Source organism: Myxocyprinus asiaticus, chromosome 14 (assembly GCF_019703515.2).
Source record: "Myxocyprinus asiaticus isolate MX2 ecotype Aquarium Trade chromosome 14, UBuf_Myxa_2, whole genome shotgun sequence".
Classification (NCBI taxonomy): Eukaryota; Metazoa; Chordata; class Actinopteri; order Cypriniformes; family Catostomidae; genus Myxocyprinus; species Myxocyprinus asiaticus.
Genome location: NC_059357.1, coordinates 34443385 through 34504332, shown reverse-complemented (window position 1 = coordinate 34504332; position 60948 = coordinate 34443385). Strand labels below are relative to the sequence as shown.

Sequence of the window (60948 nt, the reverse complement as noted above, 5' to 3'; positions counted from 1 at the left end):
TGGGGGGCAGGAAGAAAGGGAGGCAAAAGGAAGACTGGGGAGATGGTGGGGGGATGGAGGGGCTCTCTGTGATCTCTTCTGAAGGGGATAATGGAAGAGGAGAGCATTGCAATGGCTGCCATGTAGTACCCTCCCTGCACAATTAGCCAATCAGCAGCAAGCTCTGCCAGCTTGGAGGACACATAAAAGAAGAACATTGCAGCAGAGGCACAGAAGGAGCCTGCGAGGAGCTGGGAAATACACACACAACAGCAGAACCACAACACCCTCCCCTGGACACACCCTACTGGGGATCACTGCTTCTCTTTTTTTTTTTTTTTCTCGAAACCATCGCCCACGCCACACAGAGAGAAATCTCTCTCTCATCACCATCCTGAAGAAAACCCCCTTCTCCTCATTTTCACACTGCTGAGGAAACCTACGAGCGCACGGGCTGAGATTTCCTGACGAAGATTGTCTTTTTTCCTTTTTCTTTTTTTTTCTTTTCATTTGGAAACTGACGTTTTCATTTCTCCATCCACACCACGCTGTAAGAACTGCAAGCCGGCCTGAAGACCTGCGAATTGAAGGACCTAGATCACTATCATCTTTGTACATCAAGAATGGTTACTGTACGTATGCCTTTTTTGTCTCTTATATCCAAAGCATAACAATAATGCAATAATATGGAAATAATAACAGCACAAAATCAATTTTAACATCCTCACAACATTAACCACAATGTGTGGAAGACATCTAAATAGAATGAGCAAATATATCTGTTGGATGTCAACATAATGTGACAGCATATTTAGATGCAAGCAGCCAAATAATGTTAAAATTGCATGTGGTCAAAATATACACATACTGGCACACCTAATGGTGGATTCTGTAAACAAGATTAACGATTAGCCCTGGGTATAAGTAATGTGATACAGGCATGCGCAAGCATCACTACAGCCGTGCTCGCTTCTTCGACGTTTTTTTTTTTTTATGTGTGTGCAGAAAAACAATTGTCATATTAACAATTCGTAATAAGCACTGCGTAAAACTCGCCAGCCTTCGCAATATCTATTTTTACATCCGTTAATTAAATATATTCAAGCAATAATTAGGCATTAATAACAAAGAGAGCGGAGGAATTTCTCAGGAATAGCTGAGGTGCTGTCTAAAGGCAGAAGGGCGTAAGAGGGCACATGCTGTGAAGCTGCGATGGGGGCGTTCAGCCTCTCTCTCTTCACCTCAATGGATGCTCAAGACTGAATCTCGGAGACAAAACGCGATGCCTCGGAGGCTGAGAGCCCATAGAGAGCAAAGGCAAAGAAAAGGGTCGAGTCACTCTGAAGGGGGGGAGGGGAGATATTATGCATCCATCGCTTTGGAATAAATCAGGCGGTATTAAATTCCTTGCGATGCGCGAGACGGGAAACGGCTAAATGTGACATATAGCCTGCATATATACAGTATAGATATATAGATGGGTTTGTCATAAATCTGACTGATGAGTTGAAATAAGAAATAGGAGGGGGTTATGAAGGCCCGATGGCAGGCGTTTTGGGCGTGTCTTCTCGAAAACAAGACAGCGATGGCACGCGCTCAAAATCTTCACGCTGGGCGATACGGTTTCCATTGTCAAAACAATAACAAAGCAACTAGGCTAACTGATATATCAACATTTATGTCGCATTTGAACCTTATCCATGGATAAGTAGCTAGTTAACACGTTAAGTTGAATTTCTGACGTTTAATTCCTCAGACCTGCTCTACGTGAAGCGGCTTTGTTCCACGTCAAGAATAAAACACCGCAAATATCACGCAGATGTGAAAATACTGTATATGTAATACTCTGTATTCGTAACCAGCGTTGTAACTAGTCCTGTAATACTTACTTTAAGGCAATACTTATCACACGTGGCATGGAAATCCTTGTCAGCTCCACGACATTTGGCATTTGAGGTTAGAGGCTCTAGGCCTTGACAAATTGGCTTACTTAACGGTAATATCGCCTATTCATCACTGGCACCGCGAAAGGATGCTATAAGGACAGGCTGCCTTGTTTTACAGTGACCTCCAACAAAAGGCGAAGAAATTATGCGCTTCCCTCTCATATTCATTCTCAATAGATTGTGTGACTGGTCTATGGCTTGTGATGAATGAAGACCTCGCGGCATGCTGTTCCGCAGTCCTCCGTGAGCACGAGCATCTACCGCAGTGCCAAACACATAAAAGCGTTGAGTCAGATAACCTTCTCCAGGCGCTTACACAACTCAAGGACAAGGACATCACAACCGATACACAACACAATCGTCTAAATATACGAGCTCCTCGTTAATCGTCAATGTGCAAACGGAGGCTTTTGAGCAAAGAAAAAAAACGGCGTTTATATATCAACGTGAACGAGAGTGTGCGCCACTTTTAAGGCGGTTTCGTACGTTATAAGATCAGCAGGCCTCGTTTAGTTGGAATGCTAGAAAAGAATACGACTATTATTTTTTGAATAGTTGAGTCACTCATTTCACAGGCAACATAATGAAACTAACAGCAGAGGTGAAGGATTACAACGGTTAAAATGACCAATTTTGGACAAGTAAACAAAGCCCATGCTATATAGAAAATTGTTTTTAAACAAAAGAGAGACATTATGTGAGCTGTAGGAAGCTATTTCAGGCAGAAATGGATGTGGATGGCACATTATTTACATTCTGGAAATATATTTTAAATGTTATTATTATAAGTAGCCTATTATTAATATATATATATATATATATATATATATATATATATATATATATATATATATATATATATATATATATATATATATATATATATATATCGGGCTGTAGAATCGAGAGAAAGTGAAGGCACTTGCAATGCCCATTGTTCCGGAGAGTCCCGCAGCCTCTGGCCTCGACACAAAGCGCTTCTGTTTACATTAATATTCATAGTGCTGCCATGGTCTCTGTAGAGGAGGAACGGGTGGCTCTTTTGTTCGCTTGTGTCAATACGTTTATTCAGCAAAAAGGAGCCAGGATTTATGAATGCCCACAGAGCACACGCGTACTCGTCCAATCAAAGGACGAAACTATTACGATTTTCAACTATTCGTAAACGGTTGGACCGAGAAGACCGTGTTTATATTTTCGAAATCAAGAGCTAAATGTCCACTTGACGAAATGAACCTAGTAGCACGAAGGCTACTCCGAGGGTACTGTAGTTGTCCATATTTTTGAGATTTCAAACGGGATCCCCTTTGAGCCACTCCCGACTTCAGCACTCTGGATAGCGACCAAACAGTTACACTGAAATGGCCTACTGCGTTCTCTTCTTGTTAAATGAGCTGTATTGCCAAAATTATAATAAGACATTTAAAAATAAATATATACAAAATTAGAATGGAAATAAACACAGTTTGAAGGGAGATATGAGGAAATGTCTATTTGCGTGATCTTTTGCGCTGCAATTTTCACACGCGAAATTAACCCGACTGTTTTTTTCACCACAGAAAAAAAAATAAATAAATAAAATAAAAATAGTAATAATAATAATGACAAAGAGAAGGGTTTATCCGCTTTCTGTCTGCTTGCGAATATTGGGCTTTGACTTGTGTCCTGTTGTTTTACAGCTGCCACTGTGATCCCTTAAGCTGCAGTGAAAGTGTGCTTAATGCCTTTTGTTTAGGATAATCCTGTAATCTGTTACTGAAACGGCCTATTGGCAATCCAACATTCACATTTCAGCCAGAAGGCCGTCCAGACACATACATGAATTAAAAATTAAGGTCTGCTGTCACATGAGAAACGTCACTAGCACAGATTAATTTGTTGCATTTATATATAGAATTCTTGGTAGCATAATGTTAATTTGCAATAATGGGAATCGCTGTCCTGCCCGTTTGAAAATGAATGTTGACATGTTACACACACAGCTAGAGATTAGACCTGCCACATGCTTTATTTGTTTACCTCACCAGATCCAGTGTGGGACTGGGTTTATTTTAAGAAAATGGCTACCTGGCAGCACAGGGACATTAAGGAAGTGACATGAGGAGATAGTGTTGACAGTCAAATTGCTCTTTATCTCACACTGCAATCAGGCCTGTTTTTTTTTAATTTTTATTTTTTATTTTTTTATTATTATTATTTTTATCAGCATTGGCATGATTTCTTCTGGGGTGTATATCATGGAAATATATTTTAAACATCAGTAAGATTTATTGTAATTCTCTAAAATTGGCAGCAGTTTTAAATGTGTGAGGTGCCTTTTCTTACTTTTGTATATTGTGGCCAAAAATCCATGGTACTATTATTTACTACAACATGTAGAAAGTAAATCAACAGGATGTTTTTCTACAAAGTCGACTTTGCTGCCTTAAATTTCCCTACTTCAATCTTTTTGACAGCTCTTGACGGTCATTTCAGCAGACTCTAATTTCAAACTCACAAAGAGGAATCTTTACAGTCATTTATCCTTATCAGTGCGGTGGTGGGAAGTTAATAGGTTTTGCGTATGAGATGCAGGGCTCTTGTTTGCGTGCAAGTCTGAGTTCTTGTGTAGGCGATGCTGATGCAGTGCATTAAATATTGAGGAAGAACTCTCCTAGAAATAGAAAAGTACAGGCTGGGACAAGAGCGTCACCCACCCTCCGTGGCCATGCTTTCACTTTTGTTTTGTAAGCCTTATTTTTAATAGTACAAATTCAGGGACAGTTGATTAGATGTATAAGGAGCGCAGTGGAAAGAACTCCAGCAGTAAGCAGTCTCTCAGCTGTCTTTGTGAGTCATATATTTTTGGGATAAAGTGCTCCTCTACCTCTGTCATGGCAGGGCTAGTATCTGGGCAGTAAGATAGTGTTTGTGTCAGTCTCTGTGGCCAAAGAGCCTGTGCGTTGTGTAACTCGCTACATTCATCGCTGAGGATGGGTGGCTTGCCATGGAGAGGTTTACTTCAGTTCACATATCACATTTGCCCTGATCCTGTCACTTTGTGTAAAGACTCGCTCTGTTTGTGTCAACGCATAGACTGTGCCTGTTTGAGTAGGCTTTAGATTTACAACCCAAGATATTTCTTAGACTACAGGCTAAGGGCGATTGCCAAAGCACAAAGCAAATTTGTGTTTTAAGACAACTGTTTTAACACCCTTCATTTGGAAATTCTGATTCAGATGAATCTGAAAAATTGGTTGTCATGGCCAACAGTTTTGCCTTGATCCAAGTTTGCAGGCTTCCATAACTCGCTCATCTCTGCCTCTCTGGGCGTTCTCCTTGTCAGTGTCAGTTTGCTTGAGATTTACATTCTGCCTGCCAGAAAGCTTATTTTATTATTGCAAAACAAAAAGCGATATTAAGCCAGCTAGTTCTCAGTTTTATTTAGTTCTCGCACATACGTGCAAGGTTTGCTAAAAGTCAAGAAGCCAGCCAATAGCATCAGTCGTCAAGCTGCTGTTACCTGGGCAACCTGGTTAGAGGTGAGGCTCAAGACAAGAAAAAATCATTCTGGTGAAGAGACAGAGCGTAACAGAGAGAGATGAGAGGAAGGGGCAATACTAAACGGAGGACAAAAGAACAGACTACTCACACTACCATAAATTCACCTGTTTGCGCAACTATTGATTGTTCATTTGGAAATATGATGTTTAATTAAATAACAATTTCATAAGAAAAGTTACATTTATTTCCAATTACGCTCCCAACTTGTGGCATACGATTCTGCCTGTTGATTGTGGGGATTTGACGAAAAGATCATGGATGCATTGTTAATTAAGTTGGTGAGACACCCTGTTTCACCCCAGGGGCCAATTCTGAGGAAAGAGTCCTTTCAGTCAACTGTGGATGACTAATACATGAACATACATTACGCACGCCAGTCTGTGAGTTGTGGAGCATACCAGCCTTGGGAAAAATATAAAAAAATCAACAAAATAAATTCACATAAAAGCTAACAAAGACGGATAGCTCATGGTACAAGGCAGGGCGCTGGTTTTGAGCAGTCATACGCTGACAGAGGAAGCAAAAGAAAGGTAGCATTTAAGAGGGAAGGAGCATCTACAACATGCATACATCAGTTCTTTGAAAATCCCCTATAGGCCAAATTAAGCATCATGCTGTGCTCCACAGCAACACAGATGAACAGTCTTGCTTTTCAGATAAACAAGCTGTCAGTGAGAACTTCTAATCTTCACTGGAAGTCATTTTTGAAAAGATGGTGCCTTGTTTACAGGTTGAAATGAGAATGTTGTAAAATGTCTTTTTTTTTTATGGATCTGTCATCTCCGACCATCATCCTCCTCTTCAGAGGTTGTACTAGTATGTAATGTAATGCTGTCTGACTGTGGATAGAGAGAATGGGGGGAGGGAAAGAGTGAAAAGATGGTGACATCTGCAGAGCCAGGGGCAGATAGAGAGTTGAGGTGAGGGAGGAGGTCAGAGAAAGCGGTCAGGGGAGGAGGGGAGGTGGGATATTGTTCTCCTCCAGTACTCAACCCTTTCCGACACATGATTTCTAACCCCTCTAAGAGGACGTGGTAGTGCTTGAGGAGCAAGCTCTTGGGGAGCCAAGCATTCCGCCCCACAAATTATGGCTTTCACGCGGTTTTAGAGTCTGATTTGTCATTTTCAACCTGCAGATAATTAGCACCATGGAAACTCAGGTGTCCAATGGTCCGAGCGGAACCAGCCTACCCAATGGCCCCGTCATTAGCACTAACGGTGCCACAGACGACAGCAAAACCAATTTGATCGTCAACTACCTGCCTCAGAACATGACCCAGGAAGAGTTCAAGAGTTTGTTTGGCAGCATTGGAGAGATCGAGTCCTGCAAATTAGTCAGAGACAAGATCACAGGTAACTAAAGAACACCTCTCTCTTTAGGCCAAATATACCCACGCAAGTGAAAATTGGCATTAAACAGTGCCAGACATTAACTTTTTGATTAAAGTGATAGTTCTCTCAAAAATTACAATTCTCTCATCATTTACTCACTCTCATACCATCCCAGATGTGAATGACTTTCTTTCTTCTGCAGAACACAAACAAAGATATTTAGAAGAATATTTCAGCTCTGTAGGTCCATACAATGCAAGTGAATGGTGGCCAGAACTTTGAAGCTCCAAAAAGCATATAAAGTCAGCATAAAAGTAATACATTATTGGATTCCAGTGGTTAAATCCATGTCTTCTGGAGTGATATGATAAGTTTGGGTGAGAAACAGATTAATATTTATGTCCTTTTTTTTTTTTTTTACAATAAATCTCCACTTTCACTTTCAAATTCTTCTTCTTTTGTTTTTGGTGATTTGCATTCTTTGGGCATATCGCCACCTACTGGGAAGGGAGGAGAATTTATAGTAAAAAAGGACTTAAATATTGATCAGTTTCTCATCCATACCTATCATATCACTTCTGAAGACATGTATTTATCCACTGGAGTCTTATGGATTACTTTTTATGCTGCCTTTATGTGCTTTTTGGACCTTCAAAGTTCTCGCCACCTTTCACTTGCTTTATGTGTCATTTATGGACCTACAGAGCTGAAATATTCTTCTAAAAATCTTTGTTTGTGTTCATTAGAAGAAAGAAAGTCATACATATCTGGGATGGCATGGGGGTGAGTAAATGATGAAAGAATTTTCATTTTTGGGTGAACTATCCCTTTAATGGGCAATAATTGCCTACTGGAGTTATTTTCAAGGGGCATTTTTTCAGCTTTTTAAGGATGTATATTTTAGCTAACCATATAAAAATACACTGTGTGTCATATTTTATGTCATGTGCTTCCATTTAATTTAAATAAATTGTACATCTGAATAATTAACTAGGCCTAGAATACAATTACAGAAGATAGAATTAGAATTATATAACAAAATAAAATTGCAAGTGCATTTAGCTGCAAGAAACCTTTTAGTGACGATACCCTTCCAATTATAACAAAGGGTTTTATTAACTTAAGGGGTTTCTTGCAACCTGCTGCTGGTTAATTTCTTGCTCTGCCTTCAAACAGTAAAAGTAACTTGCAATTGTTACCACAATAATCTATTTCTACTTGATTACTTTGCTTGGTGTAACCTATTTTGTCAGGTTGATTTAGTCATAATAAATACAGTTAATGAAAGCACATTTTTTAGGTTACCTGGAATTGTTTTTTTTACAGTGCATCACCAGAAACACATCAAATGCATTCTTATTCATTTTATTCCAGGTCAGAGTTTGGGCTACGGCTTTGTAAACTATGTGGATCCCAATGATGCTGACAAGGCCATCAACACACTCAACGGTCTTAAACTGCAGACCAAAACAATCAAGGTAAGAGAAGCTCAGCCCTACACGCCTCAATCTCTCAATGGGGAGGAAGTGGGGAATAAAACAGAAAAAGCAAATGAGACACGACCCAAGACAGACGTGACAGCAGGAGAGGAGGAGAAAGGGCGGGGCAGAGAGAGGGATTGGTGGCAAGAACAAAAGGAGCAAAAGAAAAGAGAAAGTGGAGGTCAGAAAGCAAGGGGTTGTGTGCAGAGGTGATTGTGATGGAAATGTAAGTAGGGGGACGCAATGTAAGGCTTGGAGGTCAGCACAGAGAGGCCCATCTGCCTCCAATTTTGGCTAATTAGGGCCTTCTTTGTCCCAAAATTCAGCTGGGTTTTGGGGATGGGGAAGGTCTGACTGCGCTTCTGAAAGTGAGAGATTAATAAGTCCGATCTGCTCCTCCACCTGATCTCCACACATCAAAGATTGTGCCAAATCCGAGGCAAGTATCAGCTTATAAAAAGCTTCTTAAAGGGAGAGTTCCCTCAAAAATGAAAAGTCTGTCATAATTTATTCAACCTCATGTCGTTACAAACTAGTATGACTTTCTTTCTTCCATGGAACACAAAAGGGAGATGTTAGGCAGAATGTTAGTCTCAGTCACCATTCACTTTCATGGCATCTTTTTCTTTATACAATGAAAGTGAATGGTACCTAAGGCTACAGGTTTGTGGCGACAGAATATTCATTTTTAAGTGAAATACCATTTAAGGATATGTATGCATATCATATCATAGATCATGTAATTTTTAGCATTCAGACCAGTTTTATTCCTAACACCTTTATTAATAGTCCACAACATACAGGCTAATTCGAAATCTAAAGCACTGTTATTCACTGTTATTCACCAAGTTCTAAAGCACTGTTATTCGATGAATAATGACTACAGGCAATGGGCAATTTGCACAATGACATCATTGGCATAGTTATTTAAGCAACACTGAGTCCTGCTGCTATTGTCCTAATCATCTTGTTTGTTCAATGCATTCAGCCAGCTTCGCCACTGTTCACTGACATTCAACGTTCGTGTGCCTGTTGCCCTCGAATCCTTGAGTTGAGCAAATGTCATATTTTCCATGTCAATAAGGCATTGTTAGAAAGGCAGAGAGCCGGGAAAGAGGGCGGGAGGGAGGGAGAAAGGGAGACAGGGGGCCAGAGCAAAGGCTAGGAGGAGGCAGCTTAGGAAGCCGAATGCCAATGATGGGATTAGAGGCCTTATGGGCTGCAGGCACCATCTGTACTGTGGGAGAGACAGGGAGAGGGTTAATTATGGGGCAGCATCCCATCCCACAAATACATTTACCCCCCTTCCTCCAGTCTCTGCTGTAAACTCACCCACTCACTGCACAATTACACCCCTACCTCAACAATACTGCTGCTGCTTAGTCATACTTGCCTCCAAAAATCAAACACACATATGGTGGAACAACACATTGAATTCTGCCAAGGTCTGATGGAAAAACATGTATTAACCTGATTAAAATGTTAAGAACACATTTAAAACTTGCTCTTATTTATGATAAAATCAAGGTTAGTTGCTTTACCTATGTGTTTTGCTGTGTCAATATACATTGTTCAACAGATTGAAATTATGTCAAAGTTTAAGAGTCAAATGTGCAACAGTACTTGTTTACAATGATATGAGTCCATTGTTTAGATTAAAATAAATTATTTGAAAATGATTTAAAGTAATTAAATTAATTAATTAAAAATTATTTAGAACAATTAAAATACTACACAGAAAAATGTTAACCAAAAAATGTGGTAATATATACATTTACTGGTTTGATTAAGGGAATATTCCATGTTCAATACAAGGTAAGCTCAACATTGACAGCATTTGTGGAATAATGTTGATTACCAAAAAAATAAAAAAAATAAAGCAAAAATTAAAGTTACAGTGAGGCACTTATACAATGGAAGTGAATGGGGCCAATTTTTAGAGGGTTTAAAGGAGGAAATGTAAACCGTATAATTTTATAAAAGCATTTACATCCATTCTTCTGTTAAAACGCATGTATTATTTGAGCTTTAAAGTTGTTTAAATCGTCATTTTTACAGTCGTTTTAGGGTTTTAGGTTTTGTTGGCTACATCGTCATGGCATGAAACTGTAAAATTGGATTTAACATTACACAGGAAAGGTTAGTAAGCGATTTATCAGACTAAAATCATGTTAACATGCATATTGTTTATGTTTTGTGGCTTACTTTTAAAACAGTGAGTATTTTAACATTTACGGATTGGCCCCATTCACTTCCATTGTAAGTGCCTCACTGGAACCCAGATTTCTGCTTTTTTTCAAGAAAAGGAGGGGCGAGTCCAGATTAATTTTTGTGGTAGTCAACATTATGCCACATAATGCCACATTATGACACAATGCTGTTGACTGAGCTTAACTTGTATTGAACCCAAAATATTCCTTTAAGGTCAAAAATATTATTTTACAAATCTGAATCATCCTGACTAGATAAGGTTACACCAACAAAATATTTTTAAGGGTTAGATCTGGTAGAAATAGCTCCTTAAGGTAACAATTGCAGGTTGCCACTTTTTACAGTGTATAAGGCAATATAAAGTTGTACTATATGTGCAAATATTAGGTGTCTGCAAAGCTTTGATAGAAAATGATTTATATAAAAAGTAACAATAATAAAGCATTCCGCCCCACATTATTTTAATACTATAAATAATGTGTCTATTTGTAAATGAGAAGCATAAAATGTGAGTAATACTGTGGGATAGAAACAATGATACAGTGCAAGAATGTTTTGCAAAGTGAGAACACTACAGTTCGAATAGAGTATGAATTGGTATTGTGCTTTTTTGTTTGCACTGCTTTAGTTCTTTTTTGCTGGGCATTTTGTGAGGACGTGTGTTGGGGATTTGTCAGGGATGCTGGACATCTTGTAATCTGTTTACTTGGTTGCCGGTTGCCAGAGGAGCAGTTTCCCCTTGAGAGTGAAGACAAAGGAGAGACGGAGGAAAAGCAGGGGTTGCAATCTCCAAAAACCACTTGCGCACACACTGACACTATCAATCAAAGTCAATCTTTTTCAAGCAGAAACTCATAAATATACATATTTTATGAGAAAAATCTGTTCGCATCTCAAATACGACAGAGTCGGCACGGTGGGGGATTTTTAGGAAATATAGACTAGATATAAAAATTAGATGAATATTTTAACATCAAAACAAATGCCTAATTGGACTTGATAAAACATGACACGTCCCAATGCGTAACAGGTCCTAAATGCTGCTGTCTACTGGAAAATCTCTGCGCAGAATAACAGCTCATGATATCAAATTTTCCTCACGGCTCCCTGAGGGAGCTGGTCTCGAATCAGTGTAGAGGGTGTGGATGTGTCTGTAGGCTGAGTGTGAGTGTGAGAGTGGGCTTGTGTGCTGTCAGGAGCACTGTGAAGCTGAAGTAGTGTTTAATAAGGCATCCGGGTTTGGTTCGAATAAAGTACGTGTATGTGGATTTCAAGGAAGGAGGGATGAGAGAGAGTGGGCGGATGTCTCGCCTTTGAGCGTGGCAGTGCTATGACATATCTGCTTTGACTACACTTGAAAGTGCACTGCTGGGAGTTTTAGGTCTGTCATAGTTGTCTTGATGCATGCTTCTTAATATTTCTATTAAAAGCAATATTTTATGTGTGTGCGTTATAGGTGTCTTATGCCAGACCCAGCTCAGCTTCCATTCGTGATGCCAACCTGTACGTGAGTGGGCTGCCCAAAACTATGAGTCAGAAAGACATGGAGCAGTTGTTTTCTCAGTATGGACGGATCATCACCTCACGCATCCTGGTCGACCAGGTCACAGGTAAACGTTAACTCACTTACACAAACAGCATATGCTCCCTAAGGGTAGACTTAAACCCTAATTAAAGCTGTGGATGTAACGGTAAAAGTAGGCCATGTGCTTTAAAAAATTTTGGTGTCTGCTTTATAAGGTCTTTGAAAGGCTGTGTAAGGATCATAAAGTGATACCCAACCAAAGCATTCACTTTTCTGCAAGGTTGGGCAAAATTCTGAATTTATAAAATGTCTTTTTTCTTTTTATTCAAAAGTTTGAATTTGAATTGGCCACACCCACCAGGATGTTGAATTTGAATTGGAATGACAGGAAGAGGAATACAAGACAAAGTAATACAAAACAAATTTCGGTAACACTTAATTTTAACTTAATGCATTAGGTTTCATAAACAAAATATTTTTATTTAATTTATTCATCTTTGTTAATGTTAGTTTATAAAAATATTAAATTTTTTTTATTGTTAGTTCATGTTAGTTCATAGTGCATTTAATAATGGTAACATATACAACTTTTGATTTTAAAAATGTATTACTATATGTTGAAATGAACATTAACCAAGATTAATAAATGTTGTAAAAGTATTGTTCATTGTTAGATCATGTTAACTTATGTTAACAAATGGAACCTTATTGCAAAGCGTTACCTACATTTCTTATAATTTTTAATTTACTTAATAATTCATAGTGAAAAATTAATTACATGCATTTGTATCATACATATCTGGGATGGCATGAAAGTGAGTAAATGATGATCGAATTGTCATTTTTTGGGTGAACTATCCCTTTAAGGCTGTAGTACTCTCAACAACAGTTTAACAGTTTTACCATGTCTAAATCCATTCTGCAGAATTCTGCTGATTTTCCAAAAAAAAAAAATTGGTGCAGAAAATGCCAAAAAGGTCTGCAGATTCTGTCTGGGTCTCCTTATCACCCATCAAATTAATTCATGATAGCCTGACGTAAGTACTAACATTGCTTTGCCTTCTGCTTGGAGCAGGTATATCCCGAGGAGTTGGCTTTATCCGGTTCGACAAGAGAAATGAGGCTGAGGAAGCCATTAAAGGCCTTAACGGTCAAAAGCCCCTAGGCGCTGCCGAGCCCATCACCGTCAAGTTTGCCAACAACCCCAGTCAGAAGACGGGACAAGCCCTGCTTACCCAGCTCTACCAGACAGCCGCTCGCCGCTACACCGGCCCTCTGCACCACCAGACCCAGCGCTTCAGGTACTGCCCCCATCCGCAGCCCTTACCCCTACTGCACCTTCTCTTCCTCTGCCGGTCTTTCCTTTAAAGGGATAGCTCACCCAAAAAAATACAATTCTGTCATCATTTACTCACCCTCATGTTGTTCCAAACCTATATAACTTTCTTCCGTGGAAGGTTCCAAGAAACTAATGAAGACTTGGAACAATATGAGGGTGAGTATATTATGACAAAATTGTCATTTTTGTGTGAACTATCCCTTTAAACTGCAGCACATTTATGCCATCAGGGGGGATTTTAAGTATGTGTGTAAAATCTTCTTTAATCCATTCATAAAGAGTGCTTCAAAACAACTGCCCTGCTAAAGAATACCTTTAGAGACAAAACACAGCATTTGTGAATCAGTCATGGCGCTGAAGTATTCAGAAGCATTCATCGCTGCACAAACATGTGTACAGTACTAGTAATCCATTGCCTGAGGGCTCTGTAAGCACTGTGTCAGTGTGATGGGCGAGCTGAGCTTACTGATTGGTGGATGCTGTGCCCAGTAAAGAGCTCCCCCTGGTGGCTGAATGGACTGTATTAAAACACCTTTCTCTGGTTGTTGGATCTTGCAACTAATATCTTCACCTCCATCACTCTCCCTCTTGCGTTGCAGACTCGACAATTTACTAAACGCCAGCTACGGAGTCAAGAGGTAATTTCCCCCCCAAAAAAGGTGTCCTTTCAAAAGCATCCATACCTAAACAAGCTCAAACAAAGTGCCCGGAATACCACCTGCTGACTTTAAAGTAGAAATACCATTTCAGTAGACTAGATTTGCATAGCCAATTCACATCTAGTAAAACGATGAGCTAGAGTCGCTCACAGCAGGACATTCTGGCATGGCTTTGTTGAACCTTTTCATTCTTTTGGTTGATTCCTCGACTGAACTGATTTGAATGTATTTCTGTATTAAACTAACATTATTTTTCTTCAGTTTTGGTTGCTTTAATGTCCTTTTTTTCCACCAGCATGGACATACAAGATTGTCTCCTCTGTTCGTTCCAATTTTCTGTTGATTTGTTTCTGATTTGCCTTCATCCCTCTCTAGGTTTCTATGTTTTGCTAAATATTGTGATTTTGTTGGACATTGTGAATTCCGTGTCCTATTTCCGCAGAAACTTTGGTCAACAACAGGGAATATGACTTAAATTTGTCAGAGAATGTGTTAGCAAGCCTAGTCTTTTTATGTTTTAGGTTAAAAGCAGATAGTTTGGTTGTTACTTGCTCATTCTTTTATCGACTTAAGGCTGTGGAGATCAAGTTCGAGTGTCCAGACTTACCAAATTGGCAGGAACATGTGCAAATGAGAAGCATCCTGTGTCGAACTTCAGAATGACACCCATGGTAGCTCTCCTTCTTTCTTCCCCAGATTCTCCCCAATAACCATTGACAGCATGACCAGTCTAGCTGGAGTCAACCTAACCGGGCCCACCGGAGCCGGCTGGTGCATCTTCGTCTACAACCTGTCCCCAGAAGCTGATGAAAGCGTCCTGTGGCAGCTCTTTGGGCCGTTCGGTGCCGTCACAAACGTCAAGGTCATCCGTGACTTCACCACCAACAAATGTAAGGGCTTTGGCTTCGTCACCATGACCAACTATGATGAGGCAGCCATGGCTATCGCCAGCCTGAACGGCTACCGCCTAGGCGACCGCGTGCTGCAGGTCTCCTTCAAGACCAGCAAGCAGCACAAGGCTTGAAAGAAGGCCTAGTCACTATTGTTCTTTAACATACAGGGGAGCCGCTGAGCTCCCTGTACATTCACTCTACATGGGCCTGGACTGAGTCTCTCTCTAACACACACACACACACACACACACACACACACACACACACATTTAGTTTCAAACAAAAACACATAAGCAGAGTTTCTTTTCTTTTATCTTTACACAACATGCAAGTCCTTCCCAACGTTTGCCTGTATTGAATTAGCAGAAGTGTGAGGCGGGGCTGGGGATGACATGGAGAACAGTCTAATGAATGTGACAGAGAATGTCTGCTGAGAGCTTTGATTTAATTCAGGCAAAGTAAGAGAACTGGTCAACGAAATACTGAAGAAGAAAAAAGAATCAAATATGTGCAATTTACCCAAAATCTTGCCCCAGTAACTCTCCTGTCTGGCTTCAGAGGATGTAGTCACTTTTTTTTACACTTGGGCATTTTGAATCAGTGATTTTTTTTAGAGAAAAATTATCAAATAACAGTGTTCTCTTATATATATATATATATATATATATATATATATATATATATATATATATATATAATGATATAAGTATATATTCAACATTTAAGGTGATTATGATAGCCAAATATGTAAGCATTTTCTAGAACTTTGAAAAACGGTTTCCTGGCTCTACATTAGGTTGCAACCTCGCCTTATGGCACCACTCACCATACATGAGCTCCATCCAGACAGCCACTGAACAAACTGTGTGGATGGTAGTCACAAATCGAGAGGTCACCGGGGGTCATAGCAATCACCTCAGCACACCAAAAGACAAAATTCATCATAGAGACACTCACATATGCACACAAGTACCTCCACAAGAGGGCATAGCAAAGCATATCACAAACATGGTGACCAAGAATCTCCTTGTATTTTTCCACTAGTTAGAATCTAGAATTGATTCCACCACATGCAGTCGTCTGTGTAAATAGGAGAATTTCAACAGTGTTCCCATGGTGATAGCATTTGTAATTCTTTTGAAAATCTTGCCAACCGACAATGAAGGCCAACAGCGGCATCCAGAACCATGTTAGAACATTTAAACAAGTTCATATGTAAGAACGGTAAAAGGGCTTTATATCAGCTCTCCTTGTTAACCTCTCAAGTGGACTTTGAGTTGTCCATAAGAAGGTAATGTTGAATGGGAAAAGCTGTTATGGAGGTCAGGGGTCAACTTTGCCCTTCATAACCTTTTAGCTCCATTCACTAAAGCAGGATTATATCTATAATAACCTCTAAAATTACTTTTAGCCCCTGCAAATCCAAAAGTAATGCCCTTATCTGCAAATCACACCCACGTGACCTTCAAAAATCGAATGTTACCTAAAAATACTCATCTCACAAATGATAAATTCCCTTATAACTTAATGACAATGCCCAAGTTGGGACTAGCTGTCCACAACTAGCTGCGAGATAAACATAAACTGTTACATAGGGAGAGACATCGCTGTGAAAACGCAAAACTTCACGTTATATGACAAAAAAGAACTGAAAGATGTAAATGTGTGTTCAAATCAAGTGACATTTTGCTTTTCTAAATAACGCTGTGTTAGCCAAAGAGGACAATGATCTCTTTGAAAGGATTACATTAGAGATTAATATATTTTTATATCTACAAATAAAAGAAAAACAAGACCTTGTGCAACATTTTTAGATTCTTAAGCATGGAAATCTTTGAACACACCACATGGATTTTATTTTCTGAGTTTTCGACTTTGGGAAGAGAGGGTCAGTCTGCGGTGTCGGGACTAAGATTTACACACAGTGGAACCATTTCATTTAAAAAAATAAAAAAATAAAAAATTAAACATATGAAACAGATTTACAAAAAGAAGAATCAGCAGGCAGGTAAATGTATGCATTAAGCTTAAAACCTTTACAGTGAAAACAAGAGTTGCTTCAGTGAAGATGCAGTGAAGCTCTATGGCGTCAAGCTGAACACCATAAACTAGGAGGAGCACTAAACCCAGAGCATCTCATCTCCTATCGGCAACAAAGATGAAATAAAGAATACACTTTAATGCTTCAGCATGTTCAGTGCACCAAAATAGTCGAAAATTGACAAAATACAATGTAGCTGCACTTAACAATGTAATCTAATCCATAGTGAATTCTGTTCGCCAGTATGTCATCACACAAGGCAAATGTCGTCAATCATTGTGCTGTCTAGATTTTTTCGTTGTTTCATTTCTTCTCAACATATCTCCTGTATTCCATCATCAGTTCATACTGGCACCTGACTTTGCTCCTTTGCACAAGCACTAACCAACCAAGGGATCTTAGCTTTGTCACTTATGAAGGGAAAAGTCATTCTAAAACATTTAGCAAGAGTGTGACCGCACACACAAACTAGCCCCTAGCCACACCCCATCGCACATATCCAAGTGTCTCTGAGCCCTCCACATCATATCCATTGTATCAAAACTGTGATATACATTAAATTAACCCCTCTCAAATGACATTTCATATTGACATCGCAAAACAGCCTTTTCTTTCACTACCGCAACATATTGGGGAACGTATCAGTGGTGTGCTCATAAATTCAAGATTTGTCCACCCTTTACAATTTGCAATGGGGGCAAGCAAGGGTTGATACATTAATGAGCAACCAGGGCAACTCTGAATTGCACCTGGCAGCCAAAGGAACAGAGGCATAGTGGTGTCATCCCTCTGGCAAAGAGTCCAAACAAGCCCTTTAGCTACATCCAGAGTGCTCCCAATCCCCCCGTAATCTCAGAGAGCCAAGGACAATGGCAGGAAACAAACATACTGCACCGCTTGAGCAACTACAATAATCATTAAAAAAAAAAAGACAAAAAAACTTTCCTATGGAACAGTAAGTGCAATGTGCTTCATTTTTATATTGACTGAGAACAAAAGATATATATATTTTTAAAAAAAGAAATTAAACGTCACACTGAAATGGTTTGCAGAGTAGTGAAAGGATCAAATGTAACGAACAACGGAAAAAAAAGTGTTAACTAACAGATTCATTATAAGAATCAAGCAAGCACCGAGAGCTCTGATCTCTAAAAAAAATTCAATAATCCCTTCCTCTGCCCCCTTATTAGTGCTCTGACCATTCAAGCTAAAACAAACAGCCGTCTGTGGTACAGAAAAGAGCAATTCTAAAAGATCGTGAAAGGAAAACTGTCTAAAATATCATCGGTTTTAGCCCATGTTGATTTCCAAATATAATTTTTCCTGTAATTTATTGATTTACTTTACATATCAGAATCACGTTAACTTAGCGTATTTGTGTTGTTGATGTTGCCATAGAGGACACACGTGGGTCGAATATTTCGTTATGGTTCCTTTTACTGGGTACGATTTATTATATTTGTTTCCATATTTTATAATTAGTTGCTGTTCTTACAGTGTATACAGGTTTTAGAATTAGTTAGAATTATTTCTTTTCAATCAAAATGTGTTTAATTGTGTTTGTAAAAGTCTGTGGTAGCTTTTGTTGCAACAAATAATTTAAACAAAAAAATTCAATATAGCGCCAATGAACTTGTATTATTTGGGCGACTTTAAGCTTGTAGTTTTAACTTATTGTTAACTTAAAAACTATTTATTATCATTATTATTATTGCCTCGTATGAAAGTATGTTTTGTGTATATTTATGGTTAATTTCATTATATTTGCAAGTTTAAATACTTTTAATTTTGCCAAAATGTGGTTACACTTTTTTGTTTTTCTTTAAAGGGAACAAATAGATTTAAAAAAAAAAAAAAAAAAAAGAAAAAAAAAAGCTTTAGAATTACAATTTGGAAAAGTTCTCCATAGGCAAAGAATGCACTGCTATATTAAACTAATTGAAGTGTATAAACATACATGCTGTGTGCTAGATGTTATGCCTTTAATGCCTGTGTTTTGTTTGTCTTGTTAAATGAAAACCTTTTGATTATTTAATCGAATCACAGTCTTGTTTTTCCAACCACGTTCAGAACCCCATAGTGAGTCAGGGCCCGGGGGGAGACCTGGGGCGGTGAGGGCCGGCCTAGGCGCGGTCCAGCCTAGGGTCTGGACCCTCAGTCAGGCCTAGGGCTCAGTGCACTCGCCAAATACCTCTCATTTTGCCTCCATACAGCCATGCCTAGGAAATAAAATGGGAGTCAATGGTGGGCTATAGGGCACAATAATGCAGACATGGGCGAAGAAATGGCAGCAGGAGGAGATGGGCAAGGCGAGGCACTGAGCTAGTAAAGGGGTCAGTGGTCACTCTGTTTCTCAACAAGTTGTATTTTGTGTCAGTTATTTTAGGAGGGACACAGTTACTTAGCAACGTTCTTATGAAACCATTTTCCAGGAATAACAGAACAATAACCAAATAAACAAATGAACAAAAAAACTATCAAAAAGCAGAACTCCTGATCTCAGTGTCTGTGTGTCACGAATAAAAATCTCATCCTTCCAAACATGAAAAAACGAACAAAGAAAAACACATTACAAAGGGGAAAAAACAATACACCTTTCAGTTTAGTTTAGGATATTTATTACTGGGATTTCAGCTGAAGACGCTTGATGACTTTTTCATGGAATTGTTTAATTATTTGTACTTTACATGCCAGAAAAAATTAAAGATATGAATCTCATTGTTTTCTTTGTGCTGTTTTTTTTGGGGGGGGGGGGGGGTTGTGCATCAAGTACATCACACAGTACTACATACACGCCACATAATATACTTAATGAAGGAATATAAATTCCATTCGACTCAATCACTGTCTGTAAAGGTTTATGAAAAGTGTATAATCTTTTCAGGGTCCCCATTAGTCGTAATTAAAATAATTTCATAGAGATGCACTCACCAAAAATAATTTCTATTTTATAGCAAAGCTTAACCAGAAAATGCATATTTACTATAGAAAGTTCCATGGCTTTTAATGACTTTTTCAGGCATGGAAATCTCAATTTTAAAACTACTTGATATTTCCTGATTTTCCATGAAGGTGGGAACCTTAATTTAATGGGTCTTCCACATACAATAAGCACCAAATATGGTACTGTTCATAGTCTAGAGTGTTACACGTTAATCTCCGTTATTCAACTGTCCAATGTCAATTCTGGTTGTGAATTTCCTAATATGGGGTCAAGTGGTCTTGTTTGAACAAATCACAATTTTTTCAATGTAAAGTTACATTTATTTCAACATTATTCATGGAATGTGAAAAAAAAAAAATCAGATTTTATGTCAGTAAAAACAATAACAAAAAAAAAAACATTACATTCGAACAAACTTTATGCTACCCAAACGTCCAGCCTCTTTTGGCCAATGCAAAACTAATGGAAGAGGTTCTTAAACAGGCTAACAGGAAATGAAGATAATGTTCCCACAGAGCAACCTAAGAAGAAAATGAGAGAAAAATTATTTAAACACTGATATTATTTGATAAATACGTACACAAACATTAAGCATTTTGAAGAACAGAATACCAACTAACTGAACTTTGTGGTCATAAATTGATTACATTTTGCATTATGCATGAGTATGGATAGAAAGGCTAATGAAAATTCACAAGCTAGGTTATTTGTGATTTTATCTGTCCTTGCATGCTTTCATCAAAGTTCAAAGGAATCTTAAGAAAGCCGCAGGCTTTTCAGAACAACTCTAGAGAAAAAAAAACAAAAAAACAAAAAAACAAAACAACAAGATAACCATATTAAAAAGATAGTTCTTGCAAAATGAAAATTCTCTCCAAATTTACCACCATATTGCCATCCCAGATATGTATGACTTTCCTCTGAACACAAGGATTTTTTGAAGAATATTTCAGTTCCGTTTCTTTCAATTCAGTTCGGTCAGCTGCATGTCCAGAACTTTGAAACTCCAAAAATCACATAAAGGCAGCATAAAAGTAATTCATATGATTCCAGTGGTTAAATCAATGTCTTTAGAAGCAATTTGATAGCTGTGGGTGAGAAACAGATCAATATTTAAGTCCTATTTTACTATAAATCTCCACTTTAACATTTTCACATTTTGAAAGTGAAAGTGGAGATTTATGGTAATAAAGGACTTAAATATTGATCTGTTTCTCAATCCCACCTATCATATCGCTTCTGAAGTCATGGATTTAACCACTGGAGTCTTATGAATTACATTTATGCTGTCTTTGTGAGTTTTGGAGATTCAAAGTTCAGGTCCCCATTCACTTTCATTGTAAGTACCTACAGAACTGAAATATTCTTGTAAAAATCTTTGTGTGTTCAGCAGAAGAAAGTCATTCACAACTGGGATGGCATGAGGGTGAGCAAATGAAAGAATTTTCATTTTTGGGTGAACTATTCCTTTAACGTAATACCCGAGAAGTCCACAATTATTCTGGATAGTTTTGTGGTTTGCTCACGCATTTTCCAGGCATCATACTGAACACAATAATAATATTGCTAATCAAGTGTTGGTATAACACAAGCTTTGGCAGAATGTCACATCTACATAATGCATAGAACTGTCTGAAAATATTAAATCAATCTTTTTGTATATTTATTCCATAATGTTGCAATCAGGCCAAACAAACACAAACTGAATTATTAGCATACAGCAGGCAGTAAATTATCACTATGGCAAAACCCAGACCACATTACATGCCAAGTGCAAAAAATGCGTCAGCCAACTTAAACAATTTGAACATTTTGACAACCCAGGTATCTTTTAAAAAACACATCTTGCTTTTTTTTTCCTTTAATAGTATCCAAGTGTTAATAATGTTCTAAACACATAAAATATGTATGCGTCTATTTCAAGGCACACCGTGGAATGCATCTACAGCTCCTCGTGGCCATGTGATGAGAGGTCAACGTTGGTTGGCTCTTGGCACACGGCAGGTGTGGTGAATTCCATTAGATATTCACAGCGACTGGGCTCCGTTGTCGAGGTCACCACCGTTTCCTTCCCACAAGTAAGCTTCACCTAACACACAAAGCTCCACTTTAGCAGACAAAACTCCCAGTATGAATGGCTCAGTGGAGGTTACGAAAGACTCAAGTCCTTACTGTAGTTGATCTGTTTGGTCCTTGCCAGCACCCAGTGCCGTGCTCGTATTTCATCAACAAGTATTTATTATTTTCAGGCCCTGCCCAGGTTCCCCAGGTCCTGCAAACATGGGCATCTCTCATTGCAAGGTCATAAAACACAAACATATTTTTGGAGATTACTGATTTGTTGCACACGATGGAGGACGATTCCGACATTATTTTTAATTTTGTGGAAAGTAGGTTATTTTTGTCTTCCAGGTTTGAAAAAAACAGGATGACGCTTTAATGCTCTTTTGTCGTAATCATCTACATCAGCAATGTCTAATAATTATTCATGAGACCTTAACCTATGGCAAGACACTGTTTCGTAAATATTCATATCATCACATTATCTGGTCCCAAGCGCTTTACACTGAGTTGATACCTTATTGCAGAGTTCTGCAGACTACTTTTTTCACATTTTTCAAAAATATGGTGACAAATGACCAGTGATAAAATGAGGAGTTTCATAACACTTTGAGGACTGTCAAAAAACAATGACATCATGCTATTAAAAGGTATGTAAACAATCAGAAATAGATCGGTAAATCGGTTTTACCGATTAATCGGTGCCGATAGTTGCTTTTTGGCACTATTGGTTATCGGCAAAAGTCTATGCCAATAGTTTCTTTTATTTTTCCGTATTTCTTAGTCTTTGATCATTGACAATATTCATCCATATTTTTATCCTCACTTCAATGCACATTTTGTTATTTTTATTAAATAAACAAGTATCTCTAAATTAAAGCGAGGGCATGCAACAAAGAATGCGACTATATGAAAACATGCCCTGTCAGCACATATATTGTGTCTCCAAATTCAAACACACACACACACACACATCACACTGCATTCAGAAATTATTCAGACCCCTTCATTATCTTCACATTTTGTTATGTTGCAGCCTTATGCTAAAATGCATCAGTCTACACTCCATACCCCTTAATGACAAAGCAAAAACCAGATTTTTGATAACTTTGCAAATTTATTAAAAAGAAAAAACTGAAATATCACACTGACATAAGTATTCAGACCCTTAACTCAGTACTTAGTTGAAGCACCTTTGGCAGCGATTACAGCCTCAAGTCTTTTTGGGTATGATGCGACAAGCTTTGCACACCTGGATTTGAGGATTTTCTGCCATTCTTCTCTGCAGATCCTCTCAAGCTCTGTCAGGTTGGATGGGGACTGTCGGTGGACAGCCATTTTAGGTCTCTCCAGAGTCGTTCGATTGGGTTCAAGTCCGGGCTCTTGCTGGGCCACTCAAGGACATTCACAGCGTTGTCCCTATTCTAAGCCACTCTTGCATTGTCTTGGCTGTGTGCTTAGGGTCATTGTCCTGTTGGAAGATGAACCTTCAGCCCAGTCTGAGGTCCTGAGTGCTCTGGACCACGTTTTCATTAAGGATATCTCTGTATTTTGCTGTGTTCAGCTTTCCTTCAACCCTGACCAGTCCCTGCCACAGAAAAACACCCCCACAGCATGATGCTACCACCACCGTGCTTCACCATTGGGATGGTATTGTGCAGGCGATGAGCGGTGCCTGGTTTCCTCCAAACATGATGCTTGGAATTGAGGCCAAACAGTTCAATCTTCATTTCGTCAGACCAGAGAATCTTGTTTCTCACAGTCTGAAAGTCCTTTAGCTGCTTTTTTATGTGTCTTGCACTGAGGAGAGGCTTCCGTCTGCTCACTCTACCATACAGTCCAGATCGGTGGTGTGTTGCAGTGATTATTGTCCTTCTGTAAGTTTCTCCCATCTCCACACATGATCTCTGGAGCTCAACCAGAGTGACCATCGGGTTCTTGGTCACCTCTCTTACCTAGGCCCTTCTCCCCAGATTGCTCAGTTTGGAAGGGCGGCCAGCTCTAGGAAGATTCCTGGTTGTTCCAAACTTCTTCCATTTAAGAATTATGGAGGCCACTGTGCTCTTGGGAACCTTCAATATAGCAAAAAAAAAAATGTGTAGCCTTCACCAGATCTGTGCCTCGACACAATCCTGTCTCTGAGCTCTGCAGGCAGTTCCTTTGACCTCATGGCTTGGTTTTTGCTCTGATATCCATTTTCAGCTGTGAGACCTTATATAGACAGGTGTGTTCCTTTCCAAATCATTTCCAATCAATTGAATTTGCCACAGATTGACTCAATCATAGTGTAGAAACATCTCAAAGATGATCCAGAGAAATTGGATGCACCTGAGCTAAATTTCAAGAGTTACAGCAAAGGGACGGAATACTTACATCCATGTGATATTTTTTCTTTTTACTTTTTAATACATTTGCAAAGTTATCAAAAATCAGGCTTTTGCTTTATCATTATGGGGTATGGAGTGTAGATTGATGTGAAAACAAATCATTTTAGCATAAGGCTGCAACATAACAAAATGTGAAAAAAACGAAGGGGTCTGAATACTTTCTGAATGCACTGTATATAACCTGTAAGAAAAGACTAAGACAATTTTTATAAATCATTCTATAGATCAATTTTAAAAACCATCGGCCAATTAATTGGTTATCTGCCTTTTCCACCAACTTAGTTATTGGTATTGGCAAAATCCACTATAGTTCAACCTCTATAAACAATGTGACCTGATGAAGGCTTGGCAATGACTCTTACCCAAGGTTGGTCTCTGAGCCTCCATACTTGGGTTTCTGTGAAACCCGATTGAAAGGACATAGTCTGTAGATATACCTGAAGGAAAACAGAACACACAATTCTATAGAAACAAATGTACAGTATAAAAATACAATAATAATACAAAATAAATTCCAATCCAACATTGGTTTCACTTACTCGCCAGTGGAAAGTTCGTAGCACTGGCTGTACATGTATGTGAACTCAGCATGAGGGCCAAAATCAAAGGACAGCTCTTTTTCAATATTTCTGTGAAACAAATCAGAAAGAAAAACTCAGTACAGTGCTTTCAAGCCTATTCATATACAGGAGCAATAGCTAAGTAATTGTCCTAAGTAGCTACCGAAAGACTGGTGATATTATTCAACAAACCTGATTTGATCGTCCGCCTCCCGAAGAGCTTTCTCAGCCTCGTTAAAGTCATCCCTAGCCTTCTGAGCAGCTGTGAACCAAAGAACACTCGGTCAACAAAGTGAAACAAAAAACATCCCACTAAAACTGATCAAGAAAAATGATGTTTCTCTGTAACGAGTTTACAAATAATCTTTGAAGGACTGGCAGCTGAACCAACCATCGATGAGGGCCTGGGTGTCTGCATCATAAGGCGGCATGGCTTCCTCATCTTCAGGACTCTTCTCTGGAGTCTTGATGGTGGGCGAAGGCTGCTCAACACACAAACACTCTCATTAGTTTTTTGCTTCTAATATTTTTCCACGCACCTATACGTGTGGTCATTATTGTCGAGAGAGATGCACACAAACTTCCCAAAAGTGGGAAAAGGAGCTGGATTTCTTCTGGGATAACTGCGTCACCCACGGATCCAGTTTCAAATGAAATGTGTGAATTCCTGCATATGTTCAAGGGCAGAATGTTGTACGTAATAAAATTTCTCAGTAAAGTTCTACTGCATTAAAATGTTAGTTATGTGACATGCAACACAACAAATTAAAGAGTTTGTCTTGCTGTAACCAAAATAAATATAATAATGAATGCAAATGTTGTTTAGGATATTTTACAATTTACTCAAATCATCTGGCTGGATTGGAGCCCTCTAGGGGCCATATTCAGGAGGTGGGCTTTGTCTTTCACATCTCGAGTTAAAGCGCTTAAGTGTTAAAAGAAACTCTGAATGTCACTGCAGATGCATACAGTTTGAATGCTAAAGCTTATATAAAATACCCTCTCACCTTATCATCCTCTTCATGATAATCATCTTCATCATCCTCCTCTTCTTCCTCCTCTTCAGAAATGTCTTCTTCTGGGTACGGCTCGGATTCATTGTCTACAACTGGCTCCTTCACTTCTTCAGCAGGTGTTTCCACAGGGGGAGCTTCCACAGGCTGGGACTGAGACACAGAGGAACACGCACATTCTTTATTTGACACCACCATCAAAACAAGGTTCGGTAGGTATCAAATATAGGATGATTTACATGTACCGATATTTAATCACAAGACAAACCTCTACTACAGCACAGATTTGCAAGCATTACTAATCATTTCACATTTGTGTCTATACACATTACACTCATTTCCCATAAAAAACAACAAAAAAGTCCTTGAAACTTGTAAAAATAAATAAATAAAAAATCAAGACTTATGAATGTTGTTCATTCACATCAGTAGGCCAAATAAATATTAGGAGCAGTTTTATTTTCCACCAATAAACATTAGATAAACAACAATTAATTCAATACAAAAGATTGAAATAAAATAAAAGGGTTTTTAGTTAAGTAGGGATATTTAGCTAGATTGGGGCCAAATGTTGGTTTGTAGTTACTGATAAATGTCTATTTCCCATAAATTAATGGAAATGTATGTTTTGTGAATTGTTTTATAAAAACTTTGGTAACAGGGTTGAATGGCTTGAATGGTTGAACTTGGCAAATAGTCAACACTACAATTTCAGCAAATATTGAGAAAATGGAATAAGATTTTTTGCTTGCCATCCTGTCATGCTGTAAAAAGGGCACGAGAAATGTTACTTTCTAGGTCTCACAATTTCATCATATGTTCTTTTTGTTTACACAACAGTTAGTTCCGGCCCTCAAATCTGATTGAATGAGAGGCATTCCAAGACTGCTGATCAGCACTGGCTTTACTGTTTGTATCACTCGTGTTCATGGCATTCTAAACTAACGTGTAAGAGGAGCTAGATTTTCATTAATCTCTGTGATATTAAATATTTGAGCCAGCAGGTGGTGACAAAAGACCGTCTTGTGTGCGCTATGAGCGAGTTGAGCTGACGTCAACAAAATGTGTTGACAGTCAGTGCGCAAATTTCTGAAGTCATCGGGAAATGTCTCTTACTCGGATTAATACTACACTATAGCTGAGAAATAGAGTTAAACCAACAGCTTCATCATTACTGCCAATCACAGCTGAGAGTCGCGACAGATCAAACTGGCTCAGCGCGCCTACATGATACGCAAAATAGTTGGGAGAAGATGTAAACTTTCAACATTGCAGAGAAGAGAACGCTTTGTGTCTGTGTCAAAATAAGAGTCCCCCAAGAAATATACAAGAATGTAACTGGCATCCTCCATGTTTTCTCTCAGACAACAAAATACTTGAAAGTGAGTGAAACACTCGTAAGGTAATTCCGATAACACATTTGGCACCATCACTCCACGATCGGAGCGGATTACTAATCACACTGCAGCTGAGGAACAGAGTTAAACTAACAACTGCAGCACTACTGTTTATCACTGCAAGCTAATCACATGCTCAGTCTCTCTCTCTCTCATACACACACACACACATCCTTGTTTCTCCAGTAACTTGTTAAAAACAGCCTAAGCTGTTGTTACTAGTTCTAAAGTGTGGTTTTCTAATTAGTAACGGAGGCTTAGGCACATCTTTTGAAATAGCAGCGGCAGATGGCGTAAAAAAGTATTTCCACACACAAGAGCATTTTTTTTTTGTTTGTTTGTTTTAGGACAGTCCTTAGTTTTTACCTAATTATTAATTTACCTGTTCGTTGAACCGTTGTATTAAAGCAATATCACACTCGCAATCATACTGTATTATCCATCTATTAGAACAGCTGCAAATACCTGCCGTACACAGCAGTGCTTAGATGGACATACAGCACTCTTGCTCATCTGATATTGCTTTATTAATAGGGGGAAAATATAACGTGGTAACAAGTTTGCATGGAAAATGTGAAACACAGCTAACCATTGTTTTTTATAATTTAAATCAATTCATAAATAAAAATATTTTTTCTACAAAGTATTGCATTTCAATTCAGCAGATCAAAATCGTGATAATGTTGTATGACTTTAATTGTTGGATGCAGTCGAGAAGGCCAAACCCACTGAGGTAGGACAGGCCAAAATCATCACTTTTTGGAGGTTGGGGTTAAAACATCTGATATGTTTAAAACTAGCTACTAGATTATCTCAAATATTTAATTGATCACATTCCAAAGAACATAGGACATTGCATAAAAATAATGGGCGAACAGTTTTAATCATGCAAGAAGACACTATATGTGACATGTTTGTTTCTTCTCTACTGACCTCTAATTGGTACTTGTCTTTAATGTTGGCCCAAATACTCTCAAATGTTGATGTGTCCACCCGGTCAGCTCCTCCCATTAGTCCCTGTGTAAAACACAAATCAATGATCTTAACTGGGAACTCAATCAGCTCATCTTATTATTATGTTTTGTTGGGTGGTGCATTATTACTGAGAAGCGATTAAATGTGAAAATACCTGGGCCTCGGTTTCAGTAAGTGAGCCATCAGCATCTGGGTCCAATTCTGCATGGGACTGAAGCTCAGAGACAGACACACTGAAGCACAGAGATAATACAGTATTAATTCTCTATACAAACATCAGTGGAAAAAAAAACATCCACAATTGCACTTACAAGCCATCTGCATCGTCATCCAGCTCCAAAAAGGCTTCTGCCATTTTGGCTTTATCCTTCTCCAAGCGAATTGCTGTCTTTTGCTCTGGAATTAAGATACATCATAGTTTAGACCAATACTTATGATGAACCACTGATGAAAAGAGCTGACTTCCGCAGTAAACACGGAGTGATGCTTCAATACTTCCGTATTTATTGTACAACATTGCAGATTTTGTATGCATACTATTAGATGTCATAAAAACTATTATTATTGAAAGCTGCAATGAATAAATGGTGAATAAATACTACTATACTTATAAATAGATTTGACTTAGTGTTTCTAAACAGCTGCACTCACCTTCCCAGGCCTTGAGATGGTGCTCTTTAGCTTCCTTCTCAGGTTGCTCTGCAGTCTCTTTCACTGTCCTCAGTGCTTCAACTTTCTCCTCCAGCTGTTTCTTATTTTCCTGCATATCAGTAAGTTTACCCTACAGAAGAGACACAGCAGATTACCAAAACTCACTGACACAACATGGCTTATGATAACTGCAAAATATACAAGCAAGCCAGAAATGCCAATTCATAACAGTTTAAAATATGTTATTGCAATGACATCGGAGACTGAAACATACTGTGCATTTGTTTCAAATTAAGAATCAAAAGGATTTTGACATGAAACATGACGTGCTCTGATTAAAAAAAAAAAAAAAAAAAAAAAAAAAAAGTGAAAATCTTCTGTCCCATCTTTCTCTACCTGCTTTTCTTGCCGTCCCTTCTTGGCTTCCTCGATGAGCTGCTGTTTCAGGAGAAAGCCCTCTTTGGTGATCTCAGCCATCTTCTGCAGAACCTCCCTCTCTTTACGTCCCAGTTCCCTGCGAATCAAAGTGTTTGTTTTTTTTTTAGTCATTGATTAGAGAAAAAAATTTAGAAGCAGTGAAAATGTAAAAGGAAAGCTAAACATGCAACATAAAAAAGTGAAATGTAAATCACTGTAATCTGTGACTTCCACTGTAATAAATGTCACATACTATATGAAGTGAGCCATTGTAAGTGCTCATACAAGCAAACTGCATTCTGAAACATTTACTTCAAAACATTTTTGTTGTTTTCCCATCAACATTTTTTTGAACAAACCCCCTTATAAAGACTGTAATGCTTTTCTCTCTGAAAAGCGATTATATTTTAATCAGAACTCACTTGCAGGTATTTTCACATTTGGCTCCGCTGTTGTACTCATCAGTGGTGTCACAGCAATCTGTAGGGAGAAACATTTTCAAATGCAATGCCATTTCATTTGCTGAACACTGCTGAGGAGAAATATCCAAATGCTGAGTCATCTTACCACAGATGCCATCATTAATACGGGAAGATGGGATAAAGGTGGGCCTGTATCCAGCATTGGTGCAATGGAAGTGACCATTGGGACAAGCAGCTGTGCCTGAGGACAGACAGAAGCAATTGTTATGCACACATTGCAAATAAAAACCTGTCTTAGACTTACCATACTGTTGGATAAATATTAAACTAGAACAACTTGTCACTTTGCACCATTTCGCTTATACTTGCAATTATAAGTCTGTACCAGAGGTGGGTGGTTATAGGTTCAGGGCTTAGCCCAGACCTTTTGGATACGTATTAGGCCATCCTTTGATAAATTATAATACACTTTATAGTAAAAGTTTAAATGAAAGGTTCATTTGTGAGGTGTCATTTAAATCTTAAATTAAAATAGTCTTTAAAGCTGCACTACGTAACTTTGTGTTCTCTAGCGACATCTGTGGTTGAAAGATAAAATTGCAAGCAATTTGCAGAAGAACATTTTACATCAGTTGTGTTTCGGCACTGCTCTTCTGGCAAACAAATCTCATGATTTGAGCTTTCCTGGACATCACCTGTGTGTGATCATGACTGGAAGATATTCAGAACTGGAGTCTATTCTACGTGCTATTTTCATGTTCAAGTCAATTTCAGAAGTCCTAAATATTACTAAACATGTCAGTAACTTCCCCCGACAACGTAGATTATTTGCAATCGTTTAACACACAAGTAATGTTTGATTCATACAAGCATGCCAAGCAATATTAGCTTCAACAACCTACCAGACAACATATCCAAGCATTATAGCAGGTAAACAACTTCGCCAAACGGATAACAGATAAACATCCATCTAGACTGCAGCGATGCTGTTCTGAACTGTGTGAGTGTGACTTACTGAACTGAACTTAGTTTCTGCAGCTGGAACATGAGACAGCCAGTACTTCTTTCTTGTGTTTAAGGACATGACGTATTGACGCAAGGATGTACGTCATAAGCCAGCGATTTGGCGGCAAATCCGACCCGACAGCTTAAAATACAAATCATTTTTATCGGCTTACCATAGTGAAATGGGGTAAGGAAAGGACATTGTTTTGAACACTGATTGTTTATATACTCAGTCAATAATGGCAATTTGTTTATTTTTAAACAAAAAAAAAATCTTACGTAGTGCAGCTTTAAATATTACTGAAACCAAAACTAAAAGGTCCCATTAACTTTTCAGCCTCAGATACGCTCAAAGATCAGAAGTTGCGTGCTTTTAACATTATGCACTTTAAAACGTAATTTAACAGATTTAACTTTTTGCCTTTCCGTAGTTTACATGCACATTTTATAGCCTATTATTAATTTGTCAGGCATTTTAAGTTAGTTTAGAAGAATGCAGGCTGTAAACAGGTGCTTATGAGAAAACATTGTTGCTAGATTTGCAAGGTTCCTGACATTGTGTCTTAACAGTTTTGCAATAACACACAAATGTCCTGGCTTGAAGTTTGCAAATTTCTCAAGCATATCTGTAGCCTATATTACTCTTTGTTTTCAGGTTATGTATCTAAATAGTGGGTACTTATTGCATCTGGATAGACCAATTCAACAGTTTCCAATATCTTACCAAGACAGCATATTGACAATTCACACACAACCCAGTCACGTACAGCAAGCACTCTTCTTGCATGCGTGCACATACGCATGAGTTTGAAAGCAGCCGCCAACAAGACTGCGTGTTAGTGCTGAATTGAGTTGGTATTATCAATACTGTAAAAAAAAAAAAAGGCCATTTATATACATGTATATTACTTTATTATATACTATATTTATATTTTACAAATCAACTTGATACCGAAGCACTGGTGCTTTTGCCATCAATACAAGATGATAAAAACATTCAGGGCTTTTTTGAAAACATTCGGGGCAAAATAAAAAATTGTCGACAAAACTTTGTGCATTTGATCTCATTTAGCGTAACATAAGATCATATGAATCTAATGATTGCACGCAAAAGCAGCACTGCAGCTCGCTCCTGACTGAGGAGAGGAAGAATTACACAACTCACAGTCCAGACGCACTCTAAACTTTCCAAACAGTTTCAGGTGATGTAGATCGCAAAGTATGAGGGAATTATAATGCAAAAATACAAAATAAGTAAATACAGAAGCACTCTTGTCGTGGAATAAGTCAGAGCTGACGCTCAGCTTAAGCAAAACTTGCGTGTCGAGCGTCTTTAAAGGAAACACCCCGGCGTTACATCTTTAATGCAGTTCTATTTAATGCATTATAGCTTTATTAAAGTTCCAATAATACGGAAGCAGATCATGTAAATAACTACAAACTCCGAAACTGGCATTTCTCTGTGCGGTCAGCGCCTCTTCTATGAGTTGCGTGAAGTGTCCCGATCTAAGGGGGAGAGATTGAAACTGCACCCGGCTGATGCACACTCTGTCATGGGGACGCTCATCCCTCGAGTGTGCACGCTTAATGCAGCTAGATTATAACGTGATGACTCGTGACTTATTGAATCATAATATATGTCACTGTGCATTTCTTATCATGAAGAAAATTGGCAAAACGCAGCTTTATTAATAACAGAGTTTGTTTTTTTGAGAGTTATAGATGGATTGAAGTGAACAGATAGGTGAGAGAGTGTAGTCTTCACCCCATTATACACTGCAACAAAATACATTTTTGATTTGTTTTTGTTTTGGCTTGTTTTCCAAAAATAATATCTAAAACTAATTTTATTATTATTTATTTAGTTTTAACGCCATGTCAGCAACCAGGCTATGCACATGGCAAACAAAGGTTCATCCATAAATATTTACAATATTAAATAAGACACTTAAAATTTATACAAGATAAAAACTGTAAAATCTGTTCAGATGGTACTTTAGTCTGAATATCTTATGTTACTTCTCAAGTAAATGTATCTTGTTTTAAGGATTTTTTGTCCATTTTAAATGGAAAACAAGACAAAAACACTTGATAACAATAGGATTTTTTGCAGTGAATTTCTTTACAGAAATAAACTTGATATTTTTGTATTTTTTCTCTTTAATTAGTAATTAGTGAATATCATTTGGAGTTATTTTTAAGAGATGATTTTGTCCTCTATTGTTAGTAAGCACGTTTAATACAATCTTTTAAGTCGGGGCACAAGCTGAATAATCAGTTAAGAGCTAATGATTAATCATTGCAATAATCACCGAATAGTCGAGTAATCGATCTAATAGTAGATTAATCGATTATCAAAATAATCGTTAGTTGCAGCCTTAAGATACTTAATAAATGACTTGGTGAAACAGGTAAAATGCTTTTAATTAGAGATTACTGGTGATAAATGAAACCAAAAATGAGTTGTTAATACCTGGCTCATCTGAACCATCTTTGCAGTCACAGTAGTCATCATTCACTCGGTCAAATGGAATGGTCCGGGATCCATCGAGACAAGTGAATGGCTTGTTCTCCTCATAAAACTGTCTCTCTTTATGTAGAATGAAAGAAAATATAGAGTTAGATGGCATATTCAAGAATTAGACACACCAGTGCAGGTTTAATGGAGGATATGCAATAACTGAAGTGACTTTACTTGACAGTGGTACTCCTCGTGGTCGCTGAATCTCTACAGGTGTCCCCAAGCTGACGGAAAAGACTAAGGTCAACAGCAGGTGCACACAGGTCATGATGCTGACTCCCACTAGTGGCGCGTGACCTTGTAACACAATAATACACAATGTATTGTTAAATTTAACACGACAGCATAAGTAATCCCTTATAATTTCAACCCCATAAATATTCATTTAATCCCAAAAGTTTACACAAGGCTAAACAAATGCACATTTTCAGCCAAAGTTGATCGCGGCAATAATATGTTCTTTAAAATGTCTTGAGCCGCATCATCCTGGTTTAATCAATCTGAAATGGCTTCCACACTCACGGCCACCTGAATATAATACTGGAGAAACTTCCTAGTCCTGCCTGGTCCGAAATTATAAACAGTACAGTATCACGACATTAAGTATTGTGTGATAACTAAATCCACGTAAACCTAGTGTGGGATTTTACAAAAATATTTAATACATCAAAGTAACACAACCACTCACCTACTTCCGCAGTGCACTCTTGAAGCGTAAGTGACGTCACCAGCAAACGCTGTGTTCTCATGTGATTGGTGGATTGGATTTGAAGAAGGTTTAAATGGCATTATGGGTAATGTAGTTCTTGAAACAGTCAAACCGGAAGTCCAATTTCCAAGCTTCCCAAAGTTTTTAATATGTTGTTACATCTTCCATACTAAAATGGTGAAATGATTAGACCCTATTGGAAGTAAAAATCCCATTAATTTCTCCCATAGACGAATTGATTTTCAACCATAACTTATCCACAGTTTTTCTGAGCAACCACTGGGCAGCGCCATGATGATTCTAATTGTTTTCTGTTTCTGGTCTCCAGACGCAAGAAACGAACACACTCAACTTGTGCAGTTGTTGGCTTTCATAACAACTCAAAGTAGTTAATGATATCAACGTAACTAATCTCAGTCAATCGCTCCATGTCTCTACATACCGTGAACTCAGTGGTAGATACTTCGGTTGAAGCCATCCATTTGTGTTATTTCAACTGCACTATCAAACTACTTGTCTATGTGTATATCCGAATATTTAGCAATAAACGTGAACTATATTGTTTCTATACTTATAATCAACAGCCTAAAATCAATAGTTTTATATTTGATTATGTCATTTGCAATGCTTCATGGGATTATAGTCACATTAAAATGAAGACTCAAGTCATATCAGAAACCTTATAAAAGCTGTTTTAATCTACATGGAGAGGGTCCGCACATGGGGGCTGCCATGTTAGAATCACATGACCAGCCGAATACTACTCGCTTAATCTCAGTAACCGTCCTGTTATTTTTATTTTATTTTTATTTTTTATGTTAACATTTTATTGATTCACAAAACAGGATTGAAGTACCCTGTTTTGTGAATATATATACAGGTGCATCTCAATAAATTAGAATGTCGTGGAAAAGTTCATTTATTTCAGTAATTCAACTCAAATTGTGAAACTCGTGTATTAAATAAATTAAATGCACACAGACTGAAGTAGTTTAAGTCTTTGGTTCTTTTAATTGTGATGATTTTGGCTCACATTTAACAAAAACCCACCAATTCACTATCTCAAAAAATTAGAATACATCATAAGACCAATAAAAAAAACATTTTTAGTGAATTGTTGGCCTTCTGGAAAGTATGTTCATTTACTGTATATGTACTCAATACTTGGTAGGGGCTCCTTTTGCTTTAATTACTGCCTCAATTCGGCGTGGCATGGAGGTGATCAGTTTGTGGCACTGCTGAGGTGGTATGGAAGCCCAGGTTTCTTTGACAGTGGCCTTCAGCTCATCTGCATTTTTTGGTCTCTTGTTTCTCATTTTCCTCTTGACAATACCCCATAGATTCTCTATGGGGTTCAGGTCTGGTGAGTTTGTTGGCCAGTCAAGCACACCAACACCATGGTCATTTAACCAACTTTTGGTGCTTTTGGCAGTGTGGGCAGGTGCCAAATCCTGCTGGAAAATGAAATCAGCATCTTTCAGCAGAGGGAAGCATGAAGTGCTCCAAAATTTCTTGGTAAACGAGTGCAGTGACTTTGGTTTTCAAAAAACACAATGGACCAACACCAGCAGATGACATTGCACCCCAAATCATCACAGACTGTGGAAACTTAACACTGGACTTCAAGCAACTTGGGCTATGAGCTTCTCCACCCTTCCTCCAGACTCTAGGACCTTGGTTTCCAAATGAAATACAAAACTTGCTCTCATCTGAAAAGAGGACTTTGGACCACTGGGCAACAGTCCAGTTCTTCTTCTCCTTAGCCCAGGTAAGACGCCTCTGACGTTGTCTGTGGTTCAGGAGTGGCTTAACAAGAGGAATACGACAACTGTAGCCAAATTCCTTGACACGTCTGTGTGTGGTGGCTCTTGATGCCTTGACCCCAGCCTCAGTCCATTCCTTGTGAAGTTCACCCAAATTCTTGAATTGATTTTGCTTGACAATCCTCATAAGGCTGCAGTTCTCTCGGTTGGTTGTGCATCTTTTTCTTCCACACTTTTTCCTTCCACTCAACTTTCTGTTAACATGCTTGGATACAGCACTCTGTGAACAGCCAGCTTCTTTGGCAATGAATGTTTGTGGCTTACCTTCCTTGTGAAGGGTGCCAGTGATTGTCTTCTGGACAACTGTCAGATCAGCAGTCTTCCCCATGATTGTGTAGCCTAGTGAACCAAACTGAGAGACCATTTTGAAAGCTCAGGAAACTTTGCAGGTGTTTTGAGTTGATTAGCTGACTGGCATGTCACCATATTCTAATTTTTTGAGATAGTGAATTGGTGGGTTTTTGTTAAATGTGAGCCAAAATCATCACAATTAAAATAACCAAAGACTTAAACTACTTCAGTCTGTGTGCATTGAATTTATTTAATACACGAGTTTCACAATCTGAGTTGAATTACTGAAATAAATGAACTTTTCCACGACATTCTAATTTATTGAGATGCACCTGTATATATTAAAAACAGACATGAGGAAACACTTAAGAATAGATAAAAAATAAAATCATACATTTAAAACTACAAATCTCCCTCCACTGCCCCTCCCCAAGAACCCTCCAAAAAAGCCAAATAGTTGCCCCATTTTTTATTAAACACCTCAATGCTACTCAAATGCCGCCACCCTGCCCATCTTTGTGTGCCACTCTCGAAATGAGGGCGCTCCAGCCGACCTCCATCCCCTAAGAATAATTTGTCTGCCAATCAAACACATAACACTGGCTCGGACCCACTTTTTTTTACGTATTTATCCCCTATATTAATGACCGCCCCATCACCTAAAATAAAAGTCTGGGGCAAAATGAAATTTGAGTTCCCAAAACGTCACACATAAAACTCTTAACACACCATCACCAAAAAACATGGGTTGTGTCCCCATTTTCTGATTTTACATCGATTATTGGACCCCCTCTAGATTGTATAGGCTTGGTCTTAAAGACACACGACACACTCATTGATTAAAGTTTTCATGGCTGACTGTGAATACTAAATTTCTGCAATGGCTTCTGAAACTTAAAACTATTGATTTTAAATGATGCCGCTAGGTGTCAGTGTAAGTCTAAGATGACACAAAGACAAAAGTTGTGCACCTTTAAACTTTTGGGCTACTCATATTTTTGACATTGTTTACCCAAAATACAAGTGTCTCAAACACTAATTAGCTATCTAGGCTGTTTGTGACCTATTTCATCGATTTTTGATTGAATTTCGAAATGACTATTACAATAGCTAGCTATTAATAGCTTTCACAATGTTTTTATGGTAATATCATCCACAGTAATATTTATATTTATCCAACATATCCTACCTCTTCTGCCATTACATTCCCTTACACTACCTGAATATAACAGATTTGTACATATGTGTGTGTATATATATATATATATATATATATATATATATATATATATATATATATATATATATATATATATATATATATATATATATATATATATATATATATATATATATATATACTGTTGAAGTCAGAAGTTTACATACACCTTAGCCAAATACATTTAAACTCAGTTTTTCACAATTCCTGACATTTAATCGTAGAAAATATTCCCTGTCTTAGGTCAGTTAGGATCACTACTTTATTTCAAGAATGTGAAATGTCAGAATAATAGTAGAGAGAATGATTTATTTCAGCTTTTATATCTTTCATCACATTCCCAGTGGGTCAGAAGTTTACATACACTTTGTTAGTATTTGGTAGCATTGCCTTTAAATTGTTTAACTTGGGACACATATTTTGGGTAGCCTTCCACAAGCTTCTCACAATAAGTTGCTGGAATTTTGGTCCATTCCTCCAGACAGAACTGGTGTAACAGAGTCAGGTTTGTAGGCGTCCTTGCTTGCACATGCTTTTTCAGTTCTGCCCACAATTTTTCTATCGGATTGAGGTCAGGGCTTTGTGATGGCCACTCAAATACCTTGACTTTGTTGTCCTTAAGCCATTTTGCCACAACTTTGGAGGTATGCTTGGAGTCATTGTCCATTTGGAAGACCCATTTGCGACCGAACTTTAACATCTTGGCTGATGTCTTGAGATGTTGCTTCAATATATCCACATAATTTTCCTTCCTCATGATGCCATCTATTTTGTGAAGTGCACCATTCCCTCCTGCAGCAAAGCACCCCCACGACATGATGCTGCCACCCCATGCTTCACGGTTGGGATGGTGTTCTTCGGCTTGCAAGCCTCACCCTTTTTCCTCCTAAAACATAACGATGGTAATTATGGCCAAACAGATACATTTTTGTTTCATCAGACCAGAGGACATTTTCCAAAAAGTAAGATCTTTGTCCCCATGTGCACTTGCAAACTGTAGTCTGACTTTTTTATGGTGGTTTTGGAGCAGTGGCTTCTTCTTTGCTGAGCAGCCTTTTAGGTTATGTCGATATAGGACTCATTTTACTGTGGATATAGATACTTGACTACCTGTTTCCTCCAGCATCTTCAAAAGTTCCTTTGCTGTTGTTCTGGAATTCATTTGCACTTTTCGCACCAAACTACGTTCATCTCTAGGAGACAGAATGTATGATGGCTGCGTGGTCCCATGGTGTTTATACTTGCGTACTATTGTTTGTACAGATGAACGTGGCACTTTCAGCCGTTTGGAAATTGCTCTCAAGGATGAACCAGATTTGTGGAGGTCCACAATTTTTTTTCTGAGGTCTTGGCTGATTTCTTTTGATTTTCCCATGATGTCAAGAAAAGAGGCACTGAGTTTGAAGGTAGGACTTAAAATACATCCACAGGTACACCTCCAATTCAGTACACCTCATATCAGAAGCTAATTGTCTAAAGGCTTGACATAATTTTCTGGAATTTTGCAAGCTGCTTAAAGGCACAGTTAACTTAGTGCATGTAAACTATATATATATATAGTTTATATATAGTAAACATATATATATATATATATATATATATATATATATATATATATATATATATATATATAGTCTTATAGTGTATTTCTATATATACTTATATTTTCTATTCGCTTTTTAATTATTATTCTATTTTTTTTAATTTTTTTATTATCTCTGTCTTGTTGTTGTATTGCTTGTGCAATGGAAGTTTCTGTCACCAAGACAAATTCCTTGTATGTGTAAGCATACTTGGCAATAAAGCTCATTCTGATTCTGAGTCGGACACAGGACACAGGAGCCAGGATGGACATTAGGCTTTTTATGGTAAAAGTGATGTAAGTATTGAAAATACTGTTAATGGTACAGTACATGTCAGTTTCTTGCAAACCCTGTTTTCCCATGGCACAACCACAGCCATGTTTCTGGCTACACCACTGGTGCTGATGCCCTTAAATTTACACAAATATTTCATATTTAAATGTAATAGCAATTGTTTCATTGGCAAAATGTTTTGTGAATTGACCAAGAAAAAACAGACCAAGGAAACAATGTCACAGGCCATTTAATTTAGAAGGTTCTAAATTAATTAAGCTACCAAAGATGTTAAAATAATCTTAATAAAACTACTTCTAATTGTAACAATAGTAAGCAATAAATCAATAGAACCTTTATATCACTCAAGACATTTATATTTGTCTCTACATTAGTCACCCTGTAGGTGACAATAAAGTGTCACTGTTTGAGCAAAACAGTATGCAAAATACTACTGAATTCTCTAAGCAGGAGGTTGTGGCATATATTAAAATTGTGTGCACTGTCAAAAGTTGTGTAATGAACCATACAAACTGGCTTTATGACATGCAAACAGTTATAGTAACATGCAGCTGCACATGGGAAAAATAAATGGGGAATTCTGATATTATTATTGCATTTATTAGAAAAATCATCCTTTATTTGTATTTTCAACACACTTTACAGTACTGAACAGTGAAAGAAAAAAAATATACTGGTATATATATATTTGTTTTTTATGTATAGCTGTTTGCTTATTAAATGCATTTTATTCACAAAATGACAACTCAGTTCTCTCAGAGGATAACATTTCATAAAAATAATATAATATAAAATAACTTGGACACATTATACACATTACAGCAATATAATGTACAAATATTACAATCATTTTCCTGTTTACTTTTTCATTTATATTATTACCATAACTTTTGAACAAGTAACATATTATTTAAAGCCCAGAGAATAATTTTATTGGAGAGTCTCATGAGGCATGACTTCACAGTACAAAGAAAAACTGTTCTCTGATTAAGCCATGTTTTCCTTCTGACTGTCACTTGGTTATTAACCTGACAGAAGTATTTAAAAAACCTATCAAAAGCCATTAGCATGTGGATTACTGGCACAGAGGAGCTGATGTTGCTCAGAGCTTAAGCAGAAAATGGCGTTTAGGACCAAAATAAAGAAGTTTGGCCCGAGCCATGTACCCTGTGCCACGCTATACATGAATCAGTATGTACCATTCCCCCTGATATCATCTCACAACCTACAGAAAAATAAAGTGCTGGTAAATACAAGTTTTAATAACCAATGAGTAGTCTATTTTCCAGTACAATTCAAACATACACATTTAAAGGTGGTGGGAGGTTTACTGAAATCCCCCAAAACAATGACAGGGAGATGAAGGAGAAATGAAGGGGAAAGTGAAATTCCACAATTCAACTATAGTTCATTACAACTAAAAGTGATTCATTGATTGATGACTGATTTTGAGAGATTTCAAATGTACAATTCAACATTACAGTATATACAAAACAAGCAGTGATTAGCCTACTATTTATATTAGATAGTAATTTTTTTACATTTTCAAACCATCAAACCAGAATGATACAAAAATAAAAACTGTACACAAACTGTTCAAAGAAAACAATTGTTTTTCCTTTTGATATCCAAAAAGAATGGCAGCAAGGAAATAACTTGAATAATTTCTTAATAAGAAACAATTGCTACAGTGTCGTGTTAAAATGGCAAATATTATTTTTTAGCTGAGCACTCACAACATTAACGAAAAGCCACACAACAAAGCATTGTTAAGGTAAGACAGGCAGATGTAGATGGGAATGTCGTCAATTCACACAAATCGATCGTGCAACCTTGGGCTTTCCTTCTGTTGTCCACTAATTAAAATTTAGACGTTATACCATAACATCCTCTAATCCTGTCAAAGACAAGTACAGTCATCACATATGTACCGGTATGACCTCATGTTTCTGCTCTGCAGGCACAGACTTGTGTAAAGCTAAGCTACTGACCAGCAGAAACTAGCTTGTCATTATTCTTCAAGAGGGATTCTTACAAATGCTCTGCACAATATAGCAACAATTGGTTCATTCAACTGAACTAAAATCAAACTGAAATTCTGAGAGATGAGAGAGAAGCAATATTGCAATTCTAACATCAACCTGAGAACTCATTCTCTCATTTTCATACTTTCTCCCTCTCTCATTAAAAGTTTGACATAAACAACTAGACAAAGGTGCCGGGTTATAAATACATAAGAGCAACAGTTAAATTTAACGGTATGACCTGTTTTCTCGCTCTTTAGACTGTTGTAGTAAATCTTGCCATGCAGAAAATACTACACTACACCTCCAGCTATGTCAGTGCAGATGGTACTATACGGTGTATTCACAGACATTATCAAGGCATATAGACATGAAACAAATACTCTGGAATATAATGCCAACATCTTATTACACCACAATGTGACAGGTAGAAACCCTGTAGTTGACATTAAGGCTAAAAAGCATCAAACTCAATATGGCTGCATGTTACACCCTGCACTTCTGTTCCTTTATCTGTCCTTCCAGTCTCTCAACATCAATCTCTTCCTCTCTTAGGGGCCGTTCACACCAAACAGTTTTTGCATCCGTCTGTGTTGTTTTACAATTGTTTTTTTTATTTGTTTTTTTTATGTAAACACGCACAAGATGGACGTTTTTTATCGTTGTGCCACATCTCACTTTTTTCCTCATCTCGTGAAGGAGCGCTGTGCTATTTTGATGACATGTCAAGTTAAAGTAATATTCCGGGTTTAATACAAGTTAAGCTCAATCAACAGCATTTGTGGCATAATGCTGATTACCACAAAAAAATTATTTGGACTCGTCCCTCCTTTTCTTAAAAAAAAAAAAAAAAACAGCACAAATCTGTGTGACAGTGAGGTTAAAATACTCACTGTTTTAAGTATAGCCACAGACGTAAACACTGTGTGTTAACATGATTTTACTGTGATAAAATCAATGACTAACCTTTTCTGTGTAAAGTTACATTATATCCAACTTGACAATGTAATGTCAACAAACCCTGAAACGACTGTAAAAATGGTGATTTAAACAACTTTACAGCTCAGTTTTAACAGAAGAATTAATGTAAGTGCTTTTATAAAATTGAAAGCTTCACATTTCTGCCTTTAAACCCTCAAACAATTGGTCCCATTCACTTCCATTGTAAGTGCCTCACCACAGCCTCGATTTGTGCTTTTTTAATAAATTAGGGTTGAAATAATTTTTTGTGGTAATCAACAATATGCCACAAATGCTGCTGATTGAGCTTAACTTGTATTGAACCTGGAATATTCCTTAAAGTGAGGCACTTACAGGTACAATGGAAGTGAATGGGGGCCAACCTGTAAACATTAAAATACTCACTGTTTCAAAAGTATAGCAACAAGACGTAAATAATATGCTTGTTAACATGATTTTAGTGTGTTAAAATCACTTACTAACCTTTTCTGTGTAAAGTTATAGCCATTTGGCATTATGCCACAATGCTATCAATTGAGCTTAATTTAAAGCTTAAAAATAACTTAAAACTTTGTTGCCATGACGACGTAAGGTCATAAACCCTAAAACCCTAAGATGTAAAAATTTTGATATAAACAACTTTACATCTCAAATAAAACAATAGTTTTGACAAAATAATTAAAGTAAATGCATTTCTAAGCTTCACATTTTTGCTTTTAAACTCCCATTCATTGGCATAGTGTTGGAAGTTGAAATACAGTCTTTGTGGTATTCAGCATTATGCCAAAATGCTGTCCATTGAGCTTAACTTAAAGCTTAAAAATAACTTAAAGCTGAAGTATGTAATTTCTGCGACACTAGCACCAACAAACAGAATTGCAAAAGCTTTCTGAATACGCCCTCCGTATGCTGTTGTTCAAACGTTAGATAGTCCCACCTCCAACTGATGCTGAGTAACGTTGTTGGGACGGGTCTAAGCAGGTCTCGCAAAACAAACACAGGCATTTTATAGCGCCACAGAGAGACAGTGTTTACAGTTTTCGAGAAAATTAACCTACAGTATGAATGGCTTACTTATAGTTTTCTCTGCATATTAAGCTGGGATAGAAGTATTTTAACACTGAAAAAGTTACATACTTCAGCTTTAAAGTTTTAAAAACGCACCTTGAGACACCTGTTTGCGCTGCGTCATGCTTTTTTAGTGCTAGAACACATTCAGTCTGAACAGCCCTTTAGATATGCTTTGTCTTACCCTGCACCTGTAGCCCCCACGATCGAGGCTTCACCAACTTACCAGTTAAGCACTCATTCCTTTGGCAAAATATAATGCAGTGTTTCTGTGGTGATGACAGGGAATGTATTACCAGTGTGAGTGGGTGAAGGTGGGAGAGTCTGTGTGAATGTGTGCTGCTATTGAGTAGACTCTGTCACTTTTACAAATTTGGCAGGAATGGATATAGCAAAAGAAAAACGAAAGAAGACAAAACATATGAAACAAGAATCCCATGGCTTATCCTCAAAAAGTGACTATCATTAATTATTCACATGGAAAGTGAGGGCAGTCCGTGAGCAATGATGTGATAAATCCAAAACTAGGCCCTAATTGCTCAGCCAGCATGAAAGCAACCGAGGAAGTCTGACAGATGAGAGAAGGAATTATCACAAAGACATTGTGAAAGACACTCCATGTCCACACAAAGCATAACAGATCATGATAAGATTGCTTAAAAAGAGACAATCAAAAATGAAGACAAAAGCAGACACTCCTGTCCCACGATGCATTGCTTCACAACAGCTCCAGAGTTGAAGCTGGTGGTACAGAAAGGCACACGGCCATCTCGCCCTGGTAGCACTCCTGGGTAAAGGGAAAGTGGGGTTGGGACCCACAAATAAATCATGCCATCAGTGCTTCCTCTTTTGCTCCGACATCCTTATCCCCCCCATAGTCTTCTGGACAATAGGCCAATCTTATATTTCTCTCCGCAAGTGTAATTGTGTTCTCTTTATGACAGAAATTGAAAAAAAGTCTCTCAGATTTCACTAATCACGATTACTGAGGATTTTAGTCCCTGTTTGAATGCTTTAAAAACAGATTATTGACACTGATACTCCATTTTTTGAGATGGCTTTTTCCAAAGAGATTCCTTTCAGATCCAAGCCCCCTGAACACATACACAGACACACAGCCGTGTGTTTGCATGTAGTGTGTGGATTCAGTATTTTAGGTTAAAACTCATGTGTGACTGTTAATTTGCGTATACACATTGATTGATGTGTGTGTGTGTGTGTGTGTATGTGTGGAAAATCCAGAGTGCTACTCTGACTTAATGGCCCATTACAAACCCCACCATAATTCAATTTCTCCATAAAAGCTCCTCCGCTCTGCTTGGATAACTCCAGCACACACTCGAAATCTACAGTTGCTGTGTTAAATACTTCTCTGATATCAATATTATTTTGTTCCCTTTTTTGAAAAATCAAATCAAATGTCTTATTGAATTGGTTAGCTATCAGAAACAGAAGAATCCTCTGTGAATAGTAGAGAGCAGGGACAGAGTTTTTGAAGTATGTCCCCTACTTAGCCCTCTGGGACTGACAGCTGTTTATTGAGTCTTGAGGATTATGTATCATCAGTAGGAGAGGACGACTTCTCCTCCTCGTCTGCCTCCTCCACAGGACTATCATCCGACTGTCTCTCGTCCTCCTCCTCGACCACTGACTGAACCTGCAGTCGTCTCCGTCCTGACCTCTCAACCAATACCTCTGTAACCTCCTCCTCGTCCTCCATTTTTTCTTCCTCCTCAATTTCCTCCTCTTTCTTTTCCTCCAGCTCCTCTTGACCATTGCTGCCAATATGGTTGTGACTGGGAGAGCCGTCGTCCTGTCCCGTCTCTCCCTCCAGGGTGAGCTCAAACTGGAATTTGTTTGTGCAGGATTCAAGCTCGTTATCTGGGCCGTCAGGCGGCGGCGAAGGGCTCTGGGGTATGGTGCTTTGGTACCAGTCCCGGTTGTCCTCGAGGGTGTCCAAAATTTCCTGAGCATCAGGGTGGACCAGGTCCCCCCAGGTTTCCCACAGGGGATGCACAATATAATCGATAAAGCCCACCTGATTCAGGAAACAGAGACAGTTTAGAAACTGTTGGAGAAGGCATGAAATTATATTTCTGAATGTTTGTGTGGGTGTTTTTTATGTGTACCTGACTCTTTTCCACAGATGCCGTGTGTTTGTCACACATGGGACTGATTTCCATCCCACGCTCTCGTTCTTTATCACCCTGCCGGAAGAACTCCTCCATTATGCGCTCAGTCCACTGCCTGTACACTGCCAGGGGCTTGGTTGGGTTACTAAGGTCAGCACAATGCACCATGTTCCTTAGGACCTATACACATATGCACACTTGTGACTAAGCAGTAACTCTTTTAGTCCATTTTACTCTTCTAGTCAGTTAGTTGGCTCTGTGTCGACTAGTCACGAATCACATGAATTGAGTCTCACTGTAGTTGTGTGACATTAATTACGTGTAATAAACTGTAACGGCCAAATATATTTACGATTATGTGAAAATAAATTGAACCCGAAGCGCTTTGCATCCATAAATCATGTATAGATTAAGTTATCATGACATCAACCAGCAGGCAACCACGCTTCCGGGTTCTTCAGAACAATTGCTTTTAGTTGAGGATATGAGCAGCGCTGTTGTTTTTAATAATCTATATAATGTAATAATGTTTGTTAATGTTGATAAACGTTCTTAAAAAGGGTGTTTATAGTTTATAGTAGAGGAATAAATGTAGGTTTGTTCTGAAATGTTTTCAAAAGCAGTTTAAACTTGATTCAACAGACCTTCAGGACCTTCATTTCGGGGATGTAACAGGTTGATGAACGCACATCCTCACACATTTAAAACACTTCAAAAGCCAGAGCTATGTCACATAAAAATGAAAACTACCATCAGACATGCAATATGCCTCTTTACTGCTTAGATGATGGGTCCACATAGAGTAAATAATAAAAGTATTTGACTTATTTAAATTTCAAACATAAAGGGATAGTTCAACAAAAAAATGAAATTCTCTCAACATTTACTCACCCTCATGCCATCCCAGATGTGTATGACTTTCTTTCTTCTGCTGAACACAAATGAAGGTTTTTAGAAGAATATCTCAGCTCTGTAACTCCTCACAATGCAAGTGAATGGGTACCAAAATTTTTAAGCTCCAAAGAGCACATAAAGGCAGCATAAATGTACAGTAATCCATAAGACTCCAGTGGTTAAATCTATATCTTCAGAAGCAATATGATAGGTAGAAACAGATCAATATTTAAGTCCCTTTTTACTATAAATTCTCCTCCCTGCCCAGTAGGTGCCGATATGCATGAAGAATGTGAAATGCCAAAAACAAAAGAAGAAGAATGTGAAAGTGGATATTTATTGTAAAAAAGGACATAAATGTTGATCTATTTCTCACCCACACCTATCATATTGCTTCTGAAGATATAGATTTAACCACTGGAGACTTATGGATTACTTTTATGCTGCATTTATGTGCTTTTGTAGCTTCAAACTTCTGGTCACCGTTAACTTGCATTGTATGGACCTACAGAGCTGAAATATATTTCTAAAAATCTTCATTTGTGTTCAGCAGAAGAAAGAAAGTCATTCACATCTGGGATGACAAGAGAGTAAGTAAATGAGAGAATTTTAATTTTTGGCTGAACTATTCCTTTAATAGCTAGTTTCGATTGAATTTTAATTGATTGAAGATATTTACTGCACTTAAGATATAAATAAACAGAACATGTTTTAGAAGTGTTACATAATTTGTATTCTCATTTCCTTTCACAAACAGCCAGTACATTCTGCGGTAGTGGAAACAGGGTATGGTTCATCCAGTTAAATCTAACATGGTGCGGTGGTATAAGATGATCGTTAGATCATATCTGACCTCATTTCTGCCACAGCTGCACTTTGGAAATTAAATATAGCTGCTTCATTCAATTTGAATGAAGTGCCCGTTGAAAGCAATTCTTTTATAGGGTGCCAATAGAACCCACCAAGTGTTTGTTTGTAAACAATAACTTCATCTATAACCACACTGCGCTGCAGACAAGCTAGACAAAGGTATAATATTTATCAACCACCCTGAAACAAATGAAGTGTCACCCAGAGGCTGACAGAAACCATAAGCAATGGGTTTACCTGTATTCGGTCATTATAATGGTCCAACATCAACACTCCTGAGCTGGTCACTTTCTTGGTTTCCACCATTGTCTTTAGATCTGCCAGCAAGCTCATATGCTTTGACATGTCTGTCGCCAGAACCTGAGAAGACAAGTAGGACCATGCACACAGGAGTTTAAAAATGTAGCCCTTCAATAAATTGTATAAATAAATTCAATCAATTTAGGCTCAGTGCAATAAGAGGATTGGATTGTACAGCATCTCACCATGTCGATGACCAGTTTGCGCAGACTCTGCCGTTGTCGTTTGGTAAGGTTTTGAAAAATGTCACAGTTCTCCTCATGCAGAAGCTTGAAGCCTACAGCTAGGTGGTGGTTCTCCAACACAGACTCATCATTGTACATTAATGCCAGTTCAGAGTCTGCGAAAAAGAGCAGACAATGCTATCAGAGGATTTTGTGATGCACTGAATCTGTTCTCAGATACACTCACCAAGGGCATAAACTAACATCCCATTCTTGTGATGTTTTTAAATACATATATATTTGTCTTACGGTTAGTACAAATTAATCAAAATTCCTATTACAGTCCTTGCAAGGCAGCCCTCAAAACTCCTCAAACATTCTGGTTAGGATTTATTCTTAAAGTATTAATATGCTGCAATTAAAGTTGCAGAAAAAGTCAGATTTCCCTGAAATAGGTGTCCTAAATATCACAGCTGTCTCTGTGATAGTGTTAGTATCTGTAAACAGAAAACTAGAATCTGACCGATGGCCACAGTCCGTTTATTTTTTTTTAGCCAATCAGTCAACCATTTTTGCACAGGGAAGCCCATAAATGGGACGCAGGAAGCTGAGAGCATAGTAATTGAAGCGAAGTATGCAAGAAAAGCAGCATGTTCAGTTTCATAAGCAGTTGTAATTTTGTCAGTTTGCTGGTGTGAATGCTATTTTGCTACCGTTGCTTTTGACAACTTTTTTGACAACACTGAGATGACGCACTGCTACTCTCGTGCTCCATCTATAATTACAAGAGTAAAACAGTATCTATTGAGGGTGTGGTTTTGAAAAGACGGAGCGTGTTTTATTCAGTGGTCAAAATCTGGCTGAAGGTCCAGAGTAGCTAACATTACTTACAGCACCTTTAGTTCAGTCTGAACTGCTTAACTGCTTAACATACAGACCCCATTCAAAATTTGTTTTGTAGATAATTTCAGCCTTAGGTATATTTTTGTTTTTATATATATATATATATATATATATATATATATATATATATATATATATATATATTTTAAGAAAATTATAATTACGCATGCAGTGCTGGACTTAGCCTCAGATGGCACGCCCACGGACTGCCCACAGTCCATTCTCTAACCGTCTGATGCATATAGCACACAAAACTGGAAATGCTTTCTCGAGCAACTCAGCGCAAATCTGATTGTATGGTTCGATGGATCTTACACGAGTAGACGCACACAAGACATTTCATCAGTCTGCCGGGAAGCCGAGTTGTGTTCACAAGTTTCCGCATTGATAGAATGAGCGATTTTGAGGATGAAATAATCACAGAATTTGTTCAAGTTCGCCAGGTTAATGAAATCAAATCTTTTAAAGATATTCAGAGTTTCGTTTAAGGCACGTAGCAGAAAGTAAAGCAGATATTCACGAACAGAGCTGCATTTTGTTCTTTGTTTACTGACTTATGTTTGTGAAATTCTCTATAATTAGGTTTTCTGTGCTGTACTAAGACTCTCTACACATTTTCTGATAGTCTCCTTTGTGTTTTCTGTGTAATCGCCGGCATTATATAAATAATTTTTTCCCTCATGTTGGCCTTTTATTATGGTATGATATCTCCGATAACCTCGCCACTAAACACCCCATAATGACAAAACCAACTGTGATAAGTTGCTTTACATGTCAGTTAGAGGGCTTTTCCTGTCTAAATGGGTGGTTCTTTGCTATTTGAAGCTGCTATAGAGCCCAGACCTTTGCTGTTGTCATATGTCTGGATATGCGAGCCTATGCTGGACTGGCTATAGTGAGCAGCGGGACTTTTTCTGGTGGGCCAGCAGATGTTTATATACATATAATTCAAAGCAAGAAAAAAGTTCTGATATCATCAGGACGGCCCATCTGGTTGACATTTTATTTCAAGTGTCTCTCCAACCCATTTGCAACCTATACTACTTTCTCATTCTCATTCTGCCAACTCTGTTCGCTTTAGATCAACAACAGAGAGATGTGGCTTGCTCACGCGAGAGATCCAGTGCCCTCGTTAAAAGCGTGAGAGTGAATCTTCACTTCATATAATGTATGATGTCTCATAAAGCTATAGGCAAAAGCTTGTTGGTCCTGACAATGCCAAATGTCTGATTCCATCAGAAAATAACGAATTACCTGAAATGCATCTTTATAGAAAACGGGGCCACAGAACAGATGCTTAAAACCTGAGCTTACCTAATATATTAATATTATTAGTTTTCTGCCTTGCAAACACTGGAAATGCCAATCTAGTTTTTACAGTGTGGACTCACTGGTGTTGATGAGAAACTGGTTGGAAACTCCAGGGTGGTCTACGTCATGAATGGCAGCAGCGAACAATGCAGCCAGGATTTCAAGATCAGTGAAAACCGCCTGGTGGGAAGATGCAGTAGTATGGTAAAATGGTAATTATGTAAAAAGATGAATTTTGCATTTTAATGCATTTCATAAAAAAATTATTTGCACATTTTTGAATGGGCAATGAATATCCCCTGTTAGCATGTACTCACGTCCAGTGCTGGTGTGGACAGCAGCACATGTGTTGACTGTGTGACATCAGCGGCATGCAGGCTGTTGTGATAGGCCACATTGGCATGGTAGTGGTCTTCCAGTGTCATCACATAGGTGATAAATGTGTCCACTGGAATCCGAAATGTTTTCAACAGATCCCTTTCCTTTAACACATTACAGATAGAGGACAGTACAGTACGTGGACAGAAAACAAAGAATGTTTCAGAGTATAAAGCAAAGCATCAGCGGAAGAGTCATTATAAATTATGGAGAGGTTTGCTGTTGTAACTACAGGGCTCAACAATAAGGATGTTGTGAGAGTATTTTGGGTCAGTTGAACTGTCATTTACCATATCTGGCCAGTGCTACATTGTCACTACGTCTTACATTTGTTGATTGGTGTACATGTTTTGTTTATTTTCTTTAATGAACTGAACATGGCTGTTGTGAATTCTGTGGATTTAAATTTGTCACCAAGGAAACATTATCTAGCTGGATAACGTAGATTTTGAGTTTTCAAGAAAATTTAGATAATGACTTGAGATTGTGTTGGAAGCAAATGAGTATGTTCTTGACTGTATGCCATCATTTTCCAACAAATGTATGTGTATTGTTTTCATAGAGTTACATTACATTTTATAATTTCCAGCTATTACTGCAAATTAAAGACCAAATTATTTGTAGTAAATAGATTTTATTAAGAAAGAAAACTTAATGTTTGATTTAAAAGCATAAATATATTTTTCGGATGCATTTAAAATATGTTGATAAAATAAATGAACTATTCTGAACTATCTATTTCTTTGAAATAGGAACCACTGGCCCAAATAAGCCAGCAGATCCAATCCTTATTGTTGAACTCTGAACTAGCATACAAAACAAATGAAACCTCAGAGAAATCTTAGTAATGTCCCCTCTTTACATTTGCAGTAGTTTAAAAGCACATCACAGAAATATTTATAGCAAAAGCCAGGGACCACACACCTGAAAGATGGCAAACATGATGCAGCTTAGAGGTCTGTTATTGGAGTAGTTAGCCACATGGAATATATTAAGGCCCCACTTGTCTAAGTCATTTAACTCCTGTAAAAATACAGAAACTTCAGTCATAAGATATCCACAGGACAAACAGATTCTTACACAAATATTTGGTAATAATTGTGGGTTATTGGGTCCACGTGGGGAAGTTATAGAGTCAGAGTATAGTCGCTTTCACAAATACAGCCTTTTCCAGAAAATTAACACAATTTTTCAATTTAGAGGTCATGTGTGAACAGGACCCTTTAGGAAATATCGGTAAATCAGCTCTGGCAATTTCCGGCAATGAGAAGTTGTAATACTACCGGCAAAGTTTAGTTTTGATGCGATGTCTGAACAAAGTCGTAAGATTAAAGGGATAGTTCACCCCAAAATGAAAATTCTTTCATCATTTGCTCACACTCATGCCATTCCAGACGTGTATGACTTTCTTTCTTCTACAGAACACAAATGAAGATATTTAGAAGAATATCTCAGCTCTGTAGGTCCTTACAATGCAAGTGAATGGTGACCAGTGAGTAAATGATGAGAGAATATTTATTTTTGGGTGAACTAACCCTTTAATTGTTTGATGTTTGAGCATCAAACTCTGATATAAGAAGTCTGCTTTAGGCCAGTAACAAAGTTCTGACAAAAATGACACAATTACTTGTCGCAACTCTCTGCCTTTGAAAGCTAGCTATAGTATTTTATTCCCTACAGTTTCATTTGAAGTCATTGAATACAATGTCATTGGGTCATGTGCAACTGCATAAATGTAAACATGTAATAAATGAAAACATCAACAACATTACGGATCACGTACATTCAGACACAAATAAGTCATACCCCATAAGTCATGTTTTCAAACTAAAAGATTACACTTCCGACTAAGCCTAACAATTTTACTGCCATTTAATGGGTTTCATATGTGAAAGTGGCAGATGAGTGTGCCCGTACCCTTGCCAGTGCGTCCTCTTGTTCAGTTTTGACCCCAAAGCGGGGTAGGGCTGCACTAGTGAGGCTTGAGCTATGTGTAAGCTTCTTGACACCACTGATGTGAGACATCGGTTTCTCTCGCTCCCGGAGGGTTGGAGATGGAATTTCCACCTCATTCTGCTTATCTTGAAGACAAAAAATATATAAACCTTTAACAGATGACAGCTCATTTAAAATCAGTAAACATCAGATGTTTTAGAGCAATAAATGCATTCCAATACAAGCTATTGCAATGCTGAAGTTAAGGTTCTGTGGCTCTAAAAATAGAAGCAAAGCTGAGAAGTACAGAACGGAGCCTGAACATCCTTACCTAGGAAGGTAGTAGAGATGTATTCAGACACCTGATTCCCCGAGCGACTCATCTCAGACAGATGAGACAGTTCCCTGTTTAACATCCTCTTGAACTAGAGATCAAATAGGGAAAGATGGAGATAGATAGACAGGGAAAAGGAAAGAGTGATAAGTATTTGTGTTAATACACAGGTAAAACCAGACATAATTTATGTTGTATAGGGCTGGTCGATATTTCTAAAACAATTAAATATGGATACATATTTATATATAGTTATGTGCTTGCTCTGAAATGTCTCAGTTTTTTTTTTTTTTTTACATTTACATTTATGCATTTGGCAGATGCTTTTATCCAAAGCGACTTACAGTGCACTTATTACAGGGACAATTTTAACACCTTAGAAAAATACGGAAACTTCCATGAACACTTTTTAATGATGACACAAGCAAATCTGATTTGAACTGACTAATGGAAATGAATCAACCTTACTAACTCTAACACCATTTTTGCTTTTAAAGTTTAAATCAGAGATGCAATTAAAACATCTGTCTTAACACTCTCATGCTCATGGGACATTAAAGGATTGCGAAACTAGTCTGATGGCATGGTCTTTCGGAAACTTAATGGACAATTAAAAAGCACATTCAAATCATCACAGTAGTCACAATAGCCACTTTACCACCATTCGGCCAAATGGTTCCCATTGCGAAACTGTGTTGTTCCGAGCCAGTTGGCACAGTTACAGTTACTTTTTCCACTGTGGTGCTGTGAAATCGGGAATGTACATAAAAATATGTCAATTGGTGAAGGTGTGAGAGGTAAACATTGTAGCGAGTGTACTATGGAGGATGATGGCATATTCCCGTTTTTAGGACTGCTTTTATACCTGGTTTTTACTCTGCATGCACAGGAAAGACAAGTTGCAAAAAAGGAAAGCAAAGAGAAAAAGGTGAAAGGTTTACCATCATTTGATAAAGGGCTGTGTATTAGACCGGATGTGAACACACAGTAAGGTAAAAGTTCCCAGACTGGCTAAAAATCACATTAATTGACAAAATATTGAGTACTATATTGATTTATTATGAGTTTTAATGAGCTAGCATAATAAACCTCCCTGAAATAATATACTATACTTGTTAAAACATCACCATAAAATTACGAAGGTACACTACACATTCACTAATTTTCATTAGCTTTTTTTAACTTCACCCAAATATTAGCGAACTTTGCCAGCTACCTAGAAACAACTGAGTTACCTTGGCATTGGCAAATTGACAATCATGAGCCCCCACGTACAGTACTAAAGCCTAAAAAGAAAGAGAAATCCGGGCTGAGAAGGGTTTATAATAGTACCGTGCTCAGAACCGTTCGGCCCGATGGTGGAAAAGTGCTAATTGTTGCCTAATTATACACTCACTCAGTACTTTATTAGAAACACTATGGTCCTAATAAAGTGCCAGACGTGGTCTTCTGCTGTTGTAGCCCATCAGCCTCAAGGTTCGACCTGTTGTGCATTCTGAGATGCTATTCTACTCACTACAATTGTACAGAGCGGTTATCTGAGTTACCGTAGCCTTTCTATCAGCTCAAACCAGTCAGGCCATTCTCTGTTGACCTCTCTCATCAACAAGGCATTTAAATCTGCAGAACTGCTGCTCACTGGATGTTTTTTTGTTTTTGGCACCATTCTGAGTAAATTCTAGAGACTGCTGTGCATGAAAATCCCAGGAGATCAGCATTAACAGAAATACTCAAACCAGCCCGTCTGGCACCAACAATCATGCCACGGTCCAAATCACTGAGATCACATTTTTTCCCCATTCTGATGGTTTATGTGAACATTAACTGAAGCTCCTGACCCATATCTGCATGATTTTATTCATTGCACTGCTGCCACATGATTGGCTGATTAGATAATCGCATGAACAAGTGGGTGTACAGGTGTTCCTAATAGAGTGTTCAGTGAGTGTATTGTGAATATTTGATAAATCGCCCAGCCCTAATGTTATAACATGGTAACATGTCATATAATTTTTAACCCTTCTGTTTTGGATAAAAAATTCAAACAATGTTTTGTTCTGGTCAAAAAAGACCCTGTAGAATACAGTAGATATACAGCACCTCCCTTTTGATTATAAACATTGCCGTAGGTCTGTTTCTCACACTTTACACAAACTGGCGATTGAAAGATTAGCAACAAATTCCATAGACTTCCATTGAAAATATCCCCACACATATCTAGGGATCGGGATATCATAAAGACTTAGGGATGGTCTCTTTTGACTTGGCCAGTAAGCAACCATCTTGCAACCATTTAGTAATGCTCTGGCAACCACTTAGCAATGCCCAGGCGTGGACTGGCCATTGGGAGAACCGGGACTTTTCCTGGTGGGCCGGCTGTGAAATGGGGCCGCATGGACCGACGCTTATTTTTTTTTTTTTTACTTGGTCGAAAGGGATTTTGAGCAAATTAAGATTAGTTTTCCCACTGTTTTTAACGATTAAACAGGTCAAAAATTACCCAAACATAACAGCGTTAATGCTTACTGAAATTTACAGGTGCTTCCCTGTGTCTTTAAACAAACGTAAGACACACATGTTGAAAATATCTGCATCATGTTTACCAAAACACCACAGTATGTGGTTCTGCGGTACTGCAAGTTTATAGCTGTGCATATAAAGCATGGAGATATTCACATATAAACAAAACCATAAAAACCATGAAGGACATTCTTATGTAGCAATTGTAACATTGTGTTAGAGGAAAGGCCTGTCTATAATTAAAGTGTAATTAAGTTAAGGCCATTGGGGGAGAGCACAGTGGAATTCTCTATTTAAATTCCTGCAATTCATTGCTATAACCTACAGGAGTAAAAGGGTCTTTGTTATACAAGGCACTATATGTTTATAAGCACCAAATATTTGCCTTAAATGGAAAAACAAAATTGAGCAAATTCAGCAGACAACACGTAACACAACCACACAGTCGCACAGCATGACTCCGACAAGACCCCTGGTCTGTCCCACTAACTGGTCCTTCACACATTACAATCTCCATGGAAACCAGAAGGTTTCCTTAGCAACTGCCTCCTCACAGTCCCTCTTGCAGCATGATGGGAGCGAGGCGATGGGTTGGGTGACAATCTGAGAGAGTAGGCAGGTGCTGTCTCTGACCTCCTCCAAGGTCAGCACTCTCTGTATCAGTCTCCATCTCTCCTGCACTCCTCCATTCTGTCTTTCTCTCTCTCTCTTTCTCTCTTTTCCTGTCCCTCTTCATTCCTGTCCTCCACATTCTCTCCATTATTCTACTGCTATACAGTTGACCTCTGCAGTCATATTTTTCCATTGCTTGTATTTGGATTCCTTCTTTCAAGATCTGCCTGCAATTGCCATCCCATATTATAGTCAGTGGATACATGCATATTACATGCAAATAATGCATCATCAAGTTATTGTCAAATTATGCAAGGCAAGCAACAGCAAAGGGAACATAATCAATTTTAAGTGAGATTTTTATGTGAGAAAAAGTCAGTTTCCTTGCATACTGTAATCCTGAATCTTCCCGAATTTTCCCTCAGGAATCAGTAGAGACCATGTCTCTCTATCACATGCAGTCAAGCTCTAAGTTTATATAAATCTTCATTTAAAAAACATTTTCTCTGTGCAACTGCATGTCACACACTGTACCAAGTCTCTGTCCGTACTGTGCTGCGTAATTATTAAAACATTCACAGAGTGCCACTGTTTTTAGCATGCATCCTCTGGAGGACCAAGCTGCTACCAGATCATGTGGAAAAAAATCAGACCAAATTAATACAAATATATGTTTCTAGCAGTGTTGGGTAACATTACTTTTAAAAGTAACTCATTAGAATATTGTGTTACTCTTTAAAAAAGTAACTTAATATATTTAAAAAGTTCATTTTTATGGAAAGTAAAGCATTAAGTTACTTTTGCGTTATTTTAGCATTACTTTTTTCTCACAGCAACTTTCTCTTCTGCTGTAATATGCATTCCATAAAAATAAGCCATGTATTGCATACAAGAGACATTACAGGTCATGCTAGCTACTGTACAACACTCATGTCAAAGCAACATAGTAAACTAACAGATATTTAGAAAGTAGGTCTTCAAGTCATATTTATAATAAAGAATCAATAACATGAATATGCATGATCTGTTTTTCCATCAACATGGCAACCAATATGAATAATGAAGAATAACCACTGTCTTACCTAAAGCAGCAAATTCCAACACTTGAACCTGCATCATGTATGTCATCATGTGCTGTGTTCATTGACAATGCTAGTCAACTTCAGATGTTTTACAAAAGTCAGGATAACATTCAGTGGGAATGCCAGCCTAACATGTTCAAGGAATGCATCTGATAATAAAATAATATTTTTTAAGTCATCTCAGTGCATGCTTGTTTTGAGTTGATCCACAGTGCGTACAGACGCCACAACTTCAGAGGCCATGTTGATACTTGAATGGAATAATTTTTAATGCTACCAAAAATGTCATAAAAACAGTTTGTTTCATGAATCAAACTACTTGTTTATTATAAAACAAAAATGTTGAATCTTTTTAGAAACTTAAAGACATTTAGAGACATTTTCTCTTCGTACACAATCGATGAAGAACAGAAGCGACTGATCCAGAGTCTTTCCTCATCCCATTCTCCCAGTTGCAGGGAGTTATAACACGGAGCAGTTCGGCTGCATAAGTCAGTGAATTGAGCGAGTATTTCACCCTGTGTATCATGTCGTGGTAAGTGGAAGACTAGTTTTATCCCTCTGCCTAAACACGTTTACTGATTTTTTAATGCAGTGTGTAATAACATGTATCAACTGCGTTTCACACAACCGAACATTGACCTCATATTACGCTAAAACACTAAATGTGCATGCGCTTTAGCGAGTTGATTAATAGGTGATGTCTATATCTAAAAGGTGATTGGATCTTTTATGTGCAAGGTGGGACTTCCTTTCTACATCCATTGACTGTTGGGTGCTAGCTTCTTGGTTGGGCATTCCAATTTCTCCCATTCATTTAAATAGAAGTGACTCATCTCTGCTAAATAGTCTCTGGCCTCACACTCTATAGAACTACAATGCCCATCATGCACTAAGTCTCCTCCCCGAAGTTTGCACACATTTACTTTTACAGTAGAGGTGTGCAAAAGCAACGCGTTACTTTATTTAAAAAGTAACTCCGATATTATGGTCTAAAATAAAAAATACTGCGTTACTTTACTCATACTCAGAAAAGTAATCTGATTATGTAACATGCGTTACTTTTATCGCTTTACCCCCAACACTGGTTACTAGGAGACTATTATCCTACTATCTGTTGAATTTATTTTACCAAGACTAAGTCTACTGTTGAGTATATCAAAGAAGGGCACAAGCAAAGGCAACATCATATTTGCATTTAAATGCTTAATGGTAAATATAAGGCATATCAAAAAGAAAACACAGCAGAAAATATGCACCTAATATATCTATGAAAATGCACACAAACACTGTTGTATTTTAATCAATATAAGGTGTATGCCAATGTTTATTTAATACTAATTATAATATACTGAATTAATTATAAATACATTGATAATTGAAATTAATAATAATAAGGCATACTGTGTGGCACCTCAAATGTTGTGCTGCTGCATGTCAATATGATATCTGCAGATCTATAAAAGGAATTGTTCACCCAAAAAAGACAATTCTGTCATCATTTTCTCACCTACATGATGAACATACATGATTAACTTTCTTCTAAAGAGCACAAAAGGTGATGTTATGCAGAATGTGAAGGACTAACTGCCTCATTCACCATTCACAATTATTGCATCTTTTCCCCATAAATCAATGAAAAGTGAATGGTGACTAAGACTAAGAAACAAAATCATGAGCTGCGTCCCAAATTGCGTACTTCTACACTATTCTATGGCATTTTGTAGTGCAAGTAGTGTGAGTAGTGTGTTTACACTGAAAATGCATAGAGAAGAAGAGTGCTATGAGTATCAGAAAGATGTACTTCAACAGATATAACATAATAAGTGTGTAAAGTCGGACAATTCATGCACTCAGTGCTCGCAGCTTTCCCTACGGAGTGGAAGGGGTGGAGTTACCTGAAAGCGATGCAGTTCTGACAAAACAATTGTACATCATTAATGTTGAATGTGGTAACTAGCAAAACTTCAGTGAAGACAGCACCTTACAAATGTGAGTTGATTGCTTTGCCATCACCAAACTCTGTTTGAATGTACGTTGTTTGAGATACAAGTGTTGAACTGAGGTTGGCTAACATGCTAAAGCTAGTGTTACACATGCATGCATTTGAAATGTTACTTCCATCAGCTGAAAACAGCAAATTCTTCCATGTAGTAAAAAATGGTTAGTGTTCCATTTGCAATGATAATACACTTTGAAAATTCATACACTACATGGGTGAGTGCATAGTGTGTAGTGTAAGTGCATAACGTATATATAAAATTACTCTGATGTCACTCTGCAGGCAACCACGCTTCCGGGTTCTTTCGAGCAGCGCTGCAGTGTTTATAATTTTGTATTTATCATATAATGTTATACTAGCTAATAATGTTTGTTAATGTTATTATAAAGGGATATCTATGGTTTACAGTGAAGAATTTATGTTGGTTCTTTCTGAATGTTTGGAACTTGATTCAATAGGCCTGTTTGCTTATGTTGGACATGTAACAGGTTGATGAATACTAGGCATGTCATAAAATATCGATATATCGATTATTGATCGGCACGTTATTTTATCAATATATTTTTGAGGCATCTATATATTAAAATTAGCCAACATTAAAATTAGTAGGCTAATTTGCGTACTTTGTAATTCACTGTAAGTTGGCGTAATAGTATTGGGAGACCACAAGAGGGTGATATAACATTTACTGAAGCAGGTTGCAAGGCACCGGTATCACAACATAGGATGGGTATTTTAGAGCTCCTTGCACAGGACACATGCAAACAAAAAGTTACCTTTTCAAGAATGAAAGTGTATTAAACTGATTTAATTGCGCAAAATGAATGATTATACATTATTATACAATTTCTCTGTATGTATTTTTGAAGAGGTTTCATTCAAGCTGCCAAACCACAAAAAGAAATACTTGTTTCTGAAAATACATTATGTAGGCTATATGAAGGATACATGTTCACAATATGTCATCCAGTGATGGCTAGAGTAAATAATCTTTGTCCTTTTGATAATGATCTGGGTCGAATTCAATGGAAAACTATGCGTGTTGCATTTCGTGGTTCTGCAGATTTTTAAGCAGCCTCTGGAGACGGCGAGCCCGTGCTGTGTATGTACCTTTATAGAATTTTTTTCCTTCAAATTTTAGAATGCGCCACGTCGTCTGCCAGACATGTCCGGTGTGCAGCCCCCTTAAATATACCCTGCCGCTCACACTTTACCAATGTTGTGTTGACAAATATATTTGGAAACACAAAGACTATTGTGCAACAGGCAGCCCTATATACAGTTGTGCTCCAAAGTTTGCATACCCTTGGAAAATTGGTAATATATGTACCATTTTTAAAGAAAACATGAGTGAGCAGGCAAAACACATTTCATTTATTTCTTATGGAATTCATATTTAACTGTAGGTTGTAACAGAATGGCACAATCATAAAACAAAACATGGCAACAAAGAAAAAAAATTAAATGACCCCTGTTTAAAAGTCTGCATACCCTTAGTTCTTAATACTGTGTATTGCCCCCTTTAGCATCAATGACAGCGTGCAGTCTTTTGTAATAGTTGTCTATGAGGCCCCAAATTCTTGCAGGTGGTATAGCTGCCCAAAAGTCTTTGGTCATCTTGCACGAATCGCACGTTTGAGATCTCCCCAGAGTGGCTCGATGATATAAAGGTCAGGAGACTGTGATGGCCACTCCAGAACCTTCACCTTTTTCTGCTGTAACTACTAGAGTGTCAACTTGGCCTTGTGCTTAGGGTCACTGTCGTGCTGGAAAGTCCAAGAGCGTCCCATGTGCAGCTTTTGTGCAGAAGACTGCAAATTGTCTGCCAGTATTTTCTGATAACATGCTGCATTCGTCTTGCCATCAAAATTTCACAAGATTCCCCGTGCCTTTAGAGCTCACACACCCCCAAAACATCAGTGAGCCACCACCATGCTTCACAGTGGAGATGGTATTCTTTTCACTATAGGCCTTGTTGATCCCTCTCCAAACATAGCGCTTATGGTTGTGACCATAAAGCTCTATTAAGGTCTCATCACTCCAAATTACAGTGTGCCAGAAGCTGAGAGGCGCGTCAAGGTGTTGTCGGGCATATTGTAACCGGGCTTTTTTGTGGCACTGGCGCAGTAAAGGCTTCTTTCTGGCAACTCGACAATGCAGCTCATTTTTGTTCAAGTATCGTCATATTGTGCTCCTTGAAACAACCAAGCTGTCTTTTTCCAGAGCAGCCTGTATTTC

At 37.9% G+C, this 60948-nt stretch overlaps 3 protein-coding genes across 11 annotated transcripts in view; 1 reads left to right on the top strand and 2 right to left on the bottom strand.

The window, feature by feature from the left end:
* The first annotated feature begins 219 nt into the window (after nucleotides 1-219).
* On the top strand, nucleotides 220-19667 carry LOC127452109 (ELAV-like protein 3). Of its 7 annotated transcripts, none has more exons than XM_051717326.1 (7): nucleotides 220-611; nucleotides 6605-6821; nucleotides 8175-8278; nucleotides 11949-12102; nucleotides 13093-13318; nucleotides 13956-13994; nucleotides 14712-19667. In XM_051717326.1, the coding sequence occupies exons 1-7, from the start codon at nucleotides 603-605 to the stop codon at nucleotides 15037-15039; spliced, it is 1077 nt and encodes a 358-aa protein (XP_051573286.1). In that variant the 5' UTR covers nucleotides 220-602; the 3' UTR covers nucleotides 15040-19667. The 7 variants fall into 7 exon arrangements, with proteins under 7 accessions (XP_051573286.1, XP_051573284.1, XP_051573285.1 ...); XM_051717324.1 differs by having other exon boundaries at nucleotides 14691-19667; XM_051717325.1 differs by having other exon boundaries at nucleotides 13090-13318.
* A 100-nt stretch (nucleotides 19668-19767) lies between these two features.
* On the bottom strand, nucleotides 19768-34035 carry LOC127452102 (glucosidase 2 subunit beta-like). Of its 2 annotated transcripts, none has more exons than XM_051717305.1 (18): nucleotides 33991-34035; nucleotides 33477-33599; nucleotides 33255-33371; nucleotides 29922-30017; nucleotides 29777-29834; nucleotides 29334-29451; nucleotides 28938-29067; nucleotides 28598-28682; nucleotides 28441-28519; nucleotides 28245-28328; nucleotides 25909-26067; nucleotides 25293-25383; nucleotides 25094-25163; nucleotides 24881-24970; nucleotides 24704-24778; nucleotides 22066-22165; nucleotides 21824-21982; nucleotides 19768-20414 (listed from the first exon to the last, which is right to left on the bottom strand). In XM_051717305.1, exons 2-17 carry the CDS (start codon nucleotides 33568-33570, stop codon nucleotides 21836-21838), a joined length of 1593 nt encoding a protein of 530 aa, XP_051573265.1. In that variant the 5' UTR covers nucleotides 33571-33599; nucleotides 33991-34035; the 3' UTR covers nucleotides 19768-20414; nucleotides 21824-21835. The 2 variants fall into 2 exon arrangements, with proteins under 2 accessions (XP_051573265.1, XP_051573266.1); XM_051717306.1 differs by lacking the exon at nucleotides 33991-34035 and adding an exon at nucleotides 33825-33962.
* Nucleotides 34036-39819: 5784 nt separating this feature from the next.
* LOC127452095 (cAMP-specific 3',5'-cyclic phosphodiesterase 4A-like) overlaps nucleotides 39820-60948 on the bottom strand; it is an 88617-nt gene continuing 67488 nt past the window's right edge. For both annotated transcript variants that reach the window (XM_051717289.1, XM_051717291.1), the window contains 9 exons: nucleotides 52492-52585; nucleotides 52143-52306; nucleotides 51150-51248; nucleotides 50165-50329; nucleotides 49928-50027; nucleotides 47655-47809; nucleotides 47407-47529; nucleotides 45403-45585; nucleotides 39820-45311 (listed from right to left, as the gene is read on the bottom strand). In XM_051717289.1, the coding sequence (XP_051573249.1) occupies nucleotides 44826-45311; nucleotides 45403-45585; nucleotides 47407-47529; nucleotides 47655-47809; nucleotides 49928-50027; nucleotides 50165-50329; nucleotides 51150-51248; nucleotides 52143-52306; nucleotides 52492-52585 (1569 nt within the window). In that variant the 3' untranslated portion in view covers nucleotides 39820-44825. The remainder of the gene's footprint in view (nucleotides 45312-45402; nucleotides 45586-47406; nucleotides 47530-47654; nucleotides 47810-49927; nucleotides 50028-50164; nucleotides 50330-51149; nucleotides 51249-52142; nucleotides 52307-52491; nucleotides 52586-60948) is intronic.

Bases quoted from the DNA above. Each gene is read 5' to 3' on its own strand.
- LOC127452102 (XM_051717305.1), bottom strand. From the start codon at position 33,570: ATGACCTGTGTGCACCTGCTGTTGACCTTAGTCTTTTCCGTCAGCTTG. The intron at 29,835-29,921 runs GTAAGATGACTC...TTCTCCCTACAG, and splicing joins TATTAATGATGGCATCTGTG to ATTGCTGTGACACCACTGAT. The intron at 28,329-28,440 runs GTATTTTCACAT...TGTTTTACACAG, and splicing joins TTACTGAAACCGAGGCCCAG to GGACTAATGGGAGGAGCTGA.
- LOC127452109 (XM_051717323.1), top strand. The intron at 6,822-8,174 runs GTAACTAAAGAA...ATTTTATTCCAG, and splicing joins AGTCAGAGACAAGATCACAG to GTCAGAGTTTGGGCTACGGC. The intron at 13,995-14,690 runs GTAATTTCCCCC...CACCCATGGTAG, and splicing joins GCCAGCTACGGAGTCAAGAG to CTCTCCTTCTTTCTTCCCCA.